Genomic DNA, 60,948 nt, shown 5'->3' with positions numbered 1-60,948 from the left:
AACATTGCTGAACACAAATCCCAGCATTTTGCAGCAGCAAACCCAAACCCTCCCTCCTGCGAGCGGAATCAGGGCTTCAGTGAAAAAATACAAATAAGTTAAGGGAGGACCAAAGCCATTTCTAGCTATCACACACCATAAGAATGTACCTTTAGAAAAGTGTTTGAAAAATACTCTCCTCTTGAATTCTACATCTTTAAGAGTCTCCTTGTAAAAAAAATTGGCTTTTTTTCCACCCCAGGTATTTTGGGGTGCCTCTCCTGGTGTCCTTCAGTCTCTCACAGGGGTGTCCCCATTCCTTCTCCCCCAGCCCCTAGAAAGTCTCCCCAGTCCCTGGACACTCACACAATACCACTGCCTGGGGACTAAATGCTGTGTAATTAAAGCCAATCAGGCTATAAAAATAAATGCTTTCATGTCTTCCTTGCACGTGAGGGAAGAATTCAGCCCTTTTAAAGCAGCTCAGCATCTAGCTGTAATTGTATTAAAAAAAAAAAAAACAACAACCAAATACCTATATAGAAAAATAAAGGATAAACATTATCCAACTATTTAATATTTTATATAAAAGTTCTATGATAGGGTATTCTGCTGTAAAAACAAAACAAAACAAAACAGCCTAGGTTGTATAACCCAGGATTTCTGGTGAGGAGTAAACTACAACTTCAAGCTTAAAGAAAAAAAATATATATATCAATTATTTCGGCTCTCCAAAATAAAGTTATTAAATATATATATTATTATAAGTATTTCATAAACTATTGTTTAAGCGACGATGGGAACACGTGGCTGAGGACCACAGGAAAGCAGCATCAGCTGCGACCCCCCTCATCCCCCCCGGGACCTGGCTCGTTCCTGGCACAAATAGAGGGCATATCATTCCGTTCTTCAAAGGGATGTCCCCTTTTCCAGCTTGTGCTTTGTGAGGAAGTACTTAAAGAACTCATACACCGACCACGCGATGGCCGTTGAAGGGATCTGGTAGATGACACGTGCCTGCACCCCTCGGAAATACCCCGTGATGCCCCCCAGCTGATAGACAGTCCTAAAGGCGTTGGCCATGCCCGAGAGGTGCCCGGTGATGTTAAGTGAACTCAACGCTTTGTTCTCTTGGGTGTTGAGCAAGGTCTTGCAGACGTCCAACGGGGTGGTGGCGGCGGCAGCCACGGCTCCGGCTACGGCCCCCGAACAGACGTGGGACAGCGGGTGGTATTCCCTACGTGGGTTTACCCTCTCCTGCATGAACTCGTAGGTGATGAAGTGGATGGCCTGGAAGGGGATGTTCATGGTGAGCTGGGTGGTGTAGCTGCGGTAGAAGGCACCAAAGCCTTCGGTTTTCTGCACTGTCCTCACGCACTGCCAGACGGATTTGTAGGGGGAGTTGAACATCTGCATCCGCTGCTTCACCACTGCTCCGGGGAACATCCAACGTGGCACCAAAGGAATAAAGATTAATTAGATGAGGGCCTTGCCAACGGGCATCCCAACACCCAGTCCAAGCACTGCTCCAAGCATCAGCCACGCAGATCCAGCGTCCCCTTCCAAACCCACAAAGAAGCATTCCTGCAGTGATCCACTTCATACATGCAAACTTTGAGCTCAAGGATCCACGCACCCTCTGCATCCCCTGCCCTAAAACCCAGAAAGCATGGGAAGGGATCAGCTCAGCCCTGGTTTGGTAGCTCTACACGTTCATGGATCAACGCGTTACTCAGCCATCAACAAGGAGACCTCATGTCAGGCTAAAATGGAATTAGGACAGATGGATAAGGGTATAGAGCTCATTTGTGGCAACATATGTCTTCAGTAAAAGGTTATTTATTCTGATTAAAAAGAATTTTAAGCATTAAAAACAGTTTTTCTGAAGTTTTTCACTGCTTTTCATCCAGCTCAGGAGCTGAGTACACTAACACCCAACAGCAGTCCAGCCAATTGATTTTAGATGCATTTTACTGTTGGTTCTCCTATCATCAGACATCCCCCAGGAAGGCAAAGCAGCTGGTCGAAGTCCACCATCAGCTGGTAGAACCCTACTGTTGCTCTACTGGCTGGGCAGCATGACCAGCTCTGCTTGCCCAGAGCTTTTGAAAAACCACAGCCACTACAAGCAAAGTTTATGGGCAGAGCGTGGTGTGACTCAGGCTCCTGCAATTAAAGCAGCCAGGCAGTCCTGGGCAGGATTTCTCCCTTTCAGAAAACAGGCAGCATCCCCCAGCAAAGGGCTGGGGTGGCCCTGAGGCTGCTCAGGCTCTCTGTGCAGGTCACTGTTACCTTCAGCTGGATTCATCACTGCGTCATGGAGCAACGTGGCCACGCTCCCAGCTATACCTGCAAGACAAAAAGCATCCTTCAGCAATCCAGGGAGCACAGAGTCACCTGTAACACAGCACCCAGTAACACAATGGGTTTCCAGTATGGAAAAACCCAAGCAGGGCAGCCCAACACAAACCAGCTCCGACCGCGTCACGTTGGCTTCTCCCAGCAACTCACAGGGCTTTGCCTACACAAGACTTCGCCAGCTGTACTCAGCCTACACCGGACTGAAGAATGAGCAATGGTTAGAACTGGCTCACTACATCTTTAATTAGGCATTTTCAGCCATTTAAGCACTAATTGCACAGATTCTGCAAACATCTAGCCAGCCATTAACGACTCTGCAGGACGGCCTCGAGCCACACCTTCCCCTTTGAAGTTTCCGTTGACTTTCAGTCATTTTTTTGCTAATGCAGAGCTCAGCTTTCCCATGGGTACCAAAAGCCTGTAGCTACTTGAAGGGCAGGCACAGGAAAGCAGCAAGGAAAAAGGATATTCTGCTCTTCATTGGGTCAAATCACGTGGGCATGGCCGCATATTGCTGCCATCACCTCATGGCAACTCAAATAATGGCAAATAATTTTATGCGTGTCGATGCAGCGCCTAAACACAGTCCTGTGAACAGCAAAAAAACATGCAGCCACGCTTTCAGCTTCCATAAAGGAATTTGAGAATTTGTTTCAAGACTGTGAAGAAAATTTCAATGTTTGCAACTCCATTTTCATTCGACATAAATACATTTTTTCAACTGGAATACAGAGCTGCAATCAGGTATTCAGCTCAAAAATCTCATTATGTCTCTTTACCAGACTTTTATAAGAAAAACATCCCTCGCCACACAGTCTGCCTTATTCATGTCATCACTTTTGGCAGCACGTACATTTGTGAGTAACTGTCAACAATGAGGCACAGGAAGAGCAAAATTAGATCAAAAATCTCTAATGAACCTCTTGAGACCTTACTAAGAGCTGAAATTTCTTCCATCAAACCAGAGATTGGTGCATCAGTCTCACAAAAACAACATCCAAAATCCTGTTGGTTTTATGGTTTCATTGAGGTTTTTTTTTTCACTGTCTTAATAAAAAATTTAAAAATTAAATTTTGTTGCTTAAATACACTGCATATTTTAATGAGGGCTGCTCCAAAAGTAACGCCTCCTCTCTGATGGTGTTGGCTTGCAATGTCAGAAATGGATGTTGGTGGTATGGCTCTAGAGATTGAACTTCTGATATCCCATTGTATTTTATTGCTGTGTGACAACACAGCACCTGACACAGGAAAGCACGTGGAACAAATGAGTGGGGGGAAAAAATGGCACCAACTGACATTCATTGATGCTACAAAGGCCAAACAGGGGCGTGATGCAGGGAGGGGTGGGTGGGCCATTTCAGCCGCAGGGGGGGCAGCTCTGCTGGTGCAAGTTTTGATTAGCACGGCTAATTAGCATGGCTTGTTCATTGCTGGAGAAAACACACAGCTGATAGTGCTGACTGAATTGAAAACTAGCATTTTGTAGCTAAGAATTTGCTCTATCAAGCAGAGTTATTGCACTTACTGTAGATGTTGTAGTTTCCATGGGAATAAATGGAAGGCGTTACATTCAGAGCAACCTACATATATGCAACCCAAGATCATTCCTCTTCACTCAGTGTGGCCCAGGCAAGCCAACAGGCTGGATGCTTGTGAGATAACAAGCATCTTCTGCGCCACCTCTTCAACGTGTCAGGATGCCTCACTGGATGCTGCCTGTCACTACACCTCTGTGTCACGTAATCAGAGCAAAAACCCCCAACTATTTATTGTGTGAGCCCACCCAGCTCTCACTGCTTGGTGCAAAGCAAACAAGAGGAAGGTTTATTACAGGACTTTTTAATGCAATAAAATAGATGTTAAAATACCATTGGCCAAGTGGCTGTTTCCTCCATGCTGAATGGTTTCACTGAGTGACTTTTTCATTTTTTCATAGCAAGCAAAGTACATGGCGTGGGCAGGGCCAGCCCCCAGCATGGTGACGTTGATGCCACGTAAAGGCCTCCAGAAGCCTTCAGTCAGGACCATCTTCTTCAGGGCTTCATACACACTCCGATACTGGGCCTTGGGGTCGGGCTGCAGGCTCTGCATCCGTGTCTGCAAGAAAGCACACAGGAAAGAGAGGCTTCAGTCATGTATGTAAGACTTCCAGGATTCACACCCATATGGGCCCCACTGACCCAAACAGATTACAGAGTCGAACTCCTGGCTCCACACAGGAGCACCCTAAAATCCTTTGCTTTCTTTTGCTGAGCCCACTTTGCTCAGAGCCCCCAAAGCGCCCACAAACCCCAATGCACCCATGTCCCATTTATTCACACTTCTGCCAGAACAACCCCACAAAGTCCAACGCTTCCATTGCAACACCAACACGTCAGAATTCTGCTGGTGGATGTGTAACCTCTGCTCTTGTTTATGCACGGGGAATTAAGTGCAATTGTTCAAAAGACAAAGGTGAAGAAACACAGCCAGGGCTCTAATTGCCTCCTGCTTGCAACACTCTGTCTCTGCCCCAGCGTGTTCCTCCTGCAATTGCTCACTGCTTTGATGCCCACATGGAGCTATAGGGCACATGACTGGGAAATGGGTTTCCTTGAAGGGCACAAAGATGAGTCCCTGTCCATATCAGGTGCGTGAAGCCCAATCTGACCCCTGGAGGACCCAAGGATGGCTGCTGGAGATCACCTGCCCTCTGGTCATCCACCAGCTCCATGGCTTTGGTGTTACCTGCATCCTTCCTCAAAAATCCCTGGGGAGTTTTTCTTCCTCTTAATTGCTTTCCAAAGTTTCCCAAGAGGCCGGCAGCTTTCAAGGGACACCTTCAAGCTTCAGAGCAAAGTTTCACCCCCAGATGCATTGCACTGTGCTGAACCCAGTTCATCCGTTTAGGGTCAGAGCAGTTCATGAACGAGGTGATAAGCAGCAGATAAGGGAGCAGGCAGCCCTGAAGGTCAGGTCTGCTGCTACAGGCTCAGCATTGCAGACAATGCTTTGCTTCTGTACCAAGTTTAAGCCCAGAAATGCATTGCACCAACTTTACACCTTGACCCATTTTGCTGAGGGGTAAAAATCAGCCCTTTTCTACTCAGCATTTGATATTGCAATAGCAGCGCAGCAAGTGGGGCTGCAGCACTGCAAGTAATCCCTCCAGGAAATCCCTGGTTTAGTATCTTTGGCTCTGCAGAAGTGCAATAGTGATGCAAACAGCAGCCCCAGAAGGAAGGATCCCCCACATCCCTCTGTGCTTCTGCACAAGGACTCATCAGTTCACTTCTGCAATTAACCAGCAGCAATCCCATGGCTGCACTTCGAGGTGAGAACACACCAAATCCACGTGCTGCTGATTTGGACCTTGGATTCCTTTGGTTGCCTGAAAATTGGAAGGCATTTCCACGGCCACTGCTCTGAGATCAAGGGATCGGGGCTGAACTGCAGACTTTAACCCAGAATCATAAGCCAAACTGTTAATGAGAGCAGTAAAGCAGTGCGTGAGAAACAACCTACTGCATTTGTAGTAGCTGTTCTAGAAAATGCACAAGAATTGCATTTGCAAAGTGATGCGAGTGAGCAGCTAGGAGAATTGCAGATTGTAAGCATCTGGGGTGACGAATGCAACTGAAAGAACTCTCCCTTTTTGCACCACATATTGCCTTTCCCCAAAAATACACCACCTCAATATGCAAAAGTTGTGGTCCCGTTGCACAGATGCCTGCAGCTGAGAATGCATGAGGTGAACACAGAGCTGCACAGCTGCAGCAAAACATGCCCTGTGTTTGGAGAAAGTTCACAGGCTGCTTAGCATGGAGGAGCTGTGCTGAGGAATGGAGTTTCGCTGCCTCGAGCAAAGCTTCCTGGTATAGAGCACATGGCAACGCTGGAAACAAACCTAAAAAGCTCAGTTTTCCTCTAAAAGAAACAATAGCTCTGAATCTCGCAATGTGCTTAAAAAAATAGATGCAGAGCAGCTTGCATCCTTTGCTTTGCATGCACGAGGTCCCATGCTGCTGTCACCATGACTCAGCAGCACCCACCAGCTGCAGCAGGGATTGTGCACTGCTGCAGACTCAAAGCTCCACCCTCACATTGCAAAACTGAGCCTGATTCCAGCCCAGTGCATTGCTGGGATGCATTCAAAACCAGTGCAACTGCAGCATGCATCTGGAGCCGGAGCATCAGAGATGTCTGGGAGCATGCAGTGCCACAGAGCAAGCAACATGCAACACTGCAGCACCTCGAGCACCTCCACATTCCCGCTGGGCATCCACCTGCTTTCACATGGCAAAATGCATACACACCCCTTAGTATTCCCTAAGCACCCAGCTGCATGCCAGCTGCAAGCACCCATCCATGCATATGCAGCTGGATCAATTTATCGCAGCAGCACAGCATCAGTGCTGCACCTTTAAAGGCTGCAAACAGTTGATTTGCTGCACAGCCCTTCCAACACTTATCTGCAGCCTGCAAGCTCCTCAAGGAGTTCACACCCCTGTTGTTAAACAGCCCAGAAATGCTCCAGTAATCCTGTTGCGTAAGGCAGCAAGCATCCGGAGAGCCTTACCTGCAGCACGGGCACCAGAAACAAAAGCAAAAGTCCCAGCTCTGGATTCATGGCATCCCTGGGGAGCAGCAGTGCCCACCACTACCCATGCATCGCACAGCACCGTGCAGGATTCCCTAAAGAAGGGAGTCCAGTGCTGGAGTACATAACCCTTACCGCATCCCAAAAGATGTACGGCCATCTAAGCATGATGAAAAGAGGCTGAAAACATCCGAAAAGCTCAGAAATGTTCCTTCCAAGGCAGCACTAGCACAGAGTCAGTGCTGCTGCTGCTCTCTTTGCACAAAGTTCAGCACAGAAAGAGGCAGACACTTCCCAGACATTTCTCAGCTGGCACAAGCCATGGGGCGAGGATTTCTGTCCAGAAGCATTCTGCTAACAAGAGCCAGCTCTCCAGTTTTGTATTTCTTTGCAAAGCATCACCGATTTGATGGACAACTGCACAAACCAGCTGGCATCCCCTGTGACCATGCAGCTCCCAGTCACCCATTCTGCTCTGCAGCAGCTCCCAGCAAGTGCTCAGTCCCTACGTGTGGCTGCAAAGTGACCATGGGTGGGGTGACAGGTTGGTTGGGGCTGGCAGCACCCACACCATCCCCTAACAGGACAAACTGCTCTTTCTGGCCATGCACTGATACCCACAGGTTCACCACCAAACCCAAACATCCCAAACCTGCTCACACAGGAGCACTGCCCTCCGTCCTATTCAGCTGCATGCTTTCTGGAGCAGAGTTGCAAAGCAGCCAAGCCCCCAAACTGCTCCATCCCTACAACAAACCCCATTCACCCTCCTGCCCTGCAGACAGATTGCATGCCCCTGGCTCCTTGCTGCAATTCGTTCATCCTGCACCATGAGAAAGAAAATAATGCAAAGGAACAGACACCAAACAACTCCCAATAACCACAGGTCTCCAACTTCCAGCTGGCAGAGCACGACCGGTACTGCATCTCCCTCCCAAAACAAACAGCCACAGTGCTGGGAATGCCTCACACAGTGCCAAAGCACATAGAGCAGCAGAGCTGTGGGTCACACACAATGATCCTGGCTGTACAGGGACACCTGCACACAGCTCCATTGCCCTGGGGATCTCCCATGGGCAGGCTGCAACCCCACAGCCCCCCAGAGGGGTAGCAGCATCACAGATGCATGTCTTGCTCAGGAATGGTGCAAGTGACTGAAACAAACAGTTCTCCCAAATTGTGATCTTTTCCTTTACTCTTTGAGAGGAAACAACTTGCTGGGGCCAAAACATTTCCTCCTGGAGGCCAGTGAACAGCTCAGGTGCCCCAGACCCCACTTTGTGCAGCATCCATGGGCTCTGCTTGGCCATGCCCTGATCCCAGCCATATCACCTGGAGCAGGGAAAGCACATTTCCTTACTGGAAGAAAAGGAAAGATGTTGAGAGAATGAAAGACATTGACAGTAATGAGCTTAATTAGGCTCAGCTCCTTAGAGAGTGCAAAGATCCTACAGGGACCTGCAGGCAGCAGCTCCCTCCAGCTCCAAGGCACACAGGTTGCTGGGGAAAAAAAAAAGTGCTTTGCAGCAAACCAGCAGCACCTCCGTATTTACACCATGCACGGTTTGCTAAGCTACAAGAGGAGAAAGCTTGCAGGGAGGAGGAGCAGAACTCCTGCAAGTTCCCTGATGGCATCTTGCTCTGAGTTCATGCACGAGGACTTTGCTTTGCTACGCCAGGGCTGGACACAGAGCAGCACAGCATGCACCTTTGCACTGTGGTTGCGTAAAGCCGGCAGGCACAGCATGCTGAGGCTGCCCAGGAGGGCTCTGTGCAGCTCCCATGTCAGAACAGGAAGAGATGACAGCACAGTGCAGCCTGGCAGAGCACTCTGGGGCTGTGTGCGCTCACAACCTAACACAGCCCTGTTCCCCCAAGCAAACTTCCCCCCTTGCTCTCTAAGCCCCCCTCCTCGCACACCACAATCCCCCAGCACTTTATGCATGCAGCCCCACACCCCGTGCATGCACTCCCCCCCCACACACACCCCAAGAATGCACCTCCATCCCTCATCCACGTATTCTCCTTGCACTGCCTACAAGCTCCTCTTCCCCATGCACGTCCACTCCATGCATTCCAGGAATGCAACCCTCCAGACCCCATACAGGACCCTCCACTGCCCTCCCTGCATGCAACTGCCCCAGGACCCCCGCAGCCTAGGCATGGATCCCTTTTGCAGCTCTTTGCCCCATCAACACACCCTGCACCCCAGCTCTCCGTGCACACACCCCCTCTGCACACCCATACCCCTCACACACCCCCTTTGCACGTCCATGCCCTTCACACGAACCCACTTTCACAACTCCATACCCCACGAGCAAACCCTGCACCGCTACACTCCCCCCCCCGTGCATCCCCAGCATCACGGAGAGCCCAGTCCCGGGTCACCCCCTCGCCCTCCCCAGCCCACGCACCTTCACGGAATCCACCGGGTACATCACGCTGTGTTCCATGATCCCCGCCACCGCCCCGGCCAACATGTGAGTGCCAAGCGAGGCTCCGCTGGGCAGACTCTCGTAATCCTCACCCTCCATCGGGGGGGTCACAGAAGGGGCAGGGATCGGCCCTGGGGGCCCAGGCCCCGGTGGGGCCGCCGTGCTGCCCCCTACGGAGCAGCTCAGCTCCATTCGCTGGGAGCTGAGCGGAGATCGGGAACGGGAAAAGGGATTCCCGGAACGCGGGGGGGGGAGCCGGGACCGGGGGGGGGGACGGGGGGGCGCGGCACGGGGAGCGCGCGCCTCCCGTTCCCTGCTTTAAAGCCGCGCCCGCGCCCCGCCCCGGGCCTCACAGCGGCGGCCAATAGAAATGCTTCACCGTCGCCCGCCTCTTCCCATTGGGTAGGGAGAACAGGCTGGCTCCCGCTTGTGACGTCACAGAGAGGCCAGCCCGGAAGATTGACAGGACAACGGACGAATGGCCAGGAGGGCTGGGATGAGAATGGTTGTTAAGGGGAGAAAGGGGCGGGACGGCGGGCGGAATGCGGCGCGCTTCCCGCGTGCCAGCGCGCGCTTTCGGGGGAAGCGGCGCGTTAAGGGGCGGAGAGGAAGCAGCGGGCCGAGCGCCTGCCGTCAGTTGGCTTTATTTTATTTCTTATTTTATTTTAATTTTATTTTTGAAGCTTATGGGGCTGCTGAGAGTAAAGCAGCCCTTGGCGCGCGTGTGCTGCACTGTCCTGTACAGCCCCCTAAAATAGGCAAAGCCGTGGGCACGGCTGGAACAGGCAGCCCTGCGCTGCTGCTCCTCCATCCCTTTTGCTTTCCAGCGCAGATCGCATCTCACGTGGGTGCCCTCAGCATCACCCCGTCTGCAGGGCAAGGCGCGGCCGTAAATCAAGGCTGGGCTCCAGAACTTCCTTCTTGTAATGCAGCCTCGTGCAGGGAAAGGGCCGAGTTCGAGCTCGGCAGCAGCACTTCCTAGCACTGCTGCACGTGGTTCGTGGAGGTTTCGTGCTCTGTAAGCAACAGGTCCTCTGTTCCCAATGCGTTCAGGAAGGAGACGTCGTCGTGTTGTCATTGACCATAACGAGCCCTTTCCCCCACAGCCCTCCCTCTTGCTGCCTGATAAGAAATTGGATGAATCAAAGTGACATGCAGAGCTGTTTCCAGGTTATAGTTTAATCTCAAGCAGCTTTGTTGCAAGGAATCCTTTCCGCAGCAGCTCTGCACAAGCGGGTGGTGCAGCAGAGATGCCAGCATGATGATGCACAGGGATTTTTTCCCCGCTGTGCAGACGAGCTGGAATTATTCCCGCTCTGTGAAATTGTTTCCACACCGGCATGGCGCATCGGAGCCATCCATCAACAACATGAGCTCAACTCAATGTACCTACAGACCCTCCTTCATTTGTGACAGCTCAGCCTCGAGCAATGGCTTTTGGCCCCAGGTTCCATCAGCATGGATGGAGCAGAGGGTGAAGCTTCCCGTGCTGCTGAAAACACGGCTTGGTTGCAGGTTTGCTCATCCACATGCCAGTGGGTCACTGCAGAATGCACAGCTGCAATCTGCACGCACGTTGCATCACACAGTCAGGGTGATTCAGACCCATAAGGCCCGAGTTCTTCCTGCTGACCTCCGCTATGGGGCCTCTGCACCCTGCAGCAGCTATGAAACAGCATTCGGTGAGAAATAAATGGCCCTACCAGTGTGACATTCTGCTCCCAGCTCAGTGCAGGACCCTCCCCAGCCCATCAGAGCGTTTATCGGGGCTGGAGCTTCAGGACAGAGCAGATGTACCCATGCAGATAAGGCAGGAGTGTCCCATCTGTGGGCGGGCACCTTCTGGGAACCTGAAATTGGGGTTTATCTACCAGATCCAGTGAGATACGTAATTTTTTAAATTATTATTAATTTTTTGGGGCGTTTTCCCAATTTCCACCGTGGGTTCGGTGTGGGCTGAAGGGTGGGCAGGGGACACCTGGTGCAGAGAGTTGCCTTCCAGCAGCACGTTGCAGGACACTTTATTAATTGGGGTGGTGAACAGCAGGTAATTGGCCTTCTAATTGTAGCAAGGAAAAGGCACCTTGTAGCAGTGCAGTGCAAAGAAAAGGGATCTAAATAAATGTACCTCATTTGCACTCCTTTTTGCAGTGCAATCAGGTTGAGCTTCATGTCCAACACCAAGAAACCCCCACGGCATTTTGGGCAGGCATTGCCATTCCCCATCCTGCACGCTGCGGATGCAGAGCCAACAGGAATTGTCAGTTCCCCACCACGGCTGCATTGCCATCAGCCCATCATTCCCACCCCTGCTCCTCCTAAAAAGATGCAAAACCTACAAAGAGGTTTTAAGCAGTGAGTCTGCAGCAACCTGTGTGGGTTTGCTCCCTAGATCCGCCCTTAGGTAGAAATAATGGGTCAAAAGTGCAGGTTTTGTGCTGCTTCAAACCTGAACTTTCTGTGCCGTGTTCGCCCTGCGAGCACAATGCTCTCCTGTTATTTGTTATCTCTATGAGCAAATGAAGCAAAGTGGATTGTTTTGTCTCCACAGTGGGCTGACCCATTTATTCAAGCATCAGTGCCATGTACTTGCTGCTCTGGGGAGGTGAGCAATGGAAAACAAGGCAAGCTGGGCACTGATCTCTGCATGGGTAGAGCCACGTTTCTGCAGCCTGGGAGGTGTGGATGTGAGGAATTTGGCCTGTGGGTTTTATTTCAGTGCTCCCATAATCTGACCTAATTTACCTCGTTCAGTGGATTAATGCAGCAGGGAGAGGCGGTCCCTGGCTATAATTGAGGCTTTTTTGCTTTACTTCCTGCACCCAATCTTTTTCAACAGCTCGCCTTTCTGGTTTGGAGCCCCGGGGAAACAATGGGAAAAGCTCAGCCCTGTGCCGTGCTTGTAGGGTTTTTGGGTGGCAGCGAGCACAAGGAGGCTGCTGGCTTTGTGCACGGCTCTGCTGTGTGCTTTCTTTTGGGCAAGCTGCAAAATGAGGGGTGTGGGATGCACCCAAAGCGGTGGCAATGCTCTGCCATCAGCTGTTGGCATTGCAATGGCTGAGCTTTGTCACTGGGATGTGCAGCGCTTCGTGTTCAGCTGCAAAGGATGAGATGGGAGCTCTGCAAACGGGCAAGCAAATGAAAAGCCAGCTGGACTGGGATTTTACTTACTTGTTTATTGAAACAGGAAGTTTTAACAACCAAAAATCCCCCACAAAAATGCAAAAAGGACTCTGAATTCTGCTCAGAGCTGATCAGCAGTCCCATATCTGCCAGCCCCGGTACTGCTGCTGCAGGATGATATTGGGGAGGGTGTGGGCAGGGTGGGTGCTGCTGCCAGATAGGGATGCATCTGGTGGGCTGCAGGTCCCCCAACTCCTCCATTTGAAATTGCAAATGCCCCAATGTTCCATTCCAAGCTCGGCCCTGCAGCATTGTTACCCCAGGTCTATGTCATGCTCTGTGCACCGGGCACAAAGGAATGCCACAAAATATGGTCGCAAACTGCGAAGAGCTTCCTCTGCTGCTGCAGAGCCCATGCATCTGGAAGTAATTAGCAGGCACAAAGCAATGCAGCATTCCTCCTGGGCCTCCATTTTGTGCTGCTTGCAGGCTCTGGCAACCCACTTGCATCAGCAGTTCTGTGTGTTTTCATCAGCTAACAAGGGTTTGTACCATGCAGAAAGGATGCAGTGCTGCAGTCCTTCTAAAGAAGTCCCATTTCTGGCAGTCCTGCAGAGCTGTGCACCCACAGCATGGCTGCAGTGCTCCCAGGGCTTGTTGCACCCAGTGCAAGGTGTTGCTGGAGCTGTGATGCAGCGTATCTGCATGCAGGAGGTGGACAGAAGGGCTCTGTCTGCATTGCTTCTGTGATTAGTTAATTACAGCGCTGCAGCTAATGGGGATGATCACATCGAGATGAACAACTTTGCTCTCACTGCATCGCAATGTGGCAAAGCGGGGTGAGCCCAGATGGAAAGCAGAGCCCCAACCCCACCTTGGTTATTGGAAGGTAAAAGATGGTGCACGAAACTGCTGTGCCAGACTCGTGTGCAAAATCTGGTGTGCAAAACTCAGCGTGTAGACCTGGTGTGCAAAGCCTGGTGTGCAAACGTCCAATGCCAACACGCAAAACCCAGCGTGCAAAACTGGTGTGCAAAAACCCGGTCTGCAAAAGCCAGCACGCAAAGCCGCTGTGCAAAACACTGCGTGCAGAACCTGGCAGAACCCAACATGCACGATCCAACGTGCAAAAGCAGGCGTGCAAAGCTCAGCCCTGGGCTGCTATTGCTGCAGCCCCGGTGCGTCCCATCTTTGCAGCGCTCCGGAACGCGCTACCGCCGCTCCGTGGCAGAGCCCCGCACCGCTCTGCTCTCATCCAAACGCACTTTGGGGAATCATTTCCCACCTCTTTGGCAAAGCTCGGTTTCGGGACGGGCGATGACAACAAGCCCCCAAACACAAAGGAATGCTCAAAGGCAAATCTCGGTTTCTTGCTGGATCCATACCGGCGTTATGAATTATTTGCATTACAAATATTGATACGTATTACAGCCGACACGCAGTTACACGTTTGCCCTGCAGATCTACAGGTCTTCGCGTTTTATCCGCTCATCCATCAGCCGCTCTGCGATTTAATTGCGATGAGCGGCCCCCCGGGCTCTGAATTGGCGCCAACCCCGCGCCTAGCCACGCCCCCACCACCTTTAGCCACGCCCCCTATTATGGTCACGCCCCCCGGGGAATCCCTTCCCAGCCCGCCCCCTCGATTATCCGTGCCACGCGTGTGCGTCATTGCGTCACATCCGGCCGCGCACCCGGAAGCGACGCGCTGCCCGGTTGCTATGCGGCGGGGTAGCGGCGCGGTTGGAGGTGCGGAGCGCTGCGCTGCGGCGTGGGGTGGCCCAGGCCGGGTGGTGAGGGCGAGCACGGGGCAGACGAGGGTGGAGAAACCGCTGCTGTGCTTGGGGAGGGGCTTCAGCTTTTGGGGGTGCGGTTTTTTGGGGAGCGGGCTTGGAAGGAGAGAGTGGGCCGGGCCTTGGGGCCTGCCTGCCGCTGGGGCTGTAGGGGAAGGAGGGAGCTGCAGGCTGCCTGCCTGCCTGCTGCCTGCCTGCCTGCCTGCTGCCTGCCTGCCTGCCTGCTGCCTGCCTGCTGCCTGCCTGCTGCCTGCCTGCTGCCTGCCTGCTGCCTGCCTGCTGCCTGCCTGTCTCCCTCTCCAAGCACATCTGAAGGCAGCCCTGCTTCCTTCTTCATCTCTTCCTCCTATTATGTGTTTGTATGTGTTGGTGAGGGCTGTCATCTCCCCAGACAAAACTTTCTCAGCTTTCAGCCCTGCTTGTGTTAGAGATGCTTCTCTGTGGCCCTGCATGTGCAACACTGTGTCTAGTTGTGTCTTGTTCTGGGGAGCTCAAACCTGCACCCTGTGCTCCACCTGTGGCTTCAGCAATGCAGAATGGTGGGGAAGGGTCCCCAAGCAGGGACTGCATGTTTAACGTGCTGGTGCTGCTTGTTGTAATGCTGTCTGGGTTATTATGTATCTCTTATCGTTCTTTAATTCAGGAGGGGAAGAGCAATGGCTTTGAGAGTGGTTGTTCCTTATCAGTTGGATGTGACTGGCTGATTCTGGAACACCTGCTTCCCGTCTGCTGGTCCTCCCAAAATGGGGAGGTAAGAATCGCAAAGGAGCTGTCAAATTGTGATGTTGTTTGAGGGAAAGCCTGGGTACCTGCTCACCAGCTTGAGCCTAGTACGAAGTGCAAAGGTGGAGGTGTGGTCTTGACTACTTATCAGGCAGTGTGAACAAAACAGAGCTGGAACAAAGCAAATGATGTTTACAGAACATATATTCATCTTTGGCTCGTTTCAGAATGCACCGTGCTTCCCTTTGGTGATAAAGTCCATCTTTAAAGCAAACCACAGCCTCACAGAATCCTGTTTGCTTTTCAGGATCGGCGTTTCTTGTTTGCTTCCTGCTTCTTGGCACTTCAGCATCTCCCCAATGGGCTGTCCGCGTATTTTCAACACTACTTTGCGTCAGATTGTGGTGATTGGAATACTTGCTGCTGCTGTCTCTCTGCTTTACTACTCGCTGGTTGTCATCCGCAATAAGTATGGGCGTGCATCCAGGGACAAAAGATTCCACAGGTGAGAGTTGAAAAGGCTCTGGTGGGAGGAAAGAAAAGTAGTTTTGATGTGAAGGACGAATTGATGCAACATATGAATAAATAAATGGGGGAAAAATGTTTTTGAAGCTTTCCTTATCCAAGTTGCTTCCAGTTTATCAGTTTCTATGGGCACTTCAGTGACGGTGTAATACTGATCACTCTGCTTCTCGTGATGGAAACTATTCTGAGTCTGTTGAGGGATACTTGGACATTGCAAGGTGGTAGTGCTGAGTTTTCTTCTAGGTATCTTGCTCGGGTAACGGACACAGAAGCTACAGATACAAACAATCCCAACCTGAACTATGGGATCGTGGTGGACTGTGGTAGCAGCGGCTCTCGGATTTTTGTGTATTGTTGGCCAAGACACAACGGAAACCCACACGACCTGCTGGACATCAAACAGATGAGGGACAAAAACAGAAAACCGGTGGTTATGAAAATCAAACCAGGTACTGGTAATAAATGATCTTGAGATGTGGTTTTTTTCTAGATAGCTGTGTGTCTAAACTTGGCTTTTTCTGAAACCAGCACTTAGAGCATCTGGGGAAAAGACACGTAGAGGTTGTTGGTGTGGTGGTACTCCAGATTTCTTTGGGTTTTGTTTGCAGGGAGCTTTGCTCATCGTTGGAGCTTGGAATGTGACACCAGTGGGCGGGAAGGAGAGAATTCTGTGCTAAGATAGCAGCTGGTTCAGTTGTCGGTTAACTTGGTTCTGTTTATTTAGGGAATGAATAATCTGCTTTCTATAAGGCTACTTGAACCAATTTAAATAGGTGATTATAGCAGAAATGCTAAGTCCTAGCTTGAAGCAGTGATGGAGCACCTGGTGGGAAGGCAGGGCCAAGCCAGGGGAGCTCAGGTGCATGCAGTGCAATGCACTGACAGACCTGAAGGGCTGGAGCCAGGATCCACCCTTTTCCAGCCCTCATTTATGGGTTGGCAGTGGAGGTGAGGGCATCTCTCTGGGGATCTGTGTGTACCTGAGGCCTTCCAAAGGTAAGCAGACTTTTTTTCCTTTGTTTCTGCATCCATGGCTGCTGCATTTGGGCTTCTCCTCATTGGTTGCAGCCTAGGACTTTTGCCACCCCACTATTATTACTCTCCATCACATTATAGCATTACAGTGATGGATTTTTGCTGAACACTTAATTATTTCTCCAAATATTAGCGTTATTTATTCATTTCTAATTTCCTTAGTTGAATTCCTGGCTTTGGGCTGCTTATTCCTGCTCTGTGTGTCAGTTATCCCAACAGGAAATCCCAAAGCCCGAATTGCTTCACTCTCATGTTTCTCTGTTTCACCAGGCATCTCAGAGTTTGCTAACACTCCTGAGAAGGTCAGCGATTACATTTTCCCACTTCTACGCTTTGCTGCTGAACATGTGCCCCGTGCAAAGCACAAAGAGACTCCTCTTTATATTCTGTGTACTGCAGGAATGAGGATTCTGCCAGAAAGGTCAGTGGCTCTCTTAATTTCTGCATTCAGATCAGCAGGCCTGGTGTCTCTGCCTGTTTTTAACCGCTCAAACTGTGATTTTGCAGCCAGCAGAAGGCAATACTTGAAGATTTGGTCACTGATATCCCCGTGCATTTTGATTTTCTGTTTTCGGACTCGCACGCAGAAGTTATTTCAGGGAAACAGGAAGGTAGGTTTGTGTTGGGGAAACACTCACAACCTTCATAACCTGTTGTGCTACGATCTGGGAGCTGTTTAAAGTTATTTAATGCCTTTTAAGATCCTGGTTTGGATGTGAGAGATTATTCCTCAATGGCAACAGATGGAGTGCGGAGATGATCATCTGCTGCGATCTCCTGGCTGGTCTAAATGTTTCCTAATTAGCAGTGACAATAATTTGTCTGTGTTTAGCAGTGATTTTAGTCCATTTTCTGGCTTTAGGGGGGAAGGGTGAGGATAAGGCACAGCATTTGTGAGCAAAGAAGGGAAAAGTGGTTTTAGAGGAGCAGTGTTTTGTTGTGCTCAGTTTGCTGGAGGCAGAAAATAGCTTCATAGGAGTCGACGTGCTTGCTTTGGTCTGAAATGTACATGTGAACTTGTTGCCAATGCAGTGGCTTAGGATTTTTTCTAGAATCTTGACTTGGAAAAGCAGATCTGGAGTAATGTGATGGGAATGTTTGATGTTTCAGTATAATGTGAGCTGTGATATGTTGTATTAACTCAGAATATTCCTTATGTACGCAGGAGTGTACGCGTGGATTGGCATCAACTTTGTTCTTGGCAGATTTGAGCATACAGATGATGGTAAGTGGCCGTGGATGGGATTTTGGGAAGGATTGAAGCGTGTTTGCTGTGCCATCACTGCTGATGGTCTGATTTTTTGGTGGAGATCTCAGTTAATAGTGCGTGTGTAGATGCTGGTGCTCGATTGATGTGTGTGTGAAAGTTTGATCCACATTGCTACGAAACAGAGGTTAAACAGAGGTGGTGTAGAGCTGCATTCTGCCCATTCTGACTGCATTTCCCAATGGCTTCTGCTTGTTTTATCCAGAGGATGAAGCGATTGTGGAGGTGCACATCCCAGGCAGTGAAAACAAAGAAGCTATTTTCCGTAAGAGGACTGTGGGTATTCTTGACATGGGTGGAGTGTCGACCCAGATAGCGTACGAAGTCCCTAAAACTGTAAGCTTTGCCTCTTCACAGCAGGTTATTATCTGTGCAACTTCCTTCTTTTCATTTTAGTTTATTTTAATGCATATTCCTTTTTTATCCCCCCCTTGTTTTCTTTGTTTTGAGTCTTATCCTTCATTCCATCACACCCAAGCCAAAGGCAAGAGAAGATGGCAAATATCAGCCCTTCATCAGCTAAGCACTTCATTGTATTTCTTCATTCAAAAAGTTGATTTCAATTAGCACAACTTGTCACTAACTTTTCAGTGGGTCTGCTTTCTTTCTCTGTGCATGTGTGCATGTGTGCTTGTGCAACTTTTAAATCTGTGTGGTACTGAGAGGCTTTTGTAGTTTAGAGGCAGAATGTTTATAGTTATTTTCCAAGATCCTGTATAAGGTGTGGGTTGTTTCTTTTTTTTTCCCCTCAGAAGTTGGATTGCTAGGAACTGAATTAACAGGACATGGGGATAACAGTTCAGTTTGAAATATCACCTACATCTTCATCACAGTTCATCTGTTAGGGGTTATAGGATACAAATTTCTTTGATGGGAGGCTTAAAACGAATGTAACTTGCTCTGATTGCATTCCATTGAGCTCTAGAGTGGTGCCTAAAGCTTTAGAATTGGATGACCTCCCATTAACTTCACTAAGAAATCATCTGAAGCCAGAATAGTGTAAAAACGGAGTGGTTTGGCTCTCAGTGCACTGCTGTAATGAGAGAGATGGCTGTTTACACTCTTCCTGTGAAATTACAGGTATACACATTGCAGGTGTACAGCTAAACAAAAGCACAGGCATTCAGATCAAACTGAGATGGGAAGAGTCACGGGCAACTGATGCTGATGGCTGTGTGGCTTTATCTGAATGCAGACCAATAGATGGGAGGTTCTGATGTGAAACCTCTCCAGGTTCCTAACCAGAGAACAGGCGACAGCTGACAGCGGTGCTTAAAGTCTGACTGCTGCTTCTCATCTTTTCCCAGAGGAAAAATCACTGCAGTGTCATTGGTAGCAGCTCCCATGCACTTCCTTAAGTACCAATGGCATCCAACACAGTGCTTTGAGAGCAGTGTGCTTTGCTCTAACAAGTAGAAAGCAACGTGGGCTTGTGGAAAGCAAATAGATGCATAAGGAGTGGCGTTTAACGTTGTCAAAGGCATCTTCTGTTTCAAAGTGCTCATCTTCAAGTTCTGCTTCATGTTGTTCGTATTTAACCCTAGTGCTTGTGCTCTGACAGGAGGAAGTTGCCAAAAACTTGCTTGCAGAATTCAATCTGGGCTGTGATGCTCATCAAACTGAGCACGTCTACAGAGTCTACGTTGCAACGTTCCTTGGCTTTGGAGGGAACGCAGCACGCCAGAGATATGAAAACAGCGTGTTTTCCAGTACAGTGCTCAAAAATGGGTAAATGGCTTTAATTGCTTGGAGATGCAGCTTCTGTAACCCTTGATTTCGATGTGTTTAGTCAAATGTCTTGATGTAAAGCTTAGTTTATACAGCGTGCCGCGTGGGGTGTTGGAGTTCCTTTAAATAAGGATATCTTGTTTTGGTGCTTGCACATCTCACAGCTTGATGTTTCTGATCTTAAGCTGTTGCTTTCCTTCATCAGACTGCTGGGCAGACAGACTGGCATGACTTCAGATTCCCCATACCTGGATCCCTGCCTGCCCGTGGATGCTCAGGATGAGATCCATCAGAACGGACAGACCATGTATTTGAGGGGAACAGGAGACTTCAATTTGTGTCGGGAGCTCATCCAGCCCTTCATGAATAAGACCAATGAAACTCAGACCTCCCTTAATGGTGTCTACCAGCCTGCTGTGCACTTTCAGAACAGTGAATTCTATGGTTTCTCAGAGTTCTATTACAGCACGGAGGACGTGTTGCGCATGGGAGGGGATTACAATGCTGCTAAATTTATCAAGGCTGCAAAGGTAAAGTGTTCTCCAGAGAAACTCTCTTTCTAGTTTGGAACAGCTGCTCTACAAAAGCACTTCATGCTGAAAATCTTGCAGCAAAACTCTTCCTTCCAGGATCCCAATCTTTTTATCCTGTGATCCCTGTCACAAGGCATCTCTTTTCCTCACTGGGTGTTGTTTTAAAATACTGCTTTAAAGCATAGTAGTAAAATACAGTCTAAAAGAAGTGATGCAGAAAAGGGTTGATGCTGGAGAAGTTCTCTTGGGGTTATGGCATAGAAGAACCAATTTTGTTTTCCCCTTGCTTTCTGTGCCTTGTGCCAGTTTTACAGGTGTGACTCCTAACAATTCACTGGGGACAGTCATGCTGCAGTGTGTCCTATAGGAGTATGATGGCCTGCTTTGGCAGTGCCATAAGAACAGATTTCATCTTCAGGTGTATGACTGAAGAATTTAATAAAACAGTTAGTTTAATTACAAATGTTAAGTAAGGATCAAGATGGCTGTACACAGAATAGAGTGAAAAACGTGGTCAGGCTTGGTGGCAGTGCAAGGGATGCTGTTGCATACAGCTTTAGTATTTACAGAGCATCTCAGCTGGTGGCATTTCTTTTCTTCAGGGCAGAAGCATGTTGAAGTCTTGGTTTGTTGTTTTTTTTTCTTCTTTCTTCAAGGATTATTGTGCCACTAAGTGGTCTGTCCTACGGGAACGTTTTGACCGTGGTCTTTATGCATCACATGCTGATCTCCACAGACTGAAGTAAGTATTTGTGTTTGTACAGCAAATCCATTCATGCAGGGCTGCCAGGAGGGAGGTCACGTCCAAACGGTCCGTTTAGTGAAATCACTGCAAGTGTGAATATAACCTGAAATATTGCATCAGCCATAAAAGTTAACTGCTGTTGCGGTGTCTAAATGTGCTCCTCAGCCCTTTTGGACTCTGTAGCTGCTGAGGAATGGAATGCCTGACGATATGCCACTTTTCTTTTTTGTAGGTACCAGTGTTTTAAGTCTGCCTGGGTATATGAGGTATTTCACAGTGGCTTCTCTTTCCCTGCGAGCTACAGCAATTTGAAAACTGCTCTGCAGGTGTATGACAAGGAGGTGCAGTGGACACTGGGAGCCATCCTGTACCGAACACGGTTCTTACCTTTAAGGTACTGCTGGTTTTCTGCAATGTCTGGGCAGTTCTTCGGTGGAAGTTAGAGGGAGACAAGGTGCTGCTTCTGGTGAGCACGCACAACCTAAGGATGTGTTTCTAGAAGCTCAGCTAACGCTTGGTAAAGCCCTGCTGACTAAAATGGGCTCTACTTGATTTGCTTTGGTTTGGAGGCAAGGCTTGATTGGTGACTTGTGCGTTATCTCCCTGTTTCCTTTCAGAGACATCCAGCAGGAAAACTTCCGTGGAAGTCACTCCCACTGGAGGAGCTTCTCCTTCGTTTACAATCACTATTTGTTTTTTGTCTGCTTTCTGATCGTGCTGCTCTCCATCCTGCTTTACCTGCTGAGGCTCAGGCGGATCCACAGGCGAATGCTGCGTAACAGCTCGTCTCCTTCCCTCTGGATGGAGGAGGGCCTCCCACCACAGAAGATCTCTGCAGCCTTGTGAGAGGCTGTGATGGAGCACAACTCTTGGACTTCCTACACAAAAAGCCATTTTTGCCTCAGGGTTTCTCTTTTTTTTTTTTCTTCTTATTTCTTTTTTCCCCTTTGAGTCATCGAGGAAGCAAATTGCCCAGAGTGTGGGATTCAGCTCGGTTTTGGAAATGCAGGGAAGTGGAGTTGGTTTGTCTTCGTCTCGTGAAATAATATCTGCCAAAAATTCCTTATTTTTTTAATTCATGCACTTTGGTGTGTAACGGGGTGAGAAAAGACTGTCAGTAAGTGTGTAGCAGCAGCTTAAGCTGTGTATGGTGAGAGAGAGCGTGAATTCTCATCCTGTGGGTGAGACTGTGAAGTTCTGCTAGTCAGGATGAATGAGTTTTATTTGCTTTTCCAAATTCCAGGACTCATATTGCTAGGTTTCTCATTGCTGAGTCTCCTCAGTCAAAGGAAAGGAAGTGCAGGATTTTCAAAAGCAGCAAGGAAACAATCTCTCAGATCAGCTTTTCCAATTTTGTATTCTGTAGTAAATACTGTGATGGAGAAGGAAAAAATCTATTGCACCCAATGCTGTGCTTCCAAAAGCTGCTTACAGCTGTTTTATATGTGACGGTCTCCCCTTTTATCTTGGAAGCTGTATCTGCATAGTGGCACAAGTCACTACTTTTTAATCCTTTCTTTCTCTTTCGTAGTCATCCATTGATTGCCCTCAAACTCCAGTATGGTGGAAAGAACTGGAACATGCCTCAGCTTTTGTTTCTGCTAGAGTAGACATGCACAATGTCTCTTATTTTTAAGTACTCTGAATTGTTAATTTATATTTTATTTAAAGCTGTTAATTTTACTTGAAAGTAAATTTGTCCATGATTAAAAGTGGGATTTATACGAACTCCTGGTGTATGGGTATTTCATTCACCTTAAATCACTTCTGTCCCTGCTGCCTGTGCCCAGCTGGCAATGTTGTCTTCTTTTAGCAGGTGTGGAATTGCAGACAGACGAGATGCTGCACTCAGCACTGAAGGAGGTGGGGATGTTGATTCCATTTTGTTACGCTTAAGGTGCAGTTTCTTCCTCTGAACATCTCCATGCTTTGAACTGTGTGACTGTTTCCTTTTGGTGCCTTGACTGCAAAAACCGTAGGGTGGAGCTGCATTCACTCTCAGTTCTGACATCTGGAGCTGTGATACAAACCTTTTTTCACTCAGGCTGATAATTCTTATCAGAAAACTGACGCTGCTGCTTGTTGCAGAGCTTGTGCTTCCTGCTTCTGAGGTGCCTAAAACTGAGCACAGAGCTTCTAATTGCATGCTCAGATAATGCAGCCCCCATTTGGACAAGGGTCAGTGTGAAAGGGTTAATGTTAAGGTGGAGAGGAAGAATCAGAGTGTGACATGGTGACATCCAGGCGGGTGTGGGGGTGCTTTTAATTGTTTCAGAGCTTAAGGCCCAGCAAGCACGAGGGAGGAGGTGCAGATGGACCAAAAACCACTTGATTCTGCAGCTCCAAACTACTTTGGATGAAAGAGGAATCCTTCCCATCCTGCTCCTGGCTGAGCTTGCTCCAAAGAGGCTGCATTAAGCAACAAGCAAGAGGAAACATGGTTCCTTGAAGAGCCTTAGAAATACCTGTTCTCACTCCATTCCTGTTGCTGGGCTCAGGTTTCCGTGCACAACGGTGGTGTTTATCTGTTTGTGTCTGGTTCTGCATTGACTGCTTTCTTTCTCCTGCTTCTCCCATTCACCTTGTCCTTTCTCCAGGTGCCTTTGGGGCTGGTAAGAATGCAGAAAAGCACAGGGGAGAAGCGAGGGCGCTGCTCTTTGACCTTCCCCAGTGACCTGGAATGGGCAGGAGCGTGATGCTGCAGGTTTTGGCCTTGCAGCCTCTTAAATGCATCACTCATCATCTTGTTGCTGTGTTTTTCATGTATGGCATATATCCAAAGAGGGTCCCTAATGGAAGAAGTGTTTTAGAGATAAAAATACGCCCAGGAAAGAGAGATGGAGAGCCTGGGGTGAGGAGGGTAAGGGGGAGAAGAGGCTCACAGCTCCTTCAATGTGGAAACAAAAGGGTTTTCTGTGCCTCTGCAGCACTCTGCAGAGGGGACAGTCAACAGCAGTGACTCGATGGCAGCCTGATCACGGGCACCTTGTTCTTCTCCCATTGTTTCTGCCATTGTTGCTACCAAATAACGCATGAAGCTCATTGAAAGCTGAAATGAGCCTCGTGAGGGCTTTGCTGCGTCCCTCTCCCTGGGCATTAGCTTCTATGTGTGTAGCATTCAGGGGACTGGGTCCTTATAGCTGTTTTTCAGGTCATTCTCTCTCTTTTTTAAGAATGGGAGGACGACAATGACTTTCTAAGCTGAGTTTGAAGATCTTTGGAATGCTTTTTAAGGACGAGGAGGGAGCTGCTGCATTTGTACAAGGATGGTGAGGACCAGTACATTGCGTTCCTGAGCATCCTTGCCCTGTTTGCTCTCTTAACAGCCTTATTCTGTTCATTTCAGTTCCTCTTCTCTTCTGGATGCAGTCACAACTAAATGAATCCTTCAGCAGGAGGATGGCAGATGAGTTCTGCCTGCTCAGGGCTCCTTGGGGCCGGCAATCCCTTCCGTGGCCCTTGATCCCTAGACACAGAAATGTGTGCCCTGCTGTTAGCAGGGGGACTCTTGCCATCTATTGGGAAGGGATGGAAGCTCAAGGACCTCTGCCATCCCCCAGGGTAAGATGACAAAGTGCATCCCACCTTCCTGGGTTTGTCTTGCAGGTGTCGTTTTGTTGCACGTGTGGGCTCAGCTCTTGCTGCTTTCCCACCATACTGTCACTGCCTTGAGTCAACTTCTCATCCTTGTTTTGTCACTAAAAGAACATAAAACTCTTTACACTCTCCTCTATCCGTACTGGGGAAGCATTTTGCTTGTGGAAAGCTGGATTTCAGCAGCTGAATCCTTGAATCATGCTCAAAAGCAATTAAGATCTATCAGGAGAATAGAGAGTGCTTGCTGAGTGCCTTGTGCTTGAGTCTTCCTTGGTCCAAGAAAACCAGTAGCTTGCATTCCAGTTGGGAATTTCAGTGTCAACTGATCTCTCTCCCCACCTTGAAAGGTGAAGGATAGAAATGCAAGGAAGATGCGTGTGTTTTCTCTGTGGATGTGATGCTCTGTTGTTCCAATAGCAAAACAGCAGCTGCCATGTAAGCATTGAGCTACAGTGTCCTTTCTGAGCTCCTGTGCTTGCTACAGAAATACAACTGTTGTGTTTCATGGGGAAGTCGTGGAAATTCCAGTAGGGGTTAAACTTCACATAAAATACACTGGTTTATTCCTCACTGTGAGGTGCACAGTCCCACTTCTCTGCGGTCGCTGGTGTTTGTCATCCATCCGGTGAGTGCAAAAGCAGAGCTTTGCCTCTACGATTGCACATGGCAGCAATATTCCAGCAGGGCCAACGGGTGGGAGAGCTGCCACGTGTCGTTAACACCTCACAGAGCATCGGGTCCTTTGGTTCCTCAATTATCACTCCGTGTGTATAGAAGGTTGAATTGACCCAGGTAAGATTTGGACCAATGGCTCCAGAGAGTCTACAGGGTGAAAGCATGAGGCTTGTGGAGGTAATGAGCCTTCCCTTTTAAAAAGAACTAACAATTAGGGGAGATTATAGAACCTAATAGTGCATGCCTAATTTTTTGGAAGCATGGACCATGACTGTGACTGCTTGGTCAAATCCAGCCCTGACTTGTCCTTATGGCAAGCTGTGCACTGCAGGCAGGTACAGAAGGAAGTGCTGAGGCTGAGGATGTGGCCCTGAAATTTGTTGTGCGTGGGTTTTAGGAAGAGCTTCTTCTAAAAGAGAGCCAGGATTTGGAATTGCTGATCCTTGTGTGTCCCTTCCAACTTAGGAAAGCCTGAACGGTTTCCTTCATTTTCTGTTTATGTGATCAGATGATGCAAGCCCAGTCTAAGCAGCGTTTATACCCATAGTCCGTGATTTTGAGAGGTTTCCTATTTTGTTTCTCAGCTTTTTGCTGAGTGCTCTTCTGGTCTTAACCTGCTGCAGTATGAAGGGGGCAGCAGATTTCCCTGAATCCGGCTCAAGAGCTTTGCTGAATTCCTGTCGAATGCTTCGCTTTATGCAACCCACAGGCACTTCCATCAGCTGGAAGCCTGCATGGCATTTGCTGCTTGTATCCTTACCCGACCCGGGCATCCAGAGAGCATTCCTCCTGCAGGCTGTCATGTTTCTCCATGCCCCGATCAGCAGACGCTCACACATTCCTTCCTCTGACCGAACTTCTTTCAGCTTCCTGCTGCTCTGAAACAGCTCCGTTTGGTGCAGCTTCTGCTGTGAAGCATTTTGCTCCCGGTGTCCCTGGGTTTTGACCCATCGGGCTGTGCTCTGCTGATGGTAATTTGCAGAATTTTTGCTACAGGAAAACCAATGCATTACAGATCATTCCCCATCGACAGTTGCTGTTGGCTTCTTTGGGTAGAAGAGCAAAGCTCTGAGTGGTTTCCTAACTTGACATCTTGATATTCTCCATGAGTTGTACCAAGAAGCGAATTACCCTCTTCATAGTTGTAGAATTATAAGGAGTTGCACTGGATCTTTGGAGAGCAAGTCCAACCCCATAATATTAACAATGTGATTGACATTGGAGGGCTGCCCTGCCAACTCACAGGAATGTGGTTGGCATCTCCCTGCTCATGTTGTCAATTTTTCTTGGCGGGTGTCATCTCAGAGCCTGCCATGCCAGGAAGTGATGGAACAGTGATGTACTGTTCTTGTGTTGGGTTGAGTCTTTGAAGTCCCTTCCAACCCAAGCCATGCTGTGATCCCAGGAGCCCTCAGTTATGGACCAGTCCGTTCCACAAAGAGCTGGGAAAACAGGGAACAGGAGGGATTCTCCTGAAAGCAAGGTTGAGCTTCTCCAGTGTTGTCAGTTTATTCCATGTTGCCCAAATCCCTTGCTTAAATTCTACATTGCTGCAATTCAATTCCAGTCCAGCTTCCAGGAGTTGGTCTCAATGACCCTTATGGGCTCCTTCCAACTGGGGACAACCTATGATACGATTCCTTTCTCTTCCCAGCATGTTGCAGGTTCCTCCAATGCTGCTGCCCGACTTGCTGAGATATCCTTTCCCAATAAGTGGTGGCATCAGAGAGCGGGGAGCTCTGCACATCGGTGCCTGAGTAGCTGGGTATGAGGGCTAATGCAGATCAGGATAAGAAATGGGGCTGTGCTCTGAGCAGGAAGGGTAAATGGTGCTTAGGAAGTGATGGGGAAACCTGGGAAGAGGGGTAAGTCTGATGGCAGATGTGTCCTCGTAGTGTTAGCTGTTAAACCATTGGAAATACGCCCAGAGGTGGAGATAAAGCACTTTCATTTTTCAAAATAAAAGGTTTGCTAGCAAGCCCTTCAAAAAATTTTAAATTTCATCAAGGGATGTACTGAACTAATAGGGACATTCCTCCTAAAGCTGGCTTTTGTGAATACCTTGGTGCCTATCAGCTCTCTGCTGACTTGTTTGGAAATCCCATTAAACAGAGGTTCAAATACACATGGCCAAAGCTGGGCAGAAAATACATTTCCATTCGTAGGGAAATGCTGATGTATCAGAACGCGCTTGGGTCAGAAAATATAATTTCAAGGTGTTCTCTCAAACAGATTTGCAGAGCGCTGTTTTTTCTTATTGTTTGTACAATTAGAAGAAGGTTTTATTTTGTTTGTGAATGGAGAATTGCCTTTAGCATCAGGACACCGAGGGCTCTGGGGTAACTCTTGGTGCGGGTCTGGTTGGTTCTGAAAGATGTGCCGTTCAGATTCCTATCCCACCTCCTTCCCTGCAGTCCTGCCTGGATTTCCCCCCGTTTCCCTCCTGTTGCAATGCTCAGATTACAGGACAACCCATGATATCACCCGCTATGAGCAGAGGCTGAAGGGGTTGGGTCTTGGGAGGGGTTTGCTTGGCGAACTCCAGTGAAATTTGCCAGGAAGCAGCAGCTCCTTGCAGCGTATTCCTCCGGCTGCGGGATATTTCCCGGCGCAGAGGGGACCATCGGACAGCTCAGCCCCAAAGGGAGAACTTCAGCCCCGAGGTCACCCCCAGCACGACCTACCACTAACCCCAAGGTAACGCAGGGCTGTCGCCCGTCCTCTCTGGGGAGGAAGGAGCTGATGAGTTAAACCTTTCCAACCTTTCCTCCCGTGCTGAAAGTTTGACTTTGCCTCTCTTTCCTCTTTGTTTTCCTTCTCTCCCATCACTGTGTGCAACGTTTAGCCTTAACGAGCTGGGCTGGCAATCAGGCATATGATTCCACTAATTCCTCTCTCCTGAGTCTTGGTGAGGGAGGGATGACACAGGCACGGCGTCGCTTTGCAAAGATGTTGTGAGCAAGTTATTCTCCCCTTTGCTTGCACACAGGCGCGCACTAATGAAGCAAAAAAAGACGTGTTGCAAACTGCCTGCAAGTCGAGGCAATGTGTATTCTCTGAGGTTCTTACAATCTGCTTGATTTAAAGCTGCTGTGGATGCCACCGACGTGTTGCCAGCTACAAGCAGTTTGAATTCTCCTCTTTGAATACTGTGCTTTCGGTGGAAAAGGCTTTGGTGCAGATGTTTCCCATTGGCAGGAGGCGTAGAGCAGATACATCCATAGATAAGAAACTTTGCTGTTGTCATGCTTGGGATCCACAGCCATTTGCAAAGCATCCTCCTGGCAGCTTTCCTTCGTTAGGCTGTTTTATCACAAAGTTTCAGGATTTGCAGTGGTATCCACCTGAAAAACTGCAGCAGAGAAACTGTTTCTGGAATGACTTTGCCTTCTTTTAGGTAAATTTGTGTTCTTTACATTGGGAAGACGTTACTGTGGGAGGGTGAGAGAGGTTTAAAACCCAATGCAAGGTAGCACGCTATGCAGAAAGACCCCGATTTATCTGTCTGGGAACAATAGTAGGAAACCTGGTTAGCATCTCTCATCAGCTCATAACTGCGACACTGCGCTGCTTTCAGACTGGCGCTGAACAGGGGCTGCAAATAATTTGCTGTAGGGCTGCTGCTTGCCAGTTTCATTTCATCTGCATCGAACCACACGTTGGGGTAGAATTTCCTGGGTTGGAAGTGGAGAGCAGTCAGAAGACATAAAATGAGATGTCTGATGAGCTGCTGTAACGCGGAGCATGCAGGGGGAAGCCACATATTTACCTTTCTGTAAAGATGGAAGGAGTGGTGGTGGTACAGAAGGGGACAAAGCCTTGGTCTCTTTTAGTAGAGCAGCCATGCGTTCTGCTGGCAGTTCTGTCCTTTTTTAAGTTAAGCAGGGGCCTCCAAGTGCTTGTGATGTTCTCTGTAGTTTGTTCAATACGTTGGCCCTGCACATCATTGATTTTGCCACCAATTCCTTCTCTTTTTTTTTTTTTTTCTTTACATTTGCCTTCCATATTCATTTTAACCTTTCATCCTTTTTTTTTTTCTCCTGATCTGTTTCCTAACACCATTAGTGTTGCTCGGGAGCACAAAGGTGTCCTTTCTCAGAGATGGCAGCTTCAGGGGTGGGCCCATGCAGCAGATCACCGCCAGCAGGTTTGCAAAGCACTTTCTGCTCACTGCGATGCCTTGTGAGAGCTGCTGTGGTTCCCATCTCTGTTCACCTTGACTTTATGACACCAGGCAAAGGGAAAAGAGAAGGAAAAGAAAGAATTTCCCCAAAAAGCTGGGAGTCTTTCATCCTTCTGGCAGGTGGAACCTGGGCATGTAAAGCACGGAATGTTACCTTGGGTTGATCTCTTACCCTTGTCTAGGCTCTGCCTTGAATCCTACGTGGCATTCTACCTAAAAATACCTTAGCTTACAGCTGGGATGTCTCCAGTGGTTCATTCAGCTTCCACTTTCAGTGTGCTTTTTGGATTGCCCTATGCTACCCCTCTTTGAAGTGTCTTTGTACTCAGACTTTCCTAGCAGAGAGGCATCTCATCCTCAAGGAGGCCATCCCACCGTCGCAGGATTCTGTATGCCAGTTTCTCTGTATGTTGTCCTGCTTTGCTTTAGGGCAAGTTGCAATTAAGTGAAGGTTGGGGATCCCTTGGACCGGGGTTAAGAGTGGCAATGATTTTCTGGCCGTCCCAGTCAATCTGTCCCTTGGAACAACAGGATACAATGGGATAATACATCTCAGTTCCTATGGAAGTGGGTGGTGACGTTTCCATTCACTTTAATAGGACTGGAGAGGCCAATGCGAGTTGCCTGTTGGCTGGAGATCTGCTTCCCCAATGGCAAATCCCATTACTGCCCTATCACCATGCTTGCTATGGGGTGTGTGACTGAGGTATGGAATTGGAAATGCAGGGAGCAGCATTTGGGGTGGCCAGATATCAGTGTGCAGTGCTCCTGGCCGTGTCCCAGAGCTGTGGTCAGGGTGCAGTTGTCCCTTCCTCCTGATGGATGCTCCATGTTGTGCAAATCGGAGCGTTGCTGGGTCTGCAGTCCCAAATCAGCCACTCGAAACTTTCCTTTTGTTGCTGGATCAGAGGGGAGAGGGGAAGCTGGTTTGTTGCAGGCTCTGTCAGAGCTGATCTATTGTTCTGATGATTTGGTGAAATGAAAAAGGGATTCTAGCAGCTCAGAAGGGCTTTGATGTGGGGAGATGAATAGCCTATTAGTTTCACCTGGCGAATTCTCTGAAGAAGCAAAAGCTCAACATAATTTTGAAATGGGATTGCTGCATGCTTCTGTGTGTGTCCATCATTTGGAGACTTCATACCAGAGCCCTGCAAAGGGCTGAGTCAGCAGCTTGCAGGAGCATGCCCCAAAGCCTTAAATTACAACTTAAGGACTCTCCATCACGTTGCTATGGCCTGATGTACAGGAGCCAGGAGACCTGGAGTATTTTCCTGGCCTCTTTATTCAATAAGTTTTCAATGCTCTGTCTTGGATTCTTCTGAATGGGGAGACCAAGTGAGATACTTCTAGGATTATGTCATTACTGAGTCTGGAGGCTGTTAGAGGATTTGAGGGGAGGAATGAGCCCTAAAGCAAAGGAAATCACCAGCGCAGAGCAGACATCCTGCAAACCCAACCCTGGATTTCTTCTTAGGCAGCTCAGTGCGTGCAGCTCTCTGATATTTCAACAGGATTCTGCTTTTCCTGACATCATGGCTTAGTCTGAATGGTTTTTCTTCAGCCCCTCAATGAACAAGAGCTCTGGGTTTGCAAGGTTTGAGTTCTGGGGCGATGCAAGCACTGGGAAGGCTTTGTCTCCAAATGTTTGAATGTGCAACTATTTAGGATGGTAACACGACCTGAAGGGAAGCAGGCTGTGGCTGCCAGCACACACTGCAGTGTTGTCTCCTGGAGCGTGTGCAATTGCTGCTGTTCTGGTCTTAGGGGAGAATTCCTCTGAGATGCACTTGCACAGATTTAACGAGATGAGAAGGCAGATTTCAGGCTGTTTTTCCAGTGCCTTCTTTTGGGCCTTATCTCAAAGGATCCCAATGGAGATGGGATGGTGCACGACCTGAGCACGAGGTGCCTGCCCCCCAAGTCATTCCCCTTGGCAAAGGTTCAGGATTGCATTCATACAAAGTTGTTGAAACACCTTTTTTTCCCATCAGCCTTTTCTCTATGGAGCAAGGGACCTATCCATCCTCCCCACATTTTCTCAAATTCGGCAGTAAACAGGTTTTTGTAGCTTTGCATGGCTCTGAAAGCCTCTAAGCTTTGGGAAACAAAGGCAAATTATCCTGCAGTTGGCTCTTAGTGCTCCCAGGGTGCTGACCTGATGAGTTTTTGCCAAATGTGAACATTGCACCTGTGGAATTTGCCATAATCTATATTAGTAATGTTGGTACCCACTGAAGCCCGTTGGTACCCATTAAATCATGGAAGTCTGCACCACCAATCTGCCCACTGGCTGTGAGATCTCCCGATGCTGTGACTTCCTATAGGGCTTCTGCCAGGGCTCTGTGTTAATTAATTAATGCTTCAGGGAGCTCAGCTGGTAACCATTACATCCTGCCTCCAAATGGTTTCCCCAAACTGTTGTGTCTTTTGGCTGCAGTCCTCCATTGAAACGACCCAGGAGCTTTGGTTTGAATTGGATGCAGCCCTGCGAGCTGGAGCTATTCCCAAAAGGTAACCTAGATGGGAACTGGGCATCTCTTCTTCAGTATGGCAACGTGCCTTTATCTCTCAAGAGCTTCCTCCAGGACTTGACCACAAGGCCAACACTCACAGATGATGTTTGTTTGCCAAGAGAAAGCCATAATGACACTTAAGGTTGTGTTGAATTCTCCCTCTCCAGGAACTGAGATGAAACAGAGGTTTCCACCCAGCTTAGCTTTTGTTTCGCATTCGCTGAGGCTGTTTAAATCCTATTTACTCAGTAGCAAGAAACAACAGCCGCGAAAAACACGGTAGGACAAAACAGATGTTTAAAGATTAGAGCTTAAAACCAGATTTCCCAAAGACCATTGGGCTTACAGCGCTGTGGGCTCGTCGTTCCCCCTCTGGTATTTTTACTTATAACTAACATATGTTATTTCTGTGCTATGATCTAAGGGGGTTGCTTGGAAATCGTTATCCTGTTCACAACAACTGCTCTGCCCACGTGTTTATCCTCTGGGCTGGAGCCCATCCTGCATCCATGAAACACATTGTAAGAGGTTTCTTTTGAAATCCCTGCTGGTGGGTATTGAAGTCGGGTATGTCTGACAGCACTGATGTGCGTTGGCTCGGGAGCCTTTTGGTTTTGCAGAGCACGTCTCCTGCTCCGCCGACTGCATTTGCTTTGGGAAATCCCCTTTGTTTCCTGTTGGAGGAGAGCAGCCTTGTGAAAGCACTGTATTTCCTTCCTCTCTGTCTGACACGGGGCAGGGTTTGCTTCCATTCCTCTCAGCCTCACCTCCTGACCTGCAGAAATTGGAAAAATACCTTGTCTGCGTGCCAGAATTTCTTTGAAAACGCCCAAATCTCAATCTGGTGAAGCCACTACAAGAATATCTGGCTCCTTGAAACCAAATTGTTACTGTCCTAGAAATGTTTGCCCCGTATTCCCCCTCCTCTGTTGTAGTCCCCACTTTGCTTTCTCACTTTTCTCCCCAAAATCCAATGCAGCTCCTTTAGCTAAGTCCTTTGTTGCATGCATGTGACTTTTATGGAAATGTCTTCCATCCCCAGCATGTCAGAGGTTCTCACTGCTACCAGCCCTATGGAACACAAGGGAAAACTGAGGCAGAGCGCTGGCTGAGGTCAGGTAGCAGGCTGAAGCTGAGGTTTAACTGCATTCTGAATCTCAAGCTTGTCCCCTGGGATTTCTGATACATCTCTCTAGCTTGGAAGGCTGCTTAGCGTGTCATGCTGGTCCCTTTCTGGGGATAGCTGAGCCCCAGCAAAACCACTGGAGGGTTTTACATCACAACATCTGTTTGTGGAGCCCAATCTTTCCCTCTCCCTCCTCTTTGGTATTTGCCAGGAAATAACAGAGCTTTATGGGCTGGGGAGCTTTTTCCCACTGCACTGTGGCATTGCTTCATTTGGAAGCTATTCAACCATCAGCCCCCACGTGTGCTCCTCGACCGCTCCGCGTGCTGGGGAGTGTGTGAAGTGGGCAGAAAATGACCAGGCTTTAAGCTTTGCCCAGCATCCGGATGAAATCCTCTAATGAGCCAAAAGTTGCTGGTTCTTGCTTTCAATGGCCAGTTTGCTACGCTGAGGGATGAGCCTCAGTCCTGATTTAGCAAGCAAACCCTGGAGATCATTAGCACGTGGCAAGCCAGATGAGATTGCTATTCTGCAAGGTATGGCTACCTGCATTGATTTTCTGCAGAGGAAATGATGTGCAGTGGCAGCAATAAGTCTTCTACCATGAAATTAGGAAAATAGACCTCAATAGCAATACGTTGCTTCTGACCACACTGTAATACCTTTCACTGCCCCTTCAGTTTTTCCACTGTTTAAGTGATTGTGCTCTTTCTTTAAGGGGAGTATTGGGGAATAATGGTTAGTTCCACCCTAGTTGAGTGTCTTGCACTTACACTGAATCATAGAATCATTAAGGTTGGGTAAGAACTCTGAGATCACCAGATCCAACCATCAATCCATCCCTGCTGAACCACATCGCTCTGTGCCGCAAATACTGAACTATTGGATTTGCAGAGGAATAGGAAAATCCTATTGCTGCCATTCTTGACCTATAGAATGTCGCCCTGGAAAAAAATATTCTTCAGCCAGAGCAATGTGACTTAAATTTGCAAGCGGTTTTCATGTGTTTCTTCTCATTTTCTTCTCCCGCCCCCTGGGAAATAATTGACTTTGGTTCTTACCAAGTCAGGTCATTGGGTATGGTGTCTCCCATAGGTTTACCCCCTTCTGAAGCAGGAGGAATGAAATCCATGTCCTCACCAAGCCTTACTCACCCTCTCCTTTCATTCCGCGCAGCACCTACCTGCACTGACCAGCAGCTGCAAAACAACACTTTGGCTCTGAGAACTGTGAGCACTGAACATGGAAGGATTCCTGGGCTTTAACCATAACCACTGTTTCATCGTGCTGTTCTTCGTCTCCCTGAGCCTTGCCCAGTACGAACACTGGCCCTACCTCCCCGGGTACCCTGAGCCACCCCCACAAGTCTACCAGCCCCCCCAGAGGCCAGCAGACGTTCCCAAAATCCAACTACGGCTTGCAGGGCAGAAGAGAAAACACAACGAAGGCCGAGTGGAGGTGTTCTACAGCGGCGAGTGGGGCACGGTGTGCGATGATGACTTCTCCATCCATGCAGCACACGTGATTTGCAGGGAGTTGGGCTACGTGGAGGCAGTGTCCTGGCTACCGAGCTCAAAATATGGGAAAGGAGAAGGTAAGGTGACCCCCAGAGCTACAGCATCTTGCTTAGCTGTCTCCCCAACCCTAATAGTTCTTGACTCGATGGCCAGATTTGAAGATGTAGGACCAGGCAAAGAGCTGAAGGAGCTGATCTTGGTGTGTGAGCTCTAGCAGGGGAGGAGGGTAAGAAAATCTGCAGCAGGGCTACTGAAAAGGTATCTGCAACCCCAGATGTAACTTACAGGTAGTTATGTCCCTGTTCACGCTTCCATTGCCACGCAGTGAGTCAAACAGAACCTCTAAACACTTTTTCCTCCTGTTCTTCTTTTCCCTGCAAACTGTTTGGGCTCCAAATAGATTGCCTTTTTGATGACGTACAATTCTCTTTCCTCCTGTTGTCTTCTCTAGAGAGGCATGCATCACTCTGCAATGCAGAGTAGCCTGTAAAACCCCAAAGGAACGTGTATGCTTTGTGTCCTCTATAGGACTGTGTTTAGAATAATCTTTTGGGACTCTCCAAGCTGGTCCTGGTGAGGAAGAGCTGTTCACCCCCAACCCAAACTGCACGTCGCTTCTGTCGTGACCTTTGAAATAGCACAAGGAGGTTGCGTGGGCAATTGCAGCTTGGAAAGTTGGATCTTTCCTTTTTATAGATAGCAATAAACTCTCAGAATAGTAATGCTTGAGGTAGAATAGCTGTGTGAGAGTATGCAACTCAGCAGCCTTGTTTAATTGTCTTTTACTACGCCATTAGTTAAATACTGGCTGGTGGAGTTTCTTTCTCCAAACTTTAAGGCCTGGCACACTGTTGATGTAACCCACAGACAGATTATTTCCACTCCAGCAGGGATAAACGTGCTGTATGTCTGTTACTTAGCACTGCTCGTTAGTGCTCACACCTATAAAACTGCCTGTTAAGGAGCAAGCAAGCCTTAAGGTTGACTTGAGTGAAACGTGAAACCTGGAATGTTGTCCCAGGCTGTGGATTTTGGCTTTTGGGGTGGAGAAGATTTCTGACAGAGAGAAAAGAGTCCATGACATTGGAAAACAAGCCAGAAAATCTTTGCCATCTGGTTCAGTAGGTAAATCCTGATCCAGAGAGCCTGCGTAGGGAGAACTGTGCCTTCTTAGGTCAGAAAGGACTCAATAGACCTAATGTTTGGGGAGCATGAGGAGGGCTGGCAGATCCACCAGCTGGCTGGTGTTGAACCAACTGAGCATTAGGGCTGCTGGAACGAAGCTGGGAAAGCCAAGGGAAACAGCTCCCACTGCTCTTAGAAAATCTCCTTGTGGCTCTGAAGGTGGGCCAGTCCCTTCCATCCAAAGGACGCGTCCTTCAGACAAGCAGAGATTTGGGGACCCAAAAATATGGGGATTGTTTGTCGTTGCTCCTTGGAGTTCAGGGGATAAATCACAGGGGAATAACACGTGCCCAGCACGTTTCCAAAGGGAACGTGAGCACTTGGTAAAGGGGAGTCTCGAAGGTTCTTTGGTTCTTTGCTTGGAAAATATGACCTCAAGTTCTTGGAGTGGCAACTGTAGATTTTTGTTCCACCTGTCGGTCAGCTCCGAAGGACCTAATTTGTTTTTATACAATATACCTGTAGCTACAGTCTGGAAAGTGGATCTGGTCACTGGTTTTCAAGGAGCACACGAATAACAGGATAACACAAATAACTGGAGGTTCCAATCAACGGTGGTTTGTTAAATCTTTTGCAAAAATTTGCCTTTAAAACGTTAGGACATTGAATCAAAACTTGGAGCACTCACATAGAAGAGATTTAATGAGGGTTTGCTTGGAAACGACGTGAGGAGAAGCCTTAAATACAGGGGGTGATTCGGTGTGATTAGAGGGCAGGGTCCAATCAGCCAAACCCCTGATTATCACAGTCTGGATCTGCATCTTTCTGAGTCTCATTTCGATTTTCTTTCCCCTTCAGGGAAAATTTGGATGGACAATGTCCATTGCAATGGCAAGGAGACCACGCTGGCAGCGTGCACCTCCAATGGCTGGGGAGTGACAGACTGCAAACACACCGAGGACGTGGGGGTGGTCTGCAGTGAGAAGAGAATCCCTGGCTTCAAGTTTGACAACTCGTTGCTCAACCAAATAGAGGTAAATGGGCTTTAAAATTCCAGGATGGTGGTCAAGTCTTCCTTGGAGATGTCTGCTACATGTTGTAGGTTATCTGAGCTGCACCCTATAGTGAGAGCAAATGCTTGACAGTGACTTTTTAATTGTATTTCTAAGAAAAAAACAGGAGAGAAGGATGTTTGCTGTACCCACAAGCTTCTACCCATGTGGGTTTATTGGCCCATAGCACCGAACTGCTGAGTTTTCTTTCCCCTCATGGCTCCCTTTGGGTACTGGAAGCAAACTGGAGGTCTTTGGTGTAACGGGGGGTAGGGTTTGTAGCAAACAGGGCTTACAAGCATGGGGTTGGGAGGAATGGATTTTCAATACAAAAGGGTTTTGGTCTTGTTAGCTAAGTAATGATGTGACTGTGATAATTCTATGGAAATAGTTCTGGGAGTGGGAGATTAGTGCTAGAAGTGATGAAATGAACATGAGCAGAGGAAAACGTAGGCTGGTCACTGGGGGAAAGGCTCTGGATTTTGGCTGAGGTTGCATCTCCAGGAGTAAAACGCCTGAATCACTGCTCAACCAGCATTGTTAGATTTCTGCAGTATAGAACTCCATGGGGGAATAATCCGGGGGGAATGCTGGGCTGGAAAGAAGCTGGGCTGAGCTCATCAAAGGAAAAAAAAACGTTTGCTCTCTCGAATGTTCAGGTTGGAAAATATTTGTGGTGACTCAGCCAACTGCTCCCTTGTTTCAGTGTGCAGAACATCTCAAAAGAACTTCTCCACCAACCAAAGTCAAACCTTATTTTAAGCAGAGAGAGAATCCAGGGTGCATCGCATGCCACACCGTGGTTTCCGTGTGGCTGAATCTTGGCTGCGTTTGCCATCTGAAACAAAGGATGCAGCATTCTTTATCCCCATGCAGCAAAATTGTTCTAGCTTTGCTTTGCAGTCACTGACGGGTGGAAGGCTCTGAAATTCTGCTTGTCTTGACCTGGCTTCCCTCTGCTACAGAGGAGGAAGAAAGGCTTTCCAAAAGGATCTCAATGGCCCCAGGCAGTTGCTTAGGGAGCGAGTCTCATAGAACATCAGTGATGGCTTTGACAGATGTGTGCTTTCCCAAAGCCACAGTGAATCCTCCAAAGAGAGGCCTGGAAGAAAGGATGCTTTCGTCTAGACAGAGGTCGCATCGCACTGAGATGCTTTGGGCATTAATCACAAAAGCTGGGGAGGGCTCTGCTTTTCCGTTAGCTAAGCACTGGAGGTTGATTAATGAGTAGAACACGTTGGGGTGACCAAGAACTGGTTGTGCTGATGCTGTGTGGGTGTTGAGCTTCATGTAAGATAAAGAGAATGAATCACAGGACTGGAGCAGCTCATGTGGCTGAAGCCATAGGAGAAATAGGTTTGGGTGAGTTGTATCTTCCATGACCTGGGAGCTGGGCATGGATGAAGGCGTTCACCACCATGGTAAGGGGTGAATTGCATTCCCAGAGGTGGGTGAGCAGCACTGGTGACCAAAGGCACTGGTGAGGGTAGAGAGTTTTCTCATATCCCTCTAAAGTCACAGAGAGCTGAAGGGTTCTTTATTCTGCTGGTTTTAATGCTGCAGGATTAAGGCTAAAGGTGATGTGCTATGAATTTTTCAGATGCCTGTGTGGAAGCACAGCTCAGTCACAGCTAGCTGTCAAATGCTTCAGGTTTTCCACCCCCCTTCCAGCTTTCGTTCTCTTCTCTGTGTTTGCTTTATCTCATTAGCAGCTGCTGTGGCATTGCTGGGAGTCAGAGACGATGAGAGGGGTTACTCATAGGGTCACAAACCACCAAACAGTGAGGTCAAAAGGCTGATGTGAACGCAAGCTGAAAGTCTTTGCCCTCTTCAGCATGCCTGGGAATTCTGCATGTCATAGCATGCATTCACTGGGGGAAACGTCATCGTTCTGTGAGCAGTTGGGCTCCTCTGGCTGCAGCCCAGCTCTTGCCCAATGGATGTTTCCCCCATTAGGATGGAATTGGAGTGAAGGACTTGAGATATTTATTTTTTTTGTGGACAGGTCTCTCCTCTGCCTTCAGCTACTGCACTGGTGAAGGCAGTGTGATAATGGTGATGTATTGATGCATTAGGTGGGAGCAGCACTCCTGTTCTGCCTTGCTGGGAAATGCGTGCTCTGGGCAGCACAGACAACCCATCACCAAGCAAGTGCCATTGCACTCATCTTAAATTCATCATTTGGAAATTGACTTCAAGCCCTTTAGTGCTACTTTCTGTGGGGCTGCCAAGGTTGAACGGGGAAAGCCAGCAGCTATAAGGCAACGTCTGACTTCATTCTGACTCGACTCCAGCTCGGAGGGGCTGTGCAAACTGATGTTTGCTCAAATCTGGCCCCACTTCCACTAAAATCCAGCAGGCAGAAGGATTGCACACTCTTAAAAGCACCACGAGAGCCTTCGAGCAGAGCTTATTTTTATTGGACGTTATGCATGCTTCTATTCCCCAGTTTGGAAATGCTGTAGATAAGTGGTATAGGATGAAATTTCCATCACCAGAAGCCACTTGGCTTAAATATATATATGTGTATGTATGCTCAGCCGGATCTTTTCCCATCGCAGCTCATGCTTGGAGGGTTACATCACACCTCTTCCTGTTCCTGAGCCTTTCCATTCCTGCTCCCCCAGTTCTATGCAGCAAACCCACTCAGCCCAGCTTGAGTGGTAGGAGATATGTGACACAGAGGCAGCAGATGGGCAGGAAGAGGTTTAAAAGGACCGAGCTTAGGGCAGCTCTGAAATCAATCCATCAGCCTCTTGCTGAAGGGCAAAGTCCCGTTGTGCTTTGATACTTCCAGCAGATGCTGCAGCTTCTAGCCTTGTTCTGAGGGTTGTTTCTTGGAGAGTGGTGGATGCACGGAGTGGGGCTGTTGGCTGGGATCAGCCTCCTGAGCACTGCCCATCTTCAGCAGAGCCTGCTCGAAGCAACCTGGGGCAATGACACTGAGTGCAATCCGGAGCTGCTTTTCCCCCTGCTCTCTAAAACATGTAGACTAAGTATGCAGACAGCTTCTCATTTATGGAGAGAGCTTGTGGCTTAGCCTTGTTTTACTGTGGATGTAAAGGCTGCCCACAGCCACAGGGGCAGGAGGAGACTGATTCTGGACCTGTGCTTCTCCATGCAAGCATCAGCTCATCCAACACCATGTGGGCAAATTACGGTTGGAATAACATGGGGAGTTGACTTAGCTTGTGTTTCTTGGAGTAAAAGCTCCCAGGTTTGCATGCTTGTATTCACATTTGAGTTATTGCATGACTTGGGAATACAACAGGAGGGCAGAGCACAGCACCTGCTTTGTTCGTAACGGTGTCTCCAGGTCCAGCTGTACAGCTGCTGTGTAGATGGGGCAGGGGATGCTCTGAGGGATGCCACACCTGAAAGCCCCACAAAGCACAGGAAGGGAGCTGGGAGTTGAGATGCCCTTCTCTGATGTGCTGGGGGCTGGATGAGAGCAGTGCATGGTCCAAACACACACAAACCCACCTGTGACAGCACTGCCAAGACCACAGCAACCAGCTCTGCCCTGAATACATTTCTTTAATAAATGCATTTTTTAAGCCATCCCCCAAAACATCCTTAGCAAAATATTTGTTGTCCGTCCTCTTCCTCTCTGTGCACACATCCAGGCTGCAAATAGGATGTGCTCTAAATATATCGAATAGCTGCAGCCACGGTGTTCCCAAATAGATGTGGTACCTGGGAGCAGACAGTGGGCAGACGAGGGCTGGTGGAGCAGACCGGGCTGTGCTGCTATTCCTGTCCTCCTTTTCCTTTCTGGAGCAGAAAAATCTCACTTGAAAGCCCGGTGGCTCAAAGGGTCTGGTTGTGCCGGGTTGGAAATGGGTTGAGTTTATATTGTCTGGGGTTTGTAAGCAGCCCAGTGGGGCTGTGGGGATGAGGTTGTATAGAACTCCTCTGTGTGCTGCTGCTAAGTGCAAGGCTGGGGACGGGGACAGGGTCAGTGGGCATGGTGGGGTGGGTTGGGGTTGGCCTTTATGATCTCAGGAGTCTTTTCCAACCTCTGTGACTACGGTGGGGATGGTTTGGGACTGGACTTCGATGACCTTAATGTTCTTTTCCAATCTGGATGATCCTACTGTGCTATGATATTGCTTGTGGCCTGGCACAAGTAGAACTGTTATATCACCATGCAAATCAGTGGATGCTCTCTCTGTGCCACGAGGATCTGTTCCCACCACCTGAGACCAGCCCTGTCCTCGCTGTTTGAAAACCCAATGTTTGTTTACCTGTTTGTGTCAACAGGTTTTAAGCTCTTCCCCCTTCGTGTAAATGTTTACCTCTCTAAGCACACACCTGTGTGCAACGTAAATGCTGATGTTTGCCCAGAGAGCATCTCAGCATCTGTTCTGGAGATAGCTCAAGTCAGATGTTGATTAAACCATTGAGGTAAGCCTCTGTTTCTTCACTGCTGTAATTTTAATGTGTGTGCAGGGGTTTCTGGTGCTTGCCATCCAGCCCTTGTCTCCAGTGCCCCCTGTTAGCCTTCCTTAGCCTGCTTTGCATTGGGCTCCCACTGAAGCATTGCACAGTTTAGCAAAGGCCTCAGCTTTGTCACTTATGATCTGCACTGCGTTTGCTCCTGGAGCCTGATCCTGCACTGCGCTCTCCTCTCTCACCCTTTTGCTCTGTGCAAACCTCAGAACAAAAAGTGCTCCTGGTCCAGTGCAGTGCAATGCTCCCAGGGCTGCTGCCTGCCCTGTACAACTTGTTCAGTCTTGCAGCATCTCCCTCTCTGTGTTTATTTAACAGCTGGGACCTCAGCGGTGACTCAGAGGCACAGCTCCAGATGTTTAAGTCCAAACAGATTCCTCTCATTCCCATGCATGTGAAGAGAGAGCTTTTGTGAAAGCAGGGGGGCAGTGAGTATGGACTGTCAAGGGATAGAGGTAGCACACAGGCTCATTGCTTTGGTTAAATCACACATCTAAACGTGTGTAACCATTGCTGGGCATCCTCAGGGCTGCTGCAAGGAGAAAGCTGTCACTGAGCCTGGGAGGGAGGGGGGATGGTCCTTCCCATAGGAACAGATGGCAAAAGGTAGAAGGGAATGTCATAAAGTGTGGGTGTTTGCAATCAGGGGTTGTGTTTGGTTCAGAGAGATGAAAACAAAAGAGCTGAGGCTCAGGACCGACCCCTTTTCTTCTTGCTATCCCCTGTTCTCTGAAGGTGGAATTCATGGGTTTCGTAACAGAGAGGAGCAGGAGGAAGGGGAAAGGACCCAAAACAGTTTTGGGTTCTGGAGGCTTCATGCAAGCAGGAGTGAAATGCCTTTGGGTTTCCTGCTGCGTTTCCTAGAGGTAGTGCTGCTCTTTGGATGGCTGCCTGGCTCCTGAAATGCTGCTGCAGGCTCTGCTTTATGGTTGCAGCACAGCTGCTCGTCTGATAGCTGCTTGGAGATCATCAGAGGGTTTACAGGTCTGCCTCAATAGCTGGCATAACAGAACCAGCATTTCAGACAGAGGTTTCCTCGTTAACACGAGCTCTTGTTGCAGGCCTTTGTCTCCACGTGTACAGAAAGCACGCACAGGCTGTCTGAAAGCATCTGCTCCAGCTATTAAATGTTGTTTGTCCTGATTTGGATGTGAAGTCTGTTTTCACCATCAGTCCCTCTGCTGTATGCATTGGTGTCGGGGGTAAAATACAACCTGGCTGTGCTTGCATTACTGAATACTCCCAGTGCAGAGAGAGGAAACCATTCAAGCCTGTATAGAGCCATTGGGAAGAAGGTCTTAGTGTGCTGCAGGAGGAAGGAGGGCTTACTTTGATCCACTGTTCTTTATTCTCCCAGTATAAATCCAAGATCAGCAGCACACTGAATTCTTCTCCTGGATGTTTTGCTGTTTGTTCAGACCCAGAGCAAAGCCTTGAGCTCACAGAGTCACAGAATGTCTGGAGTTGGAAGGGACCCATTGGAACCATCAAGTCCAACTTGCTGTGCCAGAAGTTCTGTGAGCGAAAAGTGCTGGAGGTTTTGCTGCTGCTTGGATGCAATTCCTGCCTTAGGGTCATTGCAGAAGCACTTTGATCCCTCTGCATTGATCTGCAATGATCCTCTCATTGCTCAACCTGCAGAAAGAGTCAGAAAATCTTTCCTTTCTCCCATCTTATGAGGGCTGTATTTGTCTTGGAGGCTTTTCAGCTTTGTCACCCCTGCAATAAGGGAGCATTCATCTTGCTGAAGACTTCTACTGCAGCAGTGAGCAGTAATGGCTTAATGATGACTAATGAGTGCAGCACAGGGTAACGATTCTGCTGCAGAAGCACCAGGCAGACGTTTCACATCTGGACCGTTGCTCTGCATGAAGCACACGGAGCAGTGCCACCGTGCAGCTTCTTTGCAACGTGTGCATCTCAGAGCATCGTTCCTGGAGGTGATACCACACTTAGCTCTGAATGTTTTAGTTCCTTTAGTATGTGCTGTCCAGATGTCTCAGTTGGTTCCTGCGTGGGACCCTTTTTCTGAACACCTGAATGCCTCAGATGTGGCAAACCTTGGATATCGTTGTGTCGTTTGCTTTCTTCTCAAGGGCTGTAGGAGCTTTCCAGACCTAAGCCTGAGCTGTCAACTCACTGTGTTCATCCCTGCCCAGAGTCACCAGGGCTGTCCCATGGGTGCTCCTGCTGTGGAGGGCTGAATTCCTGCAGATGGAGGTGAAAAGGAGATATCAGCCAAGTAGTAAATGCAGTCAATAATAAATGTATGCAAAGGTTTGCCCAAGGCTGGGAGTAAGGCCCAGCCTCTCCCTGCAGTTGGTTTCAATTTGCCCAAGGCTGTGATTCCCATCAGTGCTGGGGGATGGATGTGCCACGTGTGATTCTCGGAGCTGCATCAGCCCTGCAGTGCTCTTCCTGCCCCAAATACCTGCGTGCCACCCGCAGAGGCTGTGTCTCTTTAAAGCTTTGGGCCCCCTCCTTTTCCAAGTGATGGAGGGGAGGGCAGGATTCCTCAGATCTGATGTAACCCTGAGCAGAACCACGTGGCTTCGTACATTTTTTTGACAAGAAAAGCTCTCCTGGAAGCAAGCAATAGAATTTTCAGTAGCTCCTTTGTAATTGCTTGCCACAGCAAATATTTTCCAGTCAGCCTTCGCTTTGGGCTCAGGTCCCTGCAATGTTTCTGCAGCGTCCTCACGTAGGCTCCAAAATGCAAAATCCATTCGACCTCCCCGACTCGTTTGCTGCAGGAGGAGCTCAGCTTGCAGAAATGGGGGTATCTCTGTGCCAACAGTGTGGGGATGGGAGCCCAGAGGGACCCCCAGCTCGGTCCCCTGCCAGTGCTCTGTGCCAGTAATCAGCCCCACCACAGCTCACTCCAGTAGTGGCCAAAACCTATACATGTAGTGAGGTCACTGCTTCTGAAATCAACACTTTCAATGAACTTCAGTAACAGAGGGGATTTATTACATAGCCATTCATTCACACATGTATATGTGTGTATATATCCACTTGAAGGACAGAGGAAGGAATTGCACAAGGTAGAAAGGCTTGTTTGCTTCATGGTTGTTATTGAATTGATTGAATTGAAAGGGACCCTTAGAGGCCATCTGGTCCAAACCCCCTACAATGAACAGGGACACCCACAGCTCAGTGGGGTGCTCACAGCCCTGCCAGCCTGACCTCGGGGGTCTGCAGGGATGGGGCATCCACCATCTCTCTGAGCAACCTGTGCCAGCGCTTCATGGAATAGAATTATAGTCATTAAGGTTGGAAAAGACCTCCAAGATCCCAAAGTCCAAATCCCAACCCACCGTACCTGCAGAACCGTCAAGGTTGGAAAAGATCACTAAGATCCCCAGTTTCAACCCAGCCCGCCCCCACCGTGCCCATTAACCGTGTCCCTCAGTGCCACATCTTCACGTTCCTCGAACAGGAACAAAGATGCCACCACACCTCTGGACTTTTCCCAAACAGCCCTCATCACTCCGAGCACAACAGCTCCCCCTTACCCAGCAGCTTCATTGCAAGCCTGCATCATTCCTCTTTCTTTTCCACTCACAGAACATGAACATTCAGGTGGAGGACATCAGGATCCGGCCCATCCTCGCCACCTATCGCAAGCGGGTGCCCGTCACGGAGGGTTATGTGGAGGTGAAAGAAGAAGGGACCTGGAAGCAGATCTGCGACAAGCACTGGACCATGAAGAATTCCCGAGTCGTCTGCGGCATGTTTGGGTTTCCGAGCGAGAGGAAATACAACACCAAGGTCTACAAGTAAGAGCAGAGCTCTGTGTGTTTCTTTCAGCACTCGGGGCCTTGTTCAGAAAGCCCAAATTGTCAAATGGCACTGGAGACCCTGAGGTAGAGTAAGCTCCGACTGCTTAGTTCCTTCAGTTCAGGTTTTCCTACTGTGTAAATACTTGAGACATCAGGTATTTCCTTGGGTGGGCAGGGGGTGGTTTGCTCCTCAAGCAAGAGTATCTCTGTTAGTAGCTGGTAGCTCCTGCAGTAGATGTGGGCATTCAGCCCAGTGCATCCCTTTGTTTGCACCTATTAGCAACGGGTTCAGGTCCTGTGTTGTGTGCAGGGTTGGGTGGACATGAGCAAAACCCATCATGCGTGAGCTGAGCTCAGTGCTTCCATCTCTCTGCAGAAAGCTGTAGGGTCAGGTCTTGTGCTGAAGGCTCCGTTGGGAGAACCTTGGAACAAAGCAGGCTTTTGTTGGCTGCATTGCCCATATTGCTTGTGTTCCTCAGTCCTGGTCTTGCTCCTCCAATGTCATGCTTACCCCCATCAAGCAGCTGCTCTCCGATTTAGGGCAGTTGTGATTTCAGTGCTGTTTCATATATATATATATATATATTTAATATTTCTTTAAAATGAGAGGAGGAAATGGTGATCCCCAAGGGAGAAAGAACATCGTGCCTTTGAGAGCCTCAGGCTGAGCAGTTCAGGCTGTGTTTCTCCATCCTGAAAGCTGGGAGCTCCGGTCTTTTGTTGTTGTTGTCAATGCTTTTTGTCACCATCCTTCATCACAGACATAGATCTTCCTACACTGTTCCCTAGGAATAACACCCCAGAGCAGATGCAAAATAGCTTAAGCTCAATTCTGCCTCATTTTTCCCTCTGCTTTGTGACCCAGGAGTGGGAAAGTGTCAGTCGGTGAAGGGGAAGCTCTCCAGGCAGGAGCTGTGGTTTTCCTGTTCTTTTTGGCCTCTGAGTTGCTATTTCTGAAAGCTCCCCCTGGAACCGGCTGGCCAAATCTCATTTATTTTGTTAGAAAGACGGTGATCAATAGAAGAGGTCTTTGGGTTGGGAGAGCGTAAAGCCATATAGCAGCAGAAAGAATATAAAGTGAATAACCCAGGTGGAGCTCTGCTTTTGGGCACCCCGGGGAGCCAAGCAGGGAGCTGATAATTGCTAGCAGGCAGTTGTTATCCATAGGAACGTTTGCTCCCATCAGAGCAGCAAATTCAGATCTGAGATTCCCATTCCCTGCACCAGAACAGGAGGACAGAGCGCTTCTAGTAAAACAAAGCAGATTTTTCCTGCTTCTCAGTTATGGCATTTCCAAGAAGAGCATTAACTTTAGCAGCTGGAGCCATCTGCCCTAAATAAAAGGATGCGTGGTAATTGTCCCGTCTCTTGCAATAGCCCATGCAGAGATGGAAAAGCTGATGCACAGTGCTTCAGCAGCACTGAAAATCCCATTCACTGGAGCTGGAGTCATGAATATGCAACGCAAACCACCAGGCTCTGCACCTCTGCTACCAAAACATCTTGTGCTTTGTTTTAATGAAGACCCAAACCACCCTCATTGGTGAGCTGAGCTCGCCGGTGCTCAGCTCCGCGGCTGCGCTGTGGTGGGAGGTGAAATGATGTGCAGATGGATCTGGCTTGAAAGAAAACAAGTTAGTTCATTGTTGTCACCGTGCCAGGGTTTTATTCCTGAATGCGACTCAGGCTCTGCAGTTGACAGCACGATTTATGTTCGGAAACGAAACAAATCTTCAACGTTGTTTCCATGTTCTTGTTCGTGCTTCAAAGCGGTTTTATATAAGAGCTGTTTGTTAACTCCTCCTCCTCCCTGCTCCGAGCAGCATTAAATGCATCCTGCTGACAGGGACGGCGCGAGTGGAGAGGTCTAAGGCAGAGAATGAGCCCGATGCCTTCCTGATGTTCTCCTACAGCTTTTGTCCAAGAGCAGTCATGGTGCGGCCAAAGGAGTGGATGATTTGCCCATGGGTGGCCAAAGGGTGGAGGGAAGAGCTCAGCAGTTCCAACACGCTTTGTTCAGTGCCTGCCTGAGTAGCATCTCTCAGTTTAACCAATCTGAGTTGTATATTTGGTCGCCTGTGTGGGGCTTGCGGTAGAAATCCTGATGGTTTGGATTCTCTCCAGCAAAGCCAGGGTCCTAAGAGCTCCAGGAGAAAGTCAGGGCCCAAAGAAGAACTCTCCAGCTGCCATTCAGTGTGCCGTGGGTGACTTTCCCAGCACGTGTGTGATTTGCTCTCTGCTCTCCTTGTCCTCTCCGACGTGTTCTTACAAAGCCATGCCCTGTGATGCTTCCCACAGCCCTCAGGCTTAACCTGTGGCTTTTTTTCAAGCTTACTCAGTGAAGATCCATCTCTTCTGACATCCTTGGGTTCCAGCATGACCTCGAATTGGCTGAACTCAGCACGGCTGCTCGCTCACCCCTCTGATCTGAGCAGCGTTGTGCTTGGCTTGCACCAAGGCCAGCAAGAGGTGGGCTGCACCCTTTCTGTGCTAAATAGCAAGAATGCCCTGAGTTTCTGTCTGTAGAGATCATCTGCATTCTGCTTTTTTTCACATATCCATTCTGGGGAAGTGAGGTGGGGCTTCTCTGGCTCTTTTTCCCCATCTTACCAGGGGCTGCTAACACCATCCAGATGTTCATGCCTCATAAAGTTTCCAGGATGAGGTCATTGTTTGCTATTCTAAGGCATCCCCGTAGTTACTGCTTAAGACAGGCCGTGTTTCTTGTCTGCTTCTGAGTTCAGAGCTCACTGCATGTGTGTGTGGGGGGGGTTCCTCGGTCAGAACACTCCTCCTGGTTCTCACTTCCAGTGCACAGAATGGTGAAGCAGAACCAGAGGAGTAAAGTCACTGCGTGATGATCTTGCAGATGTTCTCCAGTGTGTAACATCTGCCTGTAACCCTAATGTCTGCCCTGGGGCTCTGTGGTCTCCCCATCATGTGGTGCAATTGCCTCTCTGTCTCCAGCCTGCCTGTGCCCAGCCTTACCTCCAGCCTGGAGAAATGGGGCTCCAGGCAGGATTTGCTGGTGGCTCTGAGCCTGGGCAGCTGCTGGGCTCATCAGCAGAGATTTATGAGCAGGAGAAGATCCACAGTGGCACAAAATAGTTCACACGGAGCCACCGAAGAGCATCACCTGGGACAACCTGGCCGAGTCACCGGTTTGGTTTCAAGCAACCAACCTGGAAAAATGCTCCTTGGTTTCTTTACCAGATCCTGGCCAAGCTCTCCGTCCCACTCACTGGTCAGCTCTGCTGTTGTCTCTCCTTGCACTGTGCTCTGTGTTTGCTCACAGCAAACCCTGGAGCGAGGAGCAGCACAGGGATCCAGCAGAGCCACGTCAGATCCCAGCAAGGCGTTGGCTCCCAACACCTCTGCTTCCTTCAGCTTCTCACATTTCCCTTTCAGCAGTGCCCTGATCCATATTTACACTTTGCTGACTATTTCAACCCTGATACAGCTAGGATGAATCAGGGATGCTTTCTTTTCCCGTTTATCACACATGCCCCTTCCCTTTAGCAGTCCCTGGAACAGCTCCAGTTTGGGAGCAAGAAGCAGGAACTGCTGCAAACATGTAAGCAAGGAGATTTCTCTCACTCTCAGATACTGCTTTCAAGCTCACAGTTGTTAACAGTGCAGCTCTAAGAAGCAGGAGAGCCATAGCACTCTGCAGCCAATAGGGGATGGCCAGCAAGGGGAGCAGCTCATTCTGGGAGAGGTTTTTTGGGGGATGTGTTAGCATGCTGCCTTTTAAGTTAATAGACCCTTGGATTTTTGAGTGACAACATAACAGAGGGTCATTGTGAGTGTGAATGGAGCAGCCCTCCATCCATCCCTGCTCGCTCCATCCATCCCTGCTCGCTCCATCCATCCCTGCTCCATCCATTTAATTACAAGGCCTTCTTCTCCCAAATGCACCTCCATCGGTGCAGCTCCTCCGGATTCTGGCTCTTCTATTTCTCTCCCCTTTGGTTTCTTTCAGAATGTTTGCCAGCAGGAGGAAGCAGCATTACTGGGCTTACTCCATGGACTGCACTGGGAACGAGGCGCACATCTCCAGCTGCAAACTGGGCAACCACCTCAACGTGGACACGGAGAAGAATGCAACATGTGACAACGGGATGCCCGCAGTGGCCAGCTGTGTCCCCGGCCGTGCCTTTGCCCCCAGCAGCCACAGTGGCTTCCGAAAAGCCTTCAGGCAGGAGGTGAGCAGGGAGCAGGAAGGATAAACCGGGAGAGCTCTGCACGGTGCCGTCCTCGCAAGGACGCGGTGCCAGGCTTGGAAGGGCAAGCAAATAAATGTGTCACGTTTCTGTCTGCTCCAGCCAATTGAATGAGTGCCCATTGCTGCTGGGCTTTGCTGTTTTGCAGTCAATTAAATGCTGCTGAGCTCTGTCTCCTGTAGAGATCCAATGGAAGTGGGGTTGTATTTCCACTACTCTCGTGTTTTCTGCAAAGGGCCCTGAGAAGGAGGGAAAACCTGCAGGAGAGGTCGGGAGAGCTGTGTTTGTTTAGTCTAGCAAAGAAGGCTGAGCATAGCATAAAAATCCTCAGCTATGCAAAAGGCTGTTAGAAAACAAGCCTGGATTCGGCTGCTCTTGGTGTCAGTGGGGCAAATGAATGGGGAAGAATAACAAACATGTTTTAGGTTGATGCCTAAGGAAATCCTCTGTCTGTAAGGTATGTGCACCTTTAGGGGATGATCGCAGAGCTGCAGGCCCTTAATACTGGTTTGGTATTTTGCACCATGGATCTCCAGGTAGCCTGCATTCCCCAGCACTGTGCTGTTTTGACTGTAGGAGTGGGTTTTTTCTGGGTTCAGAAGACCCCAGACAGTTCCCTAAAATCCCACTCTACAAGAAGCCATAAGGATTTAGGTCTCGGGGTGAAAGGTCTTGTAAATCATTGCTAATCTTTTGAGCCATGCATGCTGCCAAGTAATTCTTTAAGCCTTTGTGTTGGCTTTGGATATCCTTTGCGTGACCCCAAGCCTGGAGAACTGCGTATGCTTCCAGCTTTAAAAGTGAGGGTTTCAATGCTCTCAGGCTCTGCAGACTTCACTTGGCGTTCCCACAGCTCACCCCACATCTCTCGGGTGCTGCAGCAGATGGAGGGCTGCTCTGCTTGGCACTGGGATGGAGCACCTCCATCCCATTGGGAGGGAAGGACTGCGAGACTGCTGCAAAGCTGCTGTTGACCCCATTTTTGGGGGAGGGTCCTTGAGCTGTGAAGGGTATCAAGGCTGGTAGATCCCCAAGGGCATCTAGTCCAAGCTGCAGCAAAGTGCTCGCAGGTGTCTTTGATCCAAGCTGCCAGCATTTTCAGAATGAAGAGTTATTGTAAGAATGAGACTTGCAAAGGGCTTGGTAGGAAAGCAGCAAACTGCTGGCCGTTAGCTAATTAATGCAACTAATTTCATCTTAGGGAGATGGCTACCACTTCATCTCGTGGCGGTGATGGGTTGACGGTTAGAACTGATTGGCCTTGATGATCTTAGGGGTCTTTTCCAACTTCAAAGATTCTATGATTCTGAGGGCACAGTGGGAATGGGGTGATGGTCGGACTTGGTGATTTTAGAGGTCTTTCCCAGACTTAATGATTCCATGATTCTATGGCCATGGGGGCGATGGGTTGATGGTTGGATTTGATGATCTCAGTGTTTTTTTCTTACTGATTCTATGATGTATCTCATAATACAAAAACCTGCCTTCAGCTGAGATGCTTAGCTGCTTTGTATTCAAGGTCTGCTCTTGAGTTCTTTTGCACACGCGAGGAGAACTGCAGTGTCTCTTCCATCCATGTCTTCCAGCAACCTCTGGTGAGGCTGAAAGGAGGAGCCAACACCGGCGAGGGCCGAGTGGAAGTGCTGAAGAATGGGGAGTGGGGCACGGTGTGCGACGACAACTGGAACCTGGTGTCTGCCAGCGTGGTGTGCAGGGAGCTGGGCTTCGGCAGCGCCAAGGAGGCGATCACAGGGGCAAGGCTGGGGCAAGGTAAGGGCAGGGGAGCTCTGGGGACCCTCCGTGTCCCGTTCTCTCCTGAGAGCCCCTTCATGATCCAGAGCAGCGTGTTTTCGCTGGGATGTTTGTTTCAGGTGCCAAGAATTTCCTGTCTCCTCTTAGTAAGTCTCCTGAGGCCGTGCCTTAGGGAGGCGTTCAGGATTCATTGAAAGAATTCTGGTGCCGATGAGTTTAACCTTCCCCTCAGCAGCTGTTCCAGTAATTGCTTCTTCGTTATCGCATCCGTTGCACTCAAAGTCTCTTTACAAGTTCTCCAGATGCACATTACTAGAAGGCTCCTGGCAAAAGTGGGTCTTGGACATAGACCTCAGACACTTTCCAATTTAAGCCCTGAACCTTAATTTAGCCTGCTAAAAATAGGAGGGCTGTTTGCACGACTCTGAGCCAGCTTGGGTTTGGATTTCCTGTAACTGGGAGTTGGTTCAAATCCCAAACTCTGGTAAATGGCAACTCAAAGCCTAACGTTTGCCCTCTCAAACCAACTGCTGATTGCCTTCATGTAAACCCTACAGATAATGACACCAAACCCAACCCTTCATAGTGAAACGCAATGAGCAGGTGGTATTTCTTCAGACCAGCATGGCTTGGAGAAAGCGCAAGACAAGGAGAGCTTTAAAATGGGACTTATCTGTTGGATTTGCAAAACAAACGAACAGAAACCCAAGAACAATGCGCTGGGATGTGCAAGGTGAAGCACACAGGGATGGGCTGATTGGAGCGGGCAGTAGTTGGTGAATAGCAATCCCAATTAAAACAAAAGGGATCGACTTCTGAAAGGTGCTTGGTCCAGCAGTGTGAATGTGCTATCTGTTGCAATGTCCTTAGGAGAACCAGGGTAAAAGCCCAAGCAGTGGGTGAATATGTTTTTTGGGTATACAGCCCTAATTCTGTTCTTCTGCTAAAGGCAATGGCATGGGGAAAACGCAGAGCTGTGGCCCTGCCCTCTGGCTTTGTCATCTCCTTGGTATGACGTTGTCAGGGTAGAATGTGAGGCTGGATGCGTGCTGCATTCTTGGTGCATCACCCTCCAATTCTGGTCAGCACCATTCCTCCTACAGAACTGCTTACAGGGCAGTGTTGCTGTTTCCAGCTGCAGACCACTAACTGGATTTTAATGAGAGCAACAAAAAACCAGATGTGCGTGCCACACATCTGCAGAAATATGCTGGAGAGCTCTTGTTGTTGTTGTTGTTGTTGTTGTTGCACTTTCCCAGTCCTTGTGCTGCAGTCTGTGGAGGTGAGGGGTTCACCAGGCACATCATTAAGCTGTCACTCAGGGTGAGGGATCTGAGTCCCAGGTGTGCTGGCTGCCATGAGGTTAGGAAGGCTCCAACTGGCAAAAGAAAAAGGTTTTTGAGCAAAGGATCCCTCCTCCCATCAGCAAACCAATTATCTTTTCCTGCCTTCCAGAGCCAGCCCTTTGCTTTGAAGGCTAAAAGGAGCAGGTTTGGAGTTGGGTGACACGTTCCTCCGCAGAGAGGTGAGCACCAAGAGGCTCACGGTGAGGCAGTGCTGGTGGGATGCAGTCGGTGGAGCTGCCACCATCTTCTTTTGAGCAACTGGTGTCACCTCTGGGTGACCCACTGGGGCAGTGGGTGTCATTTCAGTGCCTTGAGCTGAACCCTAATTTATGTGTGTGGTGTTGGTCAGCCCCCTCTGGCTGTTGGGAGTGGGTGGTGGTGGCCATCGCAAACACACAGATGTTCCTTTCTTGTCCATGTCCAGCAATTATGGGAACTGGTTTGCACAGGCTCCAGAAAATACTCTGTTTTGTGATAAAAAATCTGATTAATTCCCTCAAAACTTCTTTCCAAGTGGATTTGGGCTCAGTTTGGAATCAGGACGTAGGATTTCTATAGGATAATTACCTTCTCATGCGCCTTCTCTCCCTTCAGGGTCTCTTTGGAAGTGGCAGTTGTGCACTGTGACTTCACAAGGATGGAACCAATTATTCCTTTCCGATTTCTGCCCCACTGCCTTAGCACCATTTTCTGCAGCAACAAAAGCCAATGATTCCCTTCCTGTCTTGTTACCAGTCTTGTCATAGTCGCTTGCCCCAAAGTGTTTCACCGACCTCTTGCACATCCCCGTGTTGCTCCATTTTGCTGTCCCAGTAAATGTGTCCATGTTGCATCTAAATGTCAGGTTTTGACCAAGAACAGATTCCTGTCACACAAACCCAGCCAAAAGGTCGTAATTTTTGTGAATTGCTCCAGCTGAAGTTTGTAAATTATGTAACAACGGAAACTTGGCTTTTTCTGCAGCGTGTGGCTCCCAGAGACTACTGGAAAGAATGTAAAATGGTAAAATTAATAATGATAATCTTGCAGCTCTTTTATTTTTTACAAGAAATCGCTGGGATTTTTTTTTTCAGGATCACCTTGTTTTGAATGCTAGAGGTCTGCAAAGTATTAGCAAACGTTATTGGATAGTTCTCCACTCCCCAGTAGCACAGGCAGAAGATATGACCTTATTTTCTTCCCCTCCCGAAGGCATGGGTCCAATCCATCTCAATGAAATCGACTGTACAGGATTTGAGAAATCCATCACAGACTGCAAGTTCAACATGGAGTCGCAGGGCTGCAACCACGAGGAAGATGCTGCTGTGAGATGCAACGTTCCCGCGATGGGTTTCCAGAACCAGGTGAGAGAAGCCCAGAAGCTTAAATTCCTGAGCCTTGAAACTGACCTGTGATCCTTGCCCAGCTGCTGTGTCACCTCTGCTTGCAGTGAACGTTTACTGATGGGAGGGTTTGTGGGGGTTTTTTTGCCCTACAGCTGCGCCTGGTTGGTGGTCGCAACCCATACGAGGGTCGGGTGGAGGTGTTGGCTGAACGCAACGGCACGCTGCGCTGGGGCACGGTCTGCAGCCAGGGATGGAGCACTGTGGAGGCCATGGTGGTGTGCAGGCAGCTGGGGCTGGGCTTTGCCAGCCATGCCTTCCAGGTGGGTCCCCATAGGCATGGGTGGCACGGGTGAGGTTGGGTAGAATCATTATGGTTGGGAAAGACTTGTAAAGGTCTTCAAGATCATCAAGTCCAAACGTCGGCCCATCCCCATCATGCCCACTCATAGAATCATTAAGGTTGAAGAAGACCTCTATGAGAGCCGAGTCCAATTATTGACCCATCGCCACCATGTCCTGAGATAGAACCATTAAGGTTGGAGAAGACTTCTGCGATCACCAGCTATAACCCACCCCCATCACACCTGTAGAATTATTAAGGTTGGAAAAGACCTCTACAATCACCAAGACCGATTACTGACCCATCGCCACCATGTCCCCAAATAGAATCTCAGAATCATTAAGGATGGTGAAGACCTCCAAGATCCCCAAGTCTAACCCCAACTCATCCCCACTGGCCATGTCCCTCAGTGCCGTATCTCCACAGCTCTTGGACACCTCCAGGGATGGTGACCTCATTACCCCCCCAGGCAGCCTGTGCCAATGCCTGACCACTCTTTCAGAGAAGAAATCTTCCCTAATATCCAACCTGGTCCTTGTTCTTCACTGGGTCACACTGGGATTTGAGCTGAGGGAGGTTGGAAGCCAATTTTCTCCTGGTGTCAAATCACCAGGAAAACAATTTGATTTTGCTCCCTTAGTTACTTCTCAGTGCAGCACGTGGTGCGGCTGCATGCTAGCTCCCTGGGTTGTTGGTGGCTTTTGCTTCTGTGATGACAAATGCCCTTAAGCCTCCCTCCTCACGCATGACCAAGAACAGCACTTAAAAGGGATAAAAGCCACCAGCTAGCACGTTTGGGACAACCACAGAAGAATGAAGTGTTCTTTCTCAGCAAAGCTCCTTGGCGCAGGGAGCAGCAGCCTGCTGTGCTGGCTGTAGGAAAGCGAGCAGCAGCCCCAAAAATAGGACTGCATGCAGGGCAACAGAAGCTTGCCACCCCAATAAAGGACACAGACCAATAATCCTGGTGCAAGACGTGCTCCTGAACTGATGCACCCCTCAAGGATCACAAGGGCAGGCAGCTTTTGCAAGGAAATGTAGAACTGCCTTTACTGCAGTTCCTGGTGTTGGCACAATGGCTCCGCAATGGAACTGGCTTCTCTCTGGGAAAGCAGCCCCCTGCCAGAGCCGTTCTCGTGCAAAGTGGCCCCTGAGAGTGGAGCTTCGGGGAAAATGTGGCTCGCGCTGCCACCAAGTAAATAAAATTCAAGTGGGCTTTCACTGATAGAAGGAAAACTATTTTCCCCCAAACAATTGCCAGAAAGCCAGAACTTGGGTGCAGAAACAAAAAGCAGCGCAGAGCATCTCCTCGCAGGGAGCAGAGGCTGTGCCACACTCCAGCATTTTGGTGCTGTGTCCAATCCGCTGGGCTTCTGACCAAGCCGGGATGCCAGGAGGACATACCAGGCTCCTGAGCAAGCAGATTGCCATGGGTTTTAAGTGTTGCTCATGGCCAGAGAGGGAATCTGGGGTCTGATGCCTTAGGAGGGAGGAGGCTGGAGCTTTGCTGCAAGCTGGTTCCTCCAGCTGACTGCTTGCACAGCTGCCAAGCGGAGCACAAGAGCTGAGGATAGCCACGTCCCTTCAATGCTGGCCTTTCCAGCTCTGTTGACACAGCCCTGAGAGTCCAGTGAGAAACAAGACATTTTTTCCTTTAGCTGAGACTGTTGGTATTTAGAACAGAAAAGGCTCTTATGCGTATCCCGGCTGCAGCAGCGACGCGAGCATAAAGCTACACTGTGTAGAACAGGGCAGCCCTGTGTGCAGGGTGTTGCTAACAGGGTTAACAAACAGCCTGTTGCAATGGAAGCAATGGTGCAGATGGGTTCTCTTTTCCTAGAAACGTTTCCAGTTTGGGCACTAATGCAAGGACGAAAATTCTTTTTCTTCTTTCTTCCCTTCACCCAAGCTTTGCCATTGCAGTTTCATTGGGGCTACAGAAGGTTTTGAGAAGGTGAGAGATGCTGATCAGCAGCATCCTGCCTCCATTCCTCTGCACTGGCACAAACCAACAGCTCCATCAGGAACCCCAATCCCTTAATAGAGGGCACCGAGCAAATCTGCCTCTGATGCAACCTCATGCATGCAGGGAGAACACAAATTATTCACAAGGATACACAATTATTCCCATAGCAGCCCATGAAATGGAGTGTAAACGCCTCTTTCTATCCCTCTGCCCAGGAAACCTGGTACTGGCATGGAGATGTCAGTGCTGACAGCGTGGTCATGAGTGGGGTCAAGTGCTCAGGGACGGAGATGTCCCTGGCCCACTGTCGTCATGATGGAGCCGACGTCTCCTGTCCTAGAGGAGGAGGTCGCTTCGGTGCTGGCGTGTCCTGTTCAGAGAGTGAGTTGTCATAAAATCACAGGTTGGGTTGGGTAGGAAGGGATCTTAAAGATGATAGAATCATAGAGTGGGTTGGGTTGGAATGGTCCTGGGAGACCATAGAATCTCAGAATAGTTGGGCGGGGTGGAAGGGTCCTTAAAGGTCATAGAGGAATAGGATGGGTTGGGTGGAAGGGTCCTTAAAGGTCATAGAGGAATAGGATGGGTTGGGTGGAAGGGTCCTTAAAGGTCATAGAGCATAGGATGGGTTGGGGGGGAAGGGTCCTTAAAAATGATGGATTCATTGAATGGTTGGGTTGGAAGGGTCCTTAAAAATGATGGATTCATTGAATGGTTGGGGTGGAAGGGTCCTTAAAGCCCATCCAGTGCCATCCCCCACCATGGATTGTTGCCTCCCACCAGACCAGGTTGCCCAGAGCCTCACCAAACCTGACCTTGGGCACCTCCAGGGATGGGACATCCACAGGCTCTCTGAGCTCCATATCAGTATCTTGCTACCCTAACCTGGGCTTCGGTTCATTTTGTTGCATTTGCCCTGGGATGCGCAGGAGAAAAAGACCTGCCCCAACAGCAGGATGGGGCTGACCAAAGAAAGGGCTGGACCCACCTCTAGCAAACTGCGGTGTGTTTTAGGAGCCCTTCAGCTCATTTCCCACCTCCCTCCCACCAGCTGCCCCCGACCTGGTGCTCAACGCCGAGCTGGTGGAGCAGACCGCCTACCTGGAGGACCGCCCCATGTTCATGCTGCAGTGTGCGCAGGAGGAGAACTGCTTGGCCAGCTCAGCCATCAACACCTCCGTCACCTCCGGCTACCGCCGCCTGCTGCGCTTCTCCTCCCAGATCCACAACAACGGGCAGTCGGATTTCCGCCCCAAAAATGGTCGCCACGCTTGGGTCTGGCATGACTGCCATCGGTGAGCGCTGTTGGGTCCACTGACCAAACCAGCCGTGGGGAGTGGGAACCGAGCTGATGCTGTGGTTCTGCAGTGATGGTTTGGGACAGGGTTGGTTTTCTTCTGACTTGGGAGCTGAGAAATTCAGCTCCCAGCTTTTGTTCTGCCACTGCTGTCAGGTTTGTGCCGCACAGAGCGACAAATGCTCAGGTTTTGCGCCCTTCTACGAGCAGTTTGTGAGCAAAGTGGGATGCAGGCAGCGCTGCTTCAGTGTCACAAGGCTGCAGAGCTTCAGATGCGGCACGTGTTGGCACGACACCTCGCAGCCAGGTTGCTTTTGTGATGTGTGTTGCTAAAACCTCAGCGGCAGAGAGCCCAAAATAAACAGGAGATGGCAGTTTCAGAAGGAGGAAACCCAAATGGGTGCAGAACCTCTGCTTCTGCTCTGGCCCTGGAAGGGGGAATGCATGGGTTCTGCAAGGAGCTGAGCACATCGTGGGGTGGGTAAAGGAGACTTTCGGAGCAATTTGGGAGACTGCATAAGTGAGGTGAGATTGGGGAGAGGCCAAGAGCCATCTGTGTGCTCAAAACTGGATTCTGTTTATACGGAGGAGGATGAACTCAATTCCTCTTCAATGTTTCCAGTCTGTAAACAGCAGAAAGTAAACACCTCTTTGAGTGATTCAGACATATTTCAGAAAATGAGTCAGACTGGAGACCTCAAACTTCTATCAGAAGCTGCCAAAGGAGACAGCTCGCAAGTCAACAGCTTGGAAACGTCCCTTCTCCCCCTGTTGCCTCACCCCATCACTGGGAGCTTCTGTTCAGGAGCCTTTTGATGTGGGAGCGGAACAAAAATGGGAAAGACCGTAGCAGGGAGTGAGAAGGGATTGACTTTTGGCAGGTGGTGGGTTTGGGTTTTGCTGGTTTTAGAGGAAAGGAGGTAAAAAGAAACCTAATCTCTGGAGGAAACATTTCTGCCCCTTCCAGCCTTGCCCCCTTTTTCTGCAGAAATGTGTGCTGCAATACTATGGGTTGGGAGCTTTGAGCCACAGTTATTTTTACAGCTGGGAAGGAGACGAGCTGTGCCTTGTGCTCAGCACTGCCGAGTTTGGGTTGGCGTTGAATTGTGTGGGCATTGCCTCCCTCCTGAGCCACACCGATGGGTTTTGGTGTCTTGGGGTTTCAGGACCTCCTGTTCCCAACGAGTGCTGTGGGTTTTCCCCCTGTCCCAAGTCTGGGATCATAAGGAGTGTTTTCCATCAGTATGGCCACACTCGTGCTCCCAGCCTTGACCCCATGTTGTACCCTGGTTCTTCCCATTGCCCTCAGTGCAGGTTCAATGCCTTGCTGAACCAGCATCACGGCATAGAACACAATGGTCAGCATTACCCAAACCCTGCGGGGGGCCTGACTTTGCTAATTATGGGCCTAACCTTGCTAACTATGAGTCTACAGCCCATCTTGTGTGCTCTCTCTGACGCATTCGTGCTGGCAGTGCGGCCCAGGTTGAGTTGATGCTAACACCTCCCCATTTCAAGCTATGGGATGGAAGGTGTGTGATGCCAGCTGTCATGTTGTTTAGCTCCCTGTGAAGCGTGTGCTGAGATGATGCTTCCATCTGTCATTCATTTTGAGGAGGGGGAAAAAATGGAAAATAGGTTGATAGTGTGAGTACACCCTGTGCTGGTTACAGCCTGTTGGTACAAAGCAACTGAAATGCTTCTTGTAGTGATGACAGTGCACTAGAAATGATAACCTGGCTGCTGCTGCCCTTACAAAACAGCGTGTGATCCTACCAAGGCTCTTACCTGGAAGCAGCTTCAGCACCTGATATGTGAACCAGCCCTGGGCTGGGAGCCAGCACGCAGGATGGTGCCCAGGGGAAGGTTTCCTGGCTGTGGTTTCTCTTCTTCTGCTCCTTCTGGTCCCCAGCACTTTGCATTGTTTCTATTCCCCCACGCAGCCCCTGAGGGGCAGTAATTAAAGAGCTGTTTTCCTTAATGAATCCTCGTGTCTTGCAGGCATTACCACAGCATGGAGGTTTTCACCCACTATGATCTACTGAACCTCAATGGAACCAAGGTAGCTGAAGGGCACAAAGCCAGCTTCTGTCTGGAAGACACCGAATGTGAAGCAGGTATGGCTGTTCTTTCTCTATGGTATAAGAGAAACCCTACAGAGCCCGTGTGTTGAGGCTGCCAGAACTCAGCTTCTCACTTACAAAGTGTGCATGTTGTTCCCACAAAGCAAGAAATCCCCAAACTCTCTCCTCTGGGTGATGACACAGGAGAGGTGGCAGCTCTTCCCATGTGTGTTACCGGTGCATCCTTTTCAATACAAGACATTAAGCAAAGCAGTGTTGAACTGTCTCATCCAAAATGGTGTGCCTGTAGCTCATTGCTACCCACGGGAGCTAGGGAACAACCCGCCCTTCCCCTGACACAGTCTGAGAACCCAACACTGTGCTTTCAACTCCTTCAGATGTGCAGAAACAGTACGAGTGTGCCAATTTTGGTGAACAAGGGATCACTGTTGGCTGCTGGGATGTGTACCGACACGACATCGACTGCCAGTGGATCGACATCACCGACGTCCCACCAGGAGATTACCTCTTCCAGGTAGGGGGAAAGAGGTTTCTTATCCAGTAGGGGTGTCAGGAATGTCAGTCTTAAGTAACCCACGTGCAGCCAACGTCGGGTAGTCCTCCACAATCCATGTGCAGCTAATGCCAGTAACACAGATAGGTGACGTGGAATGCAACGCGCTGTCTTGGACAAAGTTCTGAGGTTGTAAGCAATGCTTGCTTTGCTCGGGGATGGATGAAGTGCTATTCTTGGGGCGTTTGCAGGAGTTCTGTGCCTGCATTCTGCTTTGAGCAGGGGGAAGGAGGTGGGGGGAATTCTTTGGTTCTAAAAGCAGCCCAGAGCTGCAGAGGAGCGAAGGGAGGAGGCATTATTTTTGTCTTCACTGCTATGGTGTGAAATGGGGAGGTGTTTGAGGGTTACGTCTTGGTGCGTGGGCAGAGGTGTGATCATGATCTGGCTTTAATTAAGGAGCCTCTGTCTGCTCCCCTCATGAGCTACAGTCACAGACTCATTAAAGTTGGAGAAGACCATTAAGATCGTCCAGTCCAACCATGATTATGCTGCAGTGAAAAAGCTCGATTCTCTCCCAGCCTGATCCTAGAATCTCACCTCCAAATAACTCCACCCTGTGTTTCTCCATCGCTCCTAAGGTCGTCATCAACCCCAACTATGAAGTGGCTGAATCTGATTACTCCAACAACGTGATGAAATGCCGGAGTCGGTACGACGGGCAGCGCATCTGGATGTACAACTGCCACACAGGTGAGAGAACAGCACAGCACAACCAGCCCCAATTTGCCTTAAAAATCATCAGATCCCTTTGAAAATGGAATGAAGTTGCAGGCTAAGCTGAACCGTTTTTTAACATGGAAAGTAACTCAACAGCAGCTGCCTGTCAACTTCCAAATAAAGCCCATGGCAAAGCCAGTTTCCATGGTTGGCTGAAGTTCCTCAAGGAATGTTTTCACTGTTTCTTTTTTTTTATTATTATTATTATTAGTTTGTTGCTTTTCTGAAGAAAATACTCATCTCACATTACAGCTTATGACCTAGTTCGAAAAGCCAAACCCCCTCCAGTTGGACAAAGAGCACTGAAGTGCTGGATGAGCTCTCCAGCTGAGCTTGAAAATACTTTTACTTCAAAATGCGTTCAGCTTTTGTCTCCAAATGAGCAAAAAGTGAGGCCAGGGCCCCATGGAAGAACAAAACAGAGCCCCCCCTTACCCTCACCCTCAAGGAGACCATTTCACAGTCCTGATAGTCAACAAAGGTTAGCAGAAAAC

The 60,948-nt window shown here is 49.1% G+C and overlaps 3 protein-coding genes across 3 annotated transcripts in view; 2 read left to right on the top strand and 1 right to left on the bottom strand.

Moving 5' to 3' along the window:
* Positions 1-888: 888 nt before the first annotated feature.
* On the bottom strand, positions 889-9,549 carry SLC25A37 (solute carrier family 25 member 37; the record flags this gene model as incomplete). Its single annotated transcript, XM_079547488.1, has 4 exons — positions 889-1,409; positions 2,272-2,328; positions 4,212-4,440; positions 9,337-9,549. 4 exons carry the CDS (start codon positions 9,547-9,549, stop codon positions 889-891), a joined length of 1,020 nt encoding a protein of 339 aa, XP_079403614.1.
* A 4,451-nt stretch (positions 9,550-14,000) lies between these two features.
* Positions 14,001-21,675, top strand: ENTPD4 (ectonucleoside triphosphate diphosphohydrolase 4; the record flags this gene model as incomplete). Its single annotated transcript, XM_079547528.1, has 12 exons — positions 14,001-14,143; positions 15,304-15,501; positions 15,765-15,970; positions 16,827-16,981; positions 17,068-17,167; positions 17,722-17,781; positions 18,029-18,159; positions 19,385-19,551; positions 19,757-20,081; positions 20,741-20,826; positions 21,062-21,223; positions 21,447-21,675. 12 exons carry the CDS (start codon positions 14,001-14,003, stop codon positions 21,673-21,675), a joined length of 1,962 nt encoding a protein of 653 aa, XP_079403654.1.
* A 12,490-nt stretch (positions 21,676-34,165) lies between these two features.
* Positions 34,166-60,948, top strand: part of LOXL2 (lysyl oxidase like 2) — a gene marked incomplete at both ends in the record, with an annotated part of 27,098 nt that continues 315 nt past the window's right edge. The window contains 12 exons of the mRNA XM_079547364.1: positions 34,166-34,517; positions 36,424-36,599; positions 44,637-44,848; positions 48,834-49,056; positions 50,661-50,844; positions 53,364-53,515; positions 53,650-53,817; positions 56,019-56,184; positions 56,855-57,098; positions 59,102-59,217; positions 59,562-59,698; positions 60,316-60,427. Coding sequence (XP_079403490.1) covers positions 34,166-34,517; positions 36,424-36,599; positions 44,637-44,848; positions 48,834-49,056; positions 50,661-50,844; positions 53,364-53,515; positions 53,650-53,817; positions 56,019-56,184; positions 56,855-57,098; positions 59,102-59,217; positions 59,562-59,698; positions 60,316-60,427 — 2,242 coding nt within the window. The remainder of the gene's footprint in view (positions 34,518-36,423; positions 36,600-44,636; positions 44,849-48,833; positions 49,057-50,660; positions 50,845-53,363; positions 53,516-53,649; positions 53,818-56,018; positions 56,185-56,854; positions 57,099-59,101; positions 59,218-59,561; positions 59,699-60,315; positions 60,428-60,948) is intronic.

The sequence above is a fragment of the Tetrao urogallus genome (genome assembly GCF_951394365.1).
Source record: "Tetrao urogallus genome assembly, chromosome: 27".
In the NCBI taxonomy this organism is placed as follows: Eukaryota; Metazoa; Chordata; class Aves; order Galliformes; family Phasianidae; genus Tetrao; species Tetrao urogallus.
The sequence above is the reverse complement of the archived record's forward strand: the minus strand, read 5'-3'. Positions and strand labels throughout refer to the sequence as shown.